The 72089-nt window shown below is 41.2% G+C and overlaps 5 protein-coding genes across 5 annotated transcripts; 4 read left to right on the top strand and 1 right to left on the bottom strand.

Moving 5' to 3' along the window:
• Nucleotides 1-6784: 6784 nt before the first annotated feature.
• LOC132858314 (C-type lectin domain family 4 member M-like) lies at nt 6785-9089 on the top strand. Its single transcript, XM_060888606.1, has 5 exons — nt 6785-6920; nt 7555-7779; nt 8366-8499; nt 8649-8755; nt 8948-9089. The coding sequence occupies exons 1-5, from the start codon at nt 6785-6787 to the stop codon at nt 9087-9089; spliced, it is 744 nt and encodes a 247-aa protein (XP_060744589.1).
• Nucleotides 9090-17252: 8163 nt separating this feature from the next.
• LOC132858323 (C-type lectin domain family 4 member M-like) lies at nt 17253-28781 on the top strand. Its single transcript, XM_060888619.1, has 5 exons — nt 17253-17388; nt 23508-23897; nt 24313-24446; nt 28342-28448; nt 28640-28781. Exons 1-5 carry the CDS (start codon nt 17253-17255, stop codon nt 28779-28781), a joined length of 909 nt encoding a protein of 302 aa, XP_060744602.1.
• Nucleotides 28782-45482: 16701 nt separating this feature from the next.
• LOC132858340 (CD209 antigen-like protein 2) lies at nt 45483-48373 on the top strand. Its single transcript, XM_060888642.1, has 4 exons — nt 45483-45564; nt 47022-47155; nt 47251-47357; nt 48226-48373. Exons 1-4 carry the CDS (start codon nt 45483-45485, stop codon nt 48371-48373), a joined length of 471 nt encoding a protein of 156 aa, XP_060744625.1.
• A 137-nt stretch (nt 48374-48510) lies between these two features.
• LOC132841914 (uncharacterized protein K02A2.6-like) lies at nt 48511-53301 on the bottom strand. The gene has a single exon (XM_060864559.1). It carries the CDS (start codon nt 52957-52959, stop codon nt 48910-48912), a length of 4050 nt encoding a protein of 1349 aa, XP_060720542.1. The 5' UTR covers nt 52960-53301; the 3' UTR covers nt 48511-48909.
• Nucleotides 53302-54304: 1003 nt separating this feature from the next.
• Nucleotides 54305-56037, top strand: LOC132858349 (C-type lectin domain family 4 member M-like). Its single transcript, XM_060888654.1, has 4 exons — nt 54305-54536; nt 55306-55439; nt 55585-55691; nt 55890-56037. The coding sequence occupies exons 1-4, from the start codon at nt 54305-54307 to the stop codon at nt 56035-56037; spliced, it is 621 nt and encodes a 206-aa protein (XP_060744637.1).
• The last annotated feature ends 16052 nt before the right edge of the window (nt 56038-72089 follow it).

Genomic DNA, 72089 nt, shown 5'->3' on the forward strand with positions numbered 1-72089 from the left:
TTCACACTCTCAGTTAGGAAATAAACACTCAGCTTGTCAGTTTATTAGTGAGTAACCACAATCTTCTCAGTCCTGAAGATTGCTGCAGTTGTCAGTGTGTACTTTTTATTTTGTGAAATAGAGCAGGTGTTAATGCTGATCTTAGATCAGTGGACCGTGTGTCATTCAGTCTCAGAGTAAAGCTGCAAACGTAAAAACTAACAATTCCAGATCTTCTGCAGGAACATGTAACTGAATTCATATTCAAACTGATCTAAATAAATAGCTTTGTGTAATGACGTTATGAGGAAGAAAATACGATGAAGGTCAATGTATACACCATTATAAATCCACAAGGTCATTTTGATATTTAATAAAACTGCTGGACTCTAACAGGAACATCTACAGGATGTGTAAGAAGCACAGCTCAAAAGTCTTCACAGTTTGACCACAATTGACCGCCAATGATGTCCACGTTGCTCTATGACAGACTTCCTTTACTGAGAGCAGCACATTTCATTCTTTGCACAGAGGTGCAGACTGTCAGTCACGTCTATACAGAGACGCAGTAGTTTCATGTTTTATTGCTAGTTTTATAGTTTAAAGATGCTTCAACGTTCATCTGAGCGAGTGGAGATGGTGACGGTTATCTACAAGATTGCAGAAACTGTTAGAGGTCACGACCATGAGACAGAGAAGAACAACTGTGACACAGAGAGACACCTAGAAGAACAACACACAGGTACAAATGTTAAAGTTTGCAAAAGTGTTTTATAAAGTAGAGAAGCGTTCATTTAGGATTTTATATGTTCCAGTGAGTGGAGATGATGGTGGATATCTGTGAGAATGTAGACATGGTGAGAGGAACACAGAGAGAAATGAGTAACTTCCTCTCTTTACTCAGCTTCGATCATCGATACATCGATACAAATGCACACATACCTCTCCCCATAGAAACTGTGTCTGTTCCCCGAGCAGTGAGATTAAAAAGTAATTATGTAAGACGTTCTCGAAATAATCTTACTGTAATTAGACCAGAAAAATGCCAAAGAAACAAACAAAAACAGTTCCTAAAATTTGGGCTTCTGAACATTAGATCACTTACACCCAAAGCACTTATCATAAATGAAATAATCTCAGACAATAGCCTTACTGCATTATGCCTCACCGAAACCTGGATTAAACCAAATGACTACATCGGTCTAAATGAGTCTACACCATCAGGTTATATCTATAAGCACGAGCCTCGACAGACTGGTCGTGGAGGTGGTGTCGCCACTATCTTTAACGATTGCCTTACTGTTACCCAGAGAACACAGTATAGATTTAAGTCTTTTGAAGTGCTTGTCCTTAATGTTACACTATTGCACACGCACACGAAACAAAAATCCCTGATGTCTCTTGCGCTAGCGACCGTGTATAGACCACCAGGGCCCTACACCGATTTTCTTAGAGAATTCACAGATTTTCTTTCTGACCTACTGGTTAGCTTTGATAAAGCATTAATTTTAGGAGATTTTAACATTCATGTTGACGACACAAATGATGCGCTAGGACTCACATTCATGGACTTACTAAACTCACTTGGGCTCAAACAAAACGTCACTAGAGCAACTCACCGTCGTAATCATACACTAGATTTAATAATATCACACAGAATAGATGTCACTGATATAGATATCATTCCTCAAAGTGATGATATCACAGACCATTATCTCATAATGTACACACTACCTGTAGAACAGGCTAACTGCGTTTCACCACGTTATCGTCTCGGTAGAACTATTATTCCGACCACTAAAGACAGATTCACAAATAACCTGCCTGATCTGTCTGGACTTCTTACTGCACCCTTAAACACAGACGACCTAGATGAAATTACTAACAGCATAGGCGCTATATTCACTAGCACACTAGACACTGTTGCCCCAATCAGATTACAGAAGGTTAGAGATAAAACGCTTGCACCATGGTATAATAGTCATACTCACACCCTCAAGAGAGAGACCCGTAACCTCGAGCGAAAGTGGAGAAAAACTAAATTAGAGGTTTTTAGAATTGCATATAAGGAAAGTATGTCCAGCTATAGACAGGCTCTAAAAGCAGCCAGGGCTGAGCACCTGAGCAAACTCATAGAAAATAACCAGAACAATCCCAGGTTTTTATTTAGCACAGTAGCTAGACTAACAAAAAACCAAAAATCTGAACACACAATTCCATCACAGTTCAGTAGTGACGATTTTATGAGATTCTTCACTGATAAAATCGAAAGTATCAGGAATAAAATAGGTGACGCTCAACACATAAGAGCAACTAGCATCCCGGTCTCACCTAAGGTTCTAAACACACAACTACATTGCTTTACAAGTACAGGCCAGGAAGAGTTAGTTAAACTTATTACTACAGCTAAATCAACAACTTGTTCACTAGACCCCATTCCAACTAAACTACTGAAAGAAGTGTTACATAAAGCCGGTGAGCCTCTTCTTAATATTATTAACTCCTCGTTATCTTTAGGTCACGTCCCTAAATCCTTCAAGTTGGCAGTTATTAGGCCACTCATTAAGAAACCTAATTTAGATCCTAATGGACTTTCAAATTACAGACCGATTTCACACCTTCCGTTTATGTCTAAAATACTAGAAAAGGTTGTGTCTGTTCAACTGAGCTCCTTCTTACAGGAGAACAATATCCTCGAAGAGTTTCAGTCAGGTTTCAGGCCCCATCATAGCACAGAAACTGCACTTGTTAAAGTTACAAACGACTTGTTCTTAGCTTTGGACAAAGACTGTATGTCACTATTAGTTCTACTTGACCTTAGTGCTGCATTCGACACTATAGATCACAACATTCTCCTAGATCGCTTACAAAATTACACAGGTATTCATGGACAGGCTTTAAGTTGGTTTAGATCCTACCTGTCTGATCGATACCATTTTGTAGAATTAAATGGTGAATCCTCCAGCTTATTACCAGTTAATTATGGGGTCCCTCAAGGATCAGTTCTAGGACCTCTGCTTTTCTCGATATACATGCTTCCATTAGGGAACATTATTAGAAGACATGGGATTAGCTTCCATTGCTATGCCGACGACACACAGTTATACATCTCCTCAAAACCAGATGAAATAACTAAATTGTCGAAATTAACTCAATGCCTTAGAGAGATAAAAGACTGGATGAGCTGTAACTTTCTGTTGTTAAACTCTGATAAGACAGAAACACTACTTATAGGCCCAAAAACTAGTACACAGAAACTCTCACAACTTAATTTCCAATTAGAGGGATGTACTGTTACTAGTAGCTCGACAGTGAAAGACCTGGGTGTTATATTAGACAGTAACTTGTCTTTTGAAAATCACGTCGCCCAAACCACAAAAACTGCCTTCTTCCACCTCAGAAATATTGCCAAGCTGAGAAACATCCTGTCTGTATCTGATGCTGAGAAGCTAGTTCACGCTTTCATGACCTCTAGACTGGACTATTGTAATGCATTACTAGGTGGTTGTCCTGCATCTTTAATAAATAGGCTACAGTTAGTCCAAAATGCAGCGGCCAGAGTTCTCACTAGGACAAGAAAGTATGACCATATAACCTCAATTTTATCATCTCTACACTGGCTACCTGTTAAGTTTAGAATTGATTACAAACTGCTGCTACTTACGTACAAGGCTCTTAATGGTTTAGCTCCCATGTATCTAACTAGTCTTCTAACACGTTACAATCCTTCACGCTCTCTGAGATCACAAAACTCAGGACTCCTGGTAGTCCCCAGAATATCTAAGTCTACTAAAGGCGGAAGAGCGTTCTCTTATTTAGCTCCCAAACTTTGGAATAGTCTTCCTGATAGTGTTCGGGGCTCAGACACACTTTCACAGTTTAAATGTAGATTGAAAACTCATCTCTTTAGTCAGGCGTACACGTAATACATCCCATAAATATTGTGCACTATCACACTAGACTTGCACATTCTTATGAACAGCAGATATGTTAATCCCTCTGCACTGCTCTTCTCTTCTCTTTTTCTACCCATGCTGAGACACCCATGCTAAGATCGTCTTCCGTGCGTTGAAATTTCTGGACCTCCACTGAGACAAGGCTGACTCTGTGAGAACCCTGAGACATCTACAGATCTACCGGCTCCAGTTGGACTCTGTGATACTTGTATATTTGTAACCACACCATCTAGTGTCACCCATATGAGGATGGGTTCCCCTTGAGTCTGGTTCCTCTCAAGGTTTCTTCCTTTACCAATCTAAGGGAGTTTTTCCTTGCCACTGTTGCCTGAGCCCTCAGACTTGCTCATTGGGGACAAATACACATACACACATACATACATACATACACACTGTGAACTGTATATATCTTGAATTTTTATTATATTAATTCTTTATACTTCTCCTTATGTTTATCTTTTGTTTTATGTTTATGTTCTGTAAAGCTGCTTTGTGACAATGTCCATTGTAAAAAGCGCTATACAAATAAACTTGAATTGAATTGAATTGAAGCTTGTTTTTTAGCCTTGCTTGTCTTTCTGTTTCATATCACCTTTGTGTTACGTTATCTGCATGTGTTTTAACACAAGACATAAACATTTAAATCTGATTTCTGCACTTTATAAACAGATTATACTGTCGATAACACATAAACCATTGAGACAACTGTGAATCCAGTTTATCTTCTAGCTGTAAACTGTAATCAAAGGCCTCAGCAGACAGGAACATTTCCTTATTTTTGTACCATTATAAAATCATTATATTATTACACATACATGTTTTCGTAAGCCAGTCAGCTTATTCAAAACCAGCCCAAAGCTCCGCCCATCACTGCATGCATTAGTGGAAAGGGAGGAGTTTCATACTGACGGCTGGATAGAGTTATCAGTGCACGTGTTACAGGTAATGGCTGGCACCACATAAACAGTTTATATGCTCGCTCTGGAAACAGGAGAAATAAATGAGACAGGGCAAACTCTGCATCCGTAACCCCACAAAGGAAACCCACAAAGCAGACCAAACTTATGTAAAGCCCTCTGGAGAACAATAAGCGCCACACTACCCCCTGCTGACGAACTCCACAATTACTCCTGACGTCTATATAAAATATTTTAGTGCAAGGATGGTGGAACCAGGTTTATTACCCCTGAACAAATATTCAAAGACATTAATTAAAAATTACAGAAACAATCACAAATGTGATAACACTTTAGTGGGCGTCACACATGCATTAGTGGAAAGGGAGAAGTTTCATCAGAAGTTAGATCAGTGGACCGTGTGTCATTCAGTCTCAGAGTAAAGCTGCAGTGTTTCTGATAAATAAGTAAATGTACAAATAATTTTATATCTTCTGCAGGAACATGTAACTGAATTCACTGATCATATTTAAACTGATCTAAATATATACATCAGTCTTAAAACTGGTAAAAAGTCTAATAGCTTTGTGTAATGACGTTATGAGGAAGAAAAATATGATAAAGGTGCAATGTATACACCAGAGGCATTCAACTAAAATTTAAAGAGGTCCAGTAAGAGAAAATTTCTTGAAGCAAAGGTCCGGAAGATCATAATGTCTAACTAGTTAGTGTGATATATATTTAAGTAGCTTAGTAGTTGTATCAACATCTGCAAGCAATCAATACCTGATTCAATACCTCCATCAAGTACAATTCAAAAACTTTTTGACAATATTTATTGTCACGTAACATAGAAGTGAACATATGTATGATTGTAGATATGTATAATGTTCTCTCATTAAAGAAATAAAAGTAGGGCTACATTTCATAGTAAGAGAAACTAAATAAAATGTGAAAATTGTCTATTTTTAAATAAAGTGCTTAACTTTAAAGTGCTTATATCCCACTCCCCCACTTTTTGCACAGTGAGAGAACTGAGCTGTAGCTTGGCTTGGATTTTAAACCTGGGCTTGAATGGAGTCAGGGCCGTTATACACATGAAGAGGTGCTCATTAGTGACCCTGGAACCATATTTAGTTTTGATTATGTTCATTGTAGAGAAAACTGCCTCACACGCTGTCTTCAGATTTGAGTGGATATGTTTGTTCAAAACCTTTATGTTTTGTCTCATAATGGCGTTTCACATCGTCACTTTTAATAAGTGTTTCTGAACATATGAGACACACTGGTTTAGTGTGAAGTGGGAAGTGTGAACAGAAATGAGTCTGTCCATTCTGGATTAAATGCTCTATTTTCGCTGTCCACTTTTCTTTTTGGAGAGCGGCATTTGTTCTTTATTCTCCCTTTCTCCGTCTCACTCGTCTGTTTCTCTCCCTTTCTCCGTTTCACTCGTCTGTTTCTCTCCCTTTGTTTTCTACATGTATGGTCTGGTTTGGGATGGTTTAACTCGCATGCAAATGGTCTGTGCGTTTCCACTACCTTTACCGTAAAGATTGCAAAAGCTGCGCCGGATAAAATAGAAGCGCTTCGTAAAGTTTTAAATCATAACCTTTAGTTTTGGCCGTGGGTCCGGGTCCGGATTGGACAGCTTCTGGGTCCGGACCCGGACCGCCTGTTAGTGACCTATGGTATACACCATTATAAATCCACAAGGTTATTTTGATATTTAATAAAACTGCTGGACTCTAACAGGAACATCTACAGGATGTGTAAGAATCACAGCTCAAATGTCTTCACAGTTTGACCACAAGAAGTCACTGATGCTCTCTGGTCTTTGACTTCCTTTACTGACAGCAACACATTTTATTCTTCACACAGAGGTGCAGACTGTCAGTCACGTCCATACAGAGACGCAGTAGTTTCATGTTTTATTGCTAGTTTTATCGTATAAAGATGCTTCAACGTTCATCTGAGCGAGTGGAGATGGTGGTGGAAATCTATGAGACTGCAGACAGTGTTAGAGGTCACGACCCTGAGACAGAGAAGAACAACTGTGTATCAGGAAGACACTTAGAAGAACAACACACAGGTACAAATGTTAAAGTTTGCTAAAATGTTTTATAAAGTAGAGAAGCGTTCATTTAGGATTTTATATGTTCCAGTGAGTGGAGATGATGGTGGATATCTGTGAGAATGTAGACAAGGTGAGAGGAACACAGAGAGAAACGAGTAACTTCCTCTCTTTACTCAGCTTGTTTTTTAGCTTTGCTTGTCTTTCTGTTTCATATCACCTTTGTGTTACGTTATCTGCATGTGTTTTAACACAAGACATAAACATTTAAGTCTGATTTCTGCACTTTATAAACAGATTATACTGTCGATAACACGTAAACCATTGAGACAACTGTGAAACCAATTTATCTTATAGCTGTAAACTGTAATTAAAGGCCTCAGCAGACAGGAACATTTCCTTATTTTTGTACCATTATAAAATCATTATATTATTACACATACATGTTTTCGTAAGCCAGTCAGCTTATTCAAAACCAGGCCAAAGTTCCGCCCATCACTGCATGCATTAGTGGAAAGGTAGGAGTTTCATACTGACAGCTGGATAGAGTTACTAAGATGTTCTCCAGCTCAGTGTTTATGTTAAACTGTAAATGTTAGATAAGATTGAGATACTAAAACCTGGGTCTTTGGTGTTCATGTACCTGTAGGAGGAGACACTGCATGGAGCAGGTGTTGCAGACTGACTGCAGTGTGGTTGGTGCTGCTTCTGTTTGTTTCCTTGCTGACTGCCGTCACAGTTCTGTGGATCAAATTCAGCATTCTGACTAAAGACAGAGACCAGTTACAGTCCAGTTACAATAACCTGACTAAAGACAGAGACCAGTTACAGTCCAGTTACAATAACCTGACTAAAGACAGAGACCAGTTACAGTCCAGTTACAATAACCTGACTAAAGACAGAGACCAGTTACGGGAAGATAGAGACAGATACTTGAAAACATTTTGTAGTTCATGTAAGTAGCTGAATTTTGTTTTTAATTTTTGCTCAACAGTTAAATGCCTTCAGTGGAAATCTATGTACCATCTTGAATCTGTAGAATAATGATTTAAACTCACATCCTCTCACATGTTCCTCCAAGATCTCAGAATGAGGCAAATCCCTGTAATAATGCTAAACTTTACAATACTGTCCCTGAACTTGAAGGTACCTGTGAATGAAGTAAGAAAAAATAAATGAATAATACTTTATTAACACTAAGTTACTAGCACTAACTACTAGTTAATTACTTACAACTAGGTAACTCATGAGTCTGAAGAGGTCTCACAGTCTACTGGAGGAACAATAGATAACTAATATCTGTTTTAATGTTAATTACGGCTGATTAAATGTTTTCCTCATATACTATTGTCTATGTGGACAAATAGAAATCATGACTATACAACAACAACAACAACAATAATAATAATAATACAAGAATGTATGTATTTTGATCTGTAAATCTTCTCCACTGGTATCTGCAGGTAAACAGAAGTGTTTCAGTTTTAGTTCCAGTTTTTATATCATGTCGAATGAGATGAAGAGCTGGGAGGAGAGCAGACAGGTCTGCAGGGCCATAGGAGCAGACCTGGTGATCATAAACAGCAAAGAGGAACAGGTGGGTGGGTGGGGGTGAGAGAGAGAGAGAGAGAGAGAGAGAGAGAGAGAGAGAGAGAGAGAGAGAGAAAGAAAGAAAGAGAGAGAGAGAACGAGAGAGAAAGAGAGGGAGAGACTTTTTTAGTCTGCTGTTTTTTATGTCATTTAAAGGAGTTCATCGTTAAACAGCTGGACAACCTTGAGACTTGGATTGGTCTGAGTGACACAGTAAATGAGGGAGAGTGGAAATGGGTGGACGATACACCACTGAACACTGGGTAAGAAAATATTTCCCTGTTTTTATCATGCAATACAAATGAAATCATCTTAATAATGTTCTCCTGCTTGAACAAAGATTATTCCTTATTATACTTGTATTTTTTGCATTTCAGTAAACAGAGACTGAGAGGATTCAGTTCAATGTGTGGAACTGAAGGAAATTGAATCTGATCTGATTCTCTTAGTTTCAGGTCCTGGGCTCAAGGGGAACCGAATAATGCAGGTGACGAGGACTGTGCTGTGATTTCCGGTTCAAGTTCAACTGGCACTTGGAATGACCAGAAATGTTCTGCTACGTTTCCGTGTATCTGTGAGAAACATGTTTTTCAATGATGTAGATGTATTGTATATTTCTTATGATTCTGATGATCATGATGATGGAAGCAATATAAATGAGATAATTGTATTTTAATTCCATCTCAGTGTCTCGGATTCTGTTGATTTAGCAGAACTTTGAGCTCAATCACGGCTGTATTTTATCTTATTGTTTCTAAAGCAGGGGTCTCCAACACAACACTCTGAGTATCTCACCTAAAGGTTCATAGAACATGTACAAAATGGATAAAAATCAAGTGAACTCCATAAAATAAAGTATTGTTAGTTTTTTGAACTGGGGGCACGGTGGCTTAGTGGTTAGCACGTTCGCCTCACACCTCCAGGGTTGGGGGTTCGATTCCCGCCTCCACCTTGTGTGTGTGGAGTTTGCATGTTCTCCCCGTGCCTCGGGGGTTTCCTCCGGGTACTCCGGTTTCCTCCCCTGGTCCAAAGACATGCATGGTAGGTTAATTGGCATCTCTGGGAAATTGTCCGTATTGTGTGAGTGAATGAGAGTGTGTGTGTGTGTGTGTGTGCCCTGCAATGGGTTGGCCCTCCATCCAGGGTGTATCCTGCCTTGATGCCCGATGATGCCTGAGATAGGCACAGGCTCCCTGTGACCCGAGGTAGTTCGGATAAGCGGTAGAAAATGAGTGAGAGAGTGAGTGAGTTTTTTGAACTGTGCCTGTCCTCTGAACACGATTTTAGCTTCACATTTTCTAGAATGTTGTATTGGACTCTACTGCTAATAAACTCTGCATACGGATTCTCTGACATCTGCTTCTGGGGGTTTATTACAATATCATGCAGCACAAAGACACAGGATGAGTGTATTGTAGACATTTATTATTAGAGCAGGTGGAGTTTAGTAAAGTACTGATTATTATGGTTTAATACTATTGTGTGTTTTATACATTGGGGAAGAACCATATATGAGCCTGATGGTCAGACGTCCACAGTCTTTTGTTCATATAGTGTATAGACAGTCATTTCCTCTGCAGTCTCTCTTAATTTACACTCTTTTTTGTGAAATACAACAGGTGTTAATGCTGATCTTAGATCAGTGGACCGTGTGTCATTCAGTCTCAGAGTAAAGCTGCAATATTTCTGATAAATAAGTAAATGTACAAATAATTTTATATCTTCTGCAGGAACATGTAACTGAAATCATATGATTATATTTAACTGATCTAAATATATAAATCAGTCTTAAAACTGGTAAAAAGTCTAATAGCTTTGTGTAATGACGTTATGAGGAAGAAAAATACGATGAAGGTACAATGTATACACCATTATAAATCCACAAGGTTATTTTGATATTTAATAAAACTGCTGGACTCTAACAGGAACATCTACAGGATGTGTAAGAATCACAGCTTAAATGTCTTCACAATTTGACCACATGAAGCCAATGATGTGTCAGGACTCTGCCCGAACTTTGGCCATGTGCCTTTTGTTTATGTTCCTTGTTCACGTGTCTGCCCCGCCCTTGTCTTTTCCTCCCCGCCTCTGCCCACCTGTCCCTCATGATTATTTGTATTATTTAATTGAGCCGCGTTGCCTTGTTTAGTGTTCTTTAAGTTAATAAACCCTGTTTTTGTTAAGCTGTCCTGCATTTGGGTCCGTTTTTATCCCGCGTTCGTGACAGAAGGATTCCGCCAGACCAGGACCCAGCAGGACAGCTGCAGCTTGGACCGGCCGATTGGGAGTATTTTTTTTTTCTTATTGGATTTTTTTTCCCTGGACTTCGCGGTTTTGGTGACATCGGTCCGCATTTTTCCGGTGAGGGACGCCGCTCCGCTTCCGGTTTCTCCGCGGGGGGCGCCGCCTCACTTCCTGGTTGCGGGCCATGTCACCAGCCCGAGTTTTGTTTTGTTTTTTCGGTGTCCTGTGACATCGCCCCGCACCTGTCCGCGGGGGGTGTTGCAGGCCCGTGTTTTGCGCCCATGATTTTTTTTTTTTTTGTTTGTGGAAGATTTTTGTTTTTCCCCTGCCGTCCCTCCCCTCCCCTTTTCCTGGTTCCCGAGAGGTGGGTCTGACCACGGTGCATCGGGGGTTGTGCTCTGGCCCTCCTGTTCGGCTGTGGACGTCGCTCGGCCCTCCTGTTCGGCTGTGGACGTCGCTCGGCCCTCCTGTTCGGCTGTGGACGTCGCTCGGCCCTCCTGTTCGGCTGTGGACGTCGCTCGGCCCTCCTGTTCGGCTGTGGACGTCGCTCGGCCACTCTGGCTGCGCCGCCGTGTGCCTTGCTCCCCCCACCTGCCTTGCCGTGTGCCTTGCTCCCCCCACCTGCCTTGCCGTGTGCCTTGCTCCCCCCACCTGCCTCGCCGTGTGCCTTGCTCCCCCCCACCTGCCTCGCCATGTGCCTTGCTCCCCCCACCTGCCTCGCAGTGTGCCTTGCTCCCCCCACCTGCCTCACCGTGTGCCTTGCTACCACCCCCTCCTGGACCTCGCTGTGTGCCTTGCTCCCCCCCTCCTGGACCTCGCCGTGTGCCTTGCTCCCCCCCACCTGCCTCGCCGTGTGCCTTGCTCCCCCCCCCCACCTGCCTCGCCGTGTGCCTTGCTCCCCCCCACCTGCCTCGCCGTGTGCTTTGCTCCCCCCCCACCTGCCTCGCCGTGTGCCTTGCTCCCCCCTTGTCTTTTCCTCCCCGCCTCTGCACACCTGTCCCTCATGTGTCATGATTATTTGTATTATTTAATTGAGCCGCGTTGCCTTGTGCAGCGCGGAATCCTCTGTTGTCCTCGTCTGTTGTCTGCATCCTGTTTAGTGTTCTTTAAGTTAATAAACCCTGTTTTTGTTAAGCTGTCCTGCATTTGGGTCCGTTTTTATCCCGCGTTCGTGACATGATGTCCTTTTTGCTCTATTGACAGACTTCTGTCACTGAGAGCAGCGCATTTTATTCTTCACACAGAGGCACAGACTGTCAGTCACAACCATACAGAGATGCAGTAGTTTTTTTTGCTAGTTTTATAGTTTAAAGATGCTTCAACTCAATTTATCTTATAGCTGTAAACTGTAATCAAAGGCCTCAGCAGACAGGAACATTTCCTTATTTTTGTACCATTATAAAATCATTATATTATTACACATACATGTTTTCGTAAGCCAGTCAGATTATTCAAAACCAGCCCAAAGCTCCGCCCATCATGTATACATTAATGGAAAGGAAGGAGTTTCATACTGATGGCTGGATAGAGTTACTAAGATGTTCTCCAGCTCAGTGTTTATGTTAAACTGTAAATGTTAGATAAGTTTGAGATACTAAAACCTGGGTCTTTGGTGTTCATGTACCTGTAGGAGGAGACACTGCATGGAGCAGGTGTTGCAGACTGACTGCAGTGTGGTTGGTACTGCTTCTGTTTGTTTCCTTGCTGACTGCCGTCACAGTTCTGTGGATCAAATTCAGCATTCTGACTAAAGACAGAGACCAGTTACAGTCCAGTTACAATAACCTGACTAAAGACAGAGACCAGTTACAGTCCAGTTACAATAACCTGACTAAAGACAGAGACCAGTTACAGTCCAGTTACAATAACCTGACTAAAGACAGAGACCAGTTACAGACCAGTTACAATAACCTGACTAAAGACAGAGACCAGTTACAGTCCAGTTACAATAACCTGACTAAAGACAGAGACCAGTTACGGGAGGAGAGAAACAGATACTGGAATAATAATTTAAACTCACATCCTCACGTGTTCCTCCAAAATCTTAGAATGAGGTGAATCTCTGTAATATTGTTAACACTTTACAATAGACTAAATGAATGAATAATTCTTGTTACGACTGTCTAGGGGTCAGTCGCAACAGAATGGGCAAATGAAGGTCTTCATTCAAAGATATTACAATTCACAATCTTATATTACTAGTTAACAAGGGTTTTACAATCTTCCTCAAAACACCTCTCTCTTACTAAACCAAAAATGAAAGAAAATAAAATACAAAATTTTTCTTACCCAAGTCCCTCTCAAAAAAAAACAATATAATAAAAGGTATTCAAAATAACTGGCGTCGATCCCCCTACATACCTTGTCACCATAAGTTGGTATGTTTTGAATAAAAGTGTTTTATGAAATTGGCTGGCTAACAAGTCAAAAACAGAGTCCGTAATCATAGTCAGTATCAGGCATGGGTCAAGAACAAACAAATCTATCAGTTGAAATAATAAACAGAACAAAACAATACAAAACTCAAAAGCTCGACACACTCTGAACATAAACTTACAAACTTTCTCTCTCAGACGGGACAATCAACAATAAATGAAATGGATTAACATTTAGAGAATATAGTAGTGATGTTAGCAGTGACACCGAAGCTCCGAGGTTTTGTGTTAAAAAAAAAATGAACCGATTTTCATTGAAGCTTTGTATCGAAGCTTGATTCGTTCTGGCAAAATCACGTGACCAATGACGCCCGAAGCTTCGTTTCACACCCACCCACGTGACTGCTTCGTTATCTGATTCAAACTTTTAAAATTGTGCGCGACACGCGGCGGCGCGCCCTCGTGTGGTGTATTGGAGTATTACATGGAATCTATTACTGTTTAGGAGAGCTTATTGTTGCGAGTTGTCAATGGAGCCTGTTACAAAAAGATCGCGTTCTGAAATGTGGGAACACTTTCATTTGATTTCGCCCAATAAGGTGGATATATATGGTTTTGTTGTGAAGCCTATATTTATAACTTCACTCATCATTGGGCAATTATATGATTCAGTATAACATTTAATGTCGTATATTTTGTCATATATATATATATATATATATATATATATATATATATATATATATATATATATATATATATATTTATTGGATAGTAATAAGTTGAAAAATGAAAAGGAATGCAAGAAAAGCCTTTTGTGCACCGCTTAATGCCATGATCTTATTTTAAATGGTTCAGACTTTATACTTTTGAGACAAGGTCTATAATTAATCTGTTTAATTATAGACCCCAGCAGCTGGCCTATAATAATAATAATATTAATATTAATAATAATAATAATAATAATAATAATAATAATACATCATCCATGTTGAAGCATTTTCGTACAAAGCATGACAGTGCCAGATCCTCTGTCCAAGATGTGGCCAACAGCCAAGGTTAAAGCCTACTTTTAATTTTATTCACTTGTTTCAGTTTTAATTATTAAAACAATTAAGTGGTTTAAAAGTGCTGCTGTTATTTTATTATTATCAAAATAGGAACAGAGTCTCTCTCTCTCTCTCTCTCTCTCTCTCTCTCTCTCTCTCTCTCTCTCTCTCTCTCTCTATTTCAATTTAAGTGTACTTTATTGGCATGACAAAAACTGCACATTTGTATTACCAAAGCATTTGCAGCTGTGCTGCATACAAATAGTACAAAAAGTAAAATTTAAACAAAGTACATTGTGCATAATTAAAAGTAAAACAGTAAATTATAGAAATACAATAAGAACGTACATTATTGTATTTAATATATTGATTAATTTATTTATTAATCTATCCTTAATTTGTCAATCCATTAATTTTTGCTTCTAAAATTAATACGTTGTTTGGTTGTGGAACATTCTGTGATAGCACTTTCACCAGCAGAGGTCCTCATCGAGCGCTGATTTGAAAAGCTTCGAGTAATGAACCTTTTTCCGATACAATTGGGTTGAAAGCTTCACTTCGCCATCACTAGAATATAGCATACGAATGAGCAATGTTAAAGCACACCGCAAACAAAGCAATCACAATGGCACGAAAAGACAAAGAGGCCTCAATCAGGGATCCAGGCAGTCCTTTTATCCAGAACAGGTGGAGATGATAATAACCAATCGGAGCCTTCATCATATTAACTCCGGAACCGCCTTCCTGAAAACAAATGACAGGTACAAGAGAAGACACCAGGGGCAGCACAGAAACAAAACAAATGACTGAATGTCATTCATTCATTCATTCATCTTCTACCGCTTATCCGAACTACCTCGGGTCACGGGGAGCCTGTGCCTATCTCAGGCGTTATCGGGCATCAAGGCAGGATACACCCTGGACGGAGTGCCAACCCATTGCAGGGCACACACACTCATTCACTCACGCAATCACACACTAGGGACAATTTTTCAGAGATGCCAATCAACCTACTATGCATGTCTTTGGACCAGGGAGGAAACCGGAGTACCCGGAGGAAATTAACTAGTCACAGGGAGAACATGCAAACTCCACACACACAATTAAAACTCCACACACACACAAGGTGGAGGCGGGAATCGAACCCCGACCCTGGAGGTGTGAGGTGAACGTGCTAAGCACTAACTACTAGTTAATTACTTACAACTCAGTAACTCCTGAGTCTGAAGCAGTCTCAAAGTCTAGTGGAGGAACAATAGATAACTAATATCTGATTTAATGTTAATTACGGCTGATTATATGGTTTCCTCATATACTATTGTCTGTGGTGAAATTGAAATAATAATAATAATAATAATAATAATAATAATAATAATAACACAGGAAAGTATGTGTATTGATCTGCAAATCTTACATTCGACTAACATCTGGAATGACCAGAAATGTTCTGCTAAATTACCCTGGATCTGTGAGAAACATGTTTCTCAATGACGTGTATCATTTTAAATGAAAAGTGCTAAATCTATACAATATCAAAGACAATATTTAGATGATAATTGAGTTTCAGTCTCTGCTCTTGTTTCCTCTGTAATCATTCACAGATACAGAGTGCACAAATACTTTTCTTTATCTCATAGATGTATTGTATATTTCTTATGATTCTGATGATCATGATGATGGAAGGTATATAAATGAGATAATTGTATTTTAATTCCATCTCAGTGTCTCGGATTCTGTTGATTTAGCAGAACTTTGAGCTCAATCACCTCTGTATTATATCTTATTGTTTCTAAAGCAGGGGTCTCCAACACAACACTCTGAGCAACTCACCTAAAGGGTCATAGAACATGTAGAAAATGGATAAAAATGAAAGGAACGCCATAAAATAAAGTATTGTTAGTTTTTTGAACTGTGCCTGTCCTCTGAACACGATTTTAGCTTCACATTTTCTAGAATGTTGTATTGGACTCTACTGCTAATAAACTCTGCATACGGATTCTCTGACATCTGCTTCTGGGGGTTTATTACAATATCATGCAGCACAAAGACACAGGATGAGTGTATTGTAGACATTTATTATTAGAGCAGGTGGAGTTTAGTAAAGTACTGATTATTATGGTTTAATACTATTGTGTGTTTTATACATTGGGGAAGAACCATATATGAGCCTGATGGTCAGACGTCCACAGTCTTTTGTTCATATAGTGTATAGACAGTCATTTCCTCTGCAGTCTCATTATTCACACTCGCCAGTTTATTAGTAAGTAACCACAATCTTCTCAGTCCTGAAGATTGCTGCAGTTGTCAGTGTGTACTTTTTATTTTGTGAAATAGAGCAGGTGTTAATGCTGATCTTAGATCAGTGGACCATGTGTCATTCAGTCTCAGAGTAAAGCTGCAGTGTTTCTGAAAATGTAAATGTACAAATAATTTCATATCATCTGCAGGAACATGTAACTGTAACATGTAATTCACTGATCATATTTAAACTGATATAAATATATACCTCAGTCTTAAAACAGGTAAAAAGTCTAATCGCTTTGTGTAATGATGTTATGAGGAAGAAAAATATGATGAAGGTGCAATGTTCAGAATTCTTTGTAGCAGGGTGGGAGGAGCTTTGTCTCCACAGCTGCGTTAAATTGTTAATTAGTGGCTCTTTGTTCAATGTGGTATCCATACAACTCAGCTCTCATGATTGCTTGAAAATAAAATGATAAGGATCTGGATTATTTGGAGCTTCTGTGTTTTAATGGGCACACCATCCTGGTAGCACTTTGCCTGAACTAGTCTCTATCCTTATCAGTACTTTACATGCAATGTATACACCATTATAAATCCACAAGGTTATTTTGATATTTAATAAAAATGCTGGACTCTAACAGGAACATCTACAGGATGTGTAAGAAGCACAGCTCAAAAGTCTTCACAGTTTCACCACAAGAAGCCATTGATGTCCCCTTTGCTCTATGACAGACTTCCATCACTGATATCAGCACATTTTATTCTTCACACAGAGCCACAGACTGTCAGTCACAGCTCATACAGAGACGCAGTAGTTTCATGTTTTTTGCTAGTTTTATAGTTTAAAGATGCTTCAACGTTCATCTGAACGAGTCGAGATGGTGACGGTTATCTACAAGATAGCAGAAACTGTTAGAGGTCACGACCCTGAGACAGAGAAGAACAACTGTGACACAGAGAGACACCTAGAAGAACAACACACAGGTACAAATGTTAAAGTTTGTAAATTTTAAATTTTAAAGCAAAAGTGTTTTATAAAGTAGAGAAGCGTTCATTTAGGATTTTATATGTTCCAGTGAGTGGAGATGATGGTGGATATCTGTGAGAATGTAGACATGGTGAGAGGAACACAGAGAGAAATGAGTAACTTCCTCTCTTTACTCAGCTTGTTTTTAGCCTTACTTGCCTTTGTATTTAATATCACGTTTGTGTTACGTTATCTGCATGTGTTTTGACACAAGACATAAATATTTAAATCTGATTTCTGCACTTTATAAACAGATTATACTGTCGATAACACGTAAACCATTGAGACAACTGTGAAACCAATTTATCTTATAGCTGTAAACTGTAATCAAAGGCCTCAGCAGACAGGAGCGTTTCCTTATTTTTGTACCATTATAAAATCATTATATTATTACACATACATGTTTTCGTAAGCTAGTCAGCTTATTCAAAACCAGACCAAAACTCCACCCATCATGCACACATTAGTGGAAAGGGAGGAGTTTCATACTGATGGCTGGATAGAGTTACTAAGATGTTCTCCAGCTCAGTGTTTATGTTAAACTGTAAATGCTAGATATGTCATGATCGCGGGGATAAAAATGGACCCAAATGCAGGATAGCGTAAATAAAAGGGATTTATTAAATAAAACAAAACAGGAACACGGACTCAGGACAAGACCACAACAAAAGACACCAGAACAAAACCAAGGATTCCGCGCTGCCTTAGGCAACGTGGCTTAACTAAATACTAATAATTATTTAGACACAAGAGCGCACCATCACCTGCAGGGGGCTGTCAGGTGCCGGCAACAGCAGGCGGATGTTTGTCGTGCCCTGACACCCAACATCAAGGTCGGGGACAGAGTCTGGCTGTCTACGAAGAATATCCACCTACGCCTACCCTGCAAAAAGTCCCCGGTTCATTGGCCCATTCATTGTCGTGAAGGAGGTCAATCCGGTAACCTATGAGCTCCAACTCCACTCGCACTACCGGATTCACCCAGTTTTCCACGTTTCATCTCTCAAATTATATCACTCACCTGTCTCTCCTTCTCCCCTCACAGGACCTGGCGAAGAAGCCCCCCCTCTCGAAGAGGATTACACCATGTACACCATCCAGCAGCTCCTGGAGTGGCAGGGTTAGAATATCATCTGGGTGGCAGGTTAGAATATATTGTTGATTGGGAGGGATTCAGAGGAACGTTCATGGGTCACCAAGGACGACATCCTGGATTCCGAACTCCTCCGTGACTTCCACACTGCCCACACCGGCACCTGGCACCCCTCATTACTTCACCACATAAAAGATGCTCTCTAACACACACACATTGTCCAGTCTCATAAATTCTAGCTACTACTACATGCTGTGTCTACTAACCTGACTCTCTCTTTTCTATCAGTAGTTTCCCAAGTTCGTTGTCCACCAAAGGGTCTAGATATCGTTGGTTTGCAACCTGTGATCCGGCGTGTGGAGCTTCACCTGGACTTATCCACCCTCACTCACTTCATTCACTTCTGCTTTTCAATAAACTGTTATTTTACTTTATATCTGCCTCCGTCTTCTGTCCCTGACATCGTGTTCCTCCAAGATCTTAGAATGAGGCAAATCTCTGTAATATTGCTAAACTTTACAATAGAAAAAATGAATGAATAATTCTTCATTAACACTAAGCTACTAGCACTAACTACTAGTTAATTACTTACATCTAGGTATATCCTAAGTCTGAAGAGGTCTCACAGTCTAGTGGAGAACTAATATGCCCCTTTTCCACCTAAAAGAACCGGGTACTGGTTCAGAGCTAGTGCTGGTGCTGGTGCTTAGTTGGTTCCACTGGCCAGCCTTCTAAGAACCGTTTTGCCTTTCCATGGGCTAGAGAGCAATCACAGAGCCAAGTCTTATGTCACTGTATACGTCTCATATTTTCCAGCAACGTTAGCGCAGCAGCAGCAAACACAAACACAACATCAATAATGGCGGATGTTGCTTTATTGTTAATGCTCATGGCTTTGCGAACCTACATTGGCATCCAAACGCGGCGAATCCAACTTGTACGTGCAGCTCCATGTAATCTGTATAAACAGAGGTTGTAATCAAGAATATCGTAAATTACCCCAGCCCTGCCCCCAGTCCCTACTTAAGGTACATTATCGAAGGTGCTAACAGTAACCCCGCCCCCAGTCCCTACTTAAGGTACATTATCAAAGGTGCTAACAGTAACCCCGCCCCCAGTCCCTACTTACAGTAAGGTACATTATCAAAGGCACTAACAGTAACCCAGCCCCAGCCCCTATTTAAGGTACATTATCAAAGGCGCTAAAAGTAACCCCACCCCAGTCCCTACTTCAAGTCAAATTCAAGTCAAGAAGCTTTTATTGTCATTTCAACCATATATATATGTTGCAGTACACAGTGAAATGAGACTTTTCTCCAGGACCAGGGTGCTACATAAAACAAAACCGTAAAAAAATAAATAGTACCGAAGTGGCCGTTGCGTGCTACTGCCGCACTGCCATCTTGGATACACCAATGTAAATTAAGGTACATTATCAAAGGCGCTAACAGTAACCCTGCCCCCAGCTCACCCCCAGTCCCTTATTAAGGTACATTATCAAAGGCGCTAACAGTAGATTGAATTCCAGTTTTTATATCATGAGTGATAAGATGAAGAGCTGGGAGGAGAGCAGAAAAGACTGCAAGGCCAAAGGAGCAGACGTGGTGATCATAAACAGTAAAGAGGAACAGGGGCCTGTTTCAGAAAGGAGGTTCAACCAACTCTGAGTTTAAACTTGAAGTTTTTGGTTACAGAACAGCTGAAATGAGTTAGTTTTATCAACTCTAAATTGATTGAGTTAAGCGCATGCACCACAACTGTAAAAAAACATTATCAATGGAGCGCAGATATAACGAGTCACCATGGCAACAGCGTCAGACAAAAAAAAAATCTGCATATTTCTCACCAGCAGAACTGGAAGTGCTTATGCAAGCATATGGAGAATATGAACACGTATTTAAGAAAAAAACCTTTATACAAAATAAAACCCTATATACCTTAAGGTATATAAGGTATATAAAAGGTGTATTTTTAATGTAAACTTCTCCCACTAGTTACACACTTTGTTCAATTCAAGGATAATTCATGCAATTGTATATTGTTTATTTGAAAGCATTAGAAATGCAGTTTCTTGTCTCTCCTTATTGTTCAAGTGGTTGAGGTTCATTTGGGATTTAGAAAGTAATTAATAAGTAGAACAAATTAGTTAGTAGACCAATACTTTCTAGAGATAGTAATTATTACATTAATCTAATTAGACTTGTTGGAGATGTCAGTTGTAGTTAGTAATTAAGAACTATTTTAGAGTAAATTCCCAACTATTATAACATTAGAGGTGAAACCAGAAGAACAGTATTTTATTTTATCAGGAAACAACACAAAAATGGTCAAGCGCTTAAGAGCGAGGCACACTTTCCTGACCGCTCTGCAAACAGTAGCCTTACTAATATGTTCTGCATCCCCGATGTTATACACAAAACTACAATTCGCAAAGAAATATAAGGCAACGCAAAGCATCTATTCGGATGTAAGAGCACGGCCGCGATGGCTGATGTTTCTGATGTAAGGATGGATGAGATTATGGACTGTATTAGTGAGTGAGTGAGTGAGTGAGTGAGAGAGAGAGAGAGAGACCACCACGGCCCATAGCTAATACCACCTGACTAGCTAGTTACTAAAGGGATAACATATGTATACAGTAGCAGTGGCGCAACAGGATCCTGGATTCTTAGCAGTGGGATGGTGAACTGGCTGATCTCCTTTTACCCAAGTAGAGAAACAACACAAAACAGGAAATAGTATTTAAGGTGACTAACAAAAAAAAAATCTTATCATATTCAGTAGCCGTCACAAACGCAGGATAAAAGGGATCCAAATGCAGGATAGCAAAATACACAGGGTTTAATAACGAAAAACATGAACCATAACACAGACTAGACCAGACAAAGACAAACAGTTGATTACGCGCTGCACAAGGCAACACGGCACAGTTAAATAGACAATGATGATGACGACAATAGGAAACAGGTGTGTGGAAACGGGAGGAGCAGACAAAGGTGACGAAGTACATAAACAAAAGGCACATGGCCGAAGTCGTGTGTACTTAGCCGTGAAGTACTTAATTTAAAAATAGTGCGTAATGTATATCACCAGAACATAAAAATGCAATAACAGTACGATGTACTAAACTACTTTTGTTTGTGTGTGTGTATGAGTGAGTTGCCACTACAACCAGGTTATAATAAAATAGAAAATAAGAATTTATTAATTATTTCCTGCAATAGTTAGGCTGCAGTTTCAACAACAAATTCTCAGATATATAACCCCTGAGCTGCGAACATAGCATTTGTAAGGCCTTCGAATCAAGTAAAAAAAAAAGTGTATATATATATTTTTTTCTGACCCTCCCCCCTGCACTCAGTGGCAGATGAGTGCTTCCAAAATGACTCATGAAAATAAATAAACTTGATTGGATAAAGTACACAAAGCCCCACATCATAACAGATGCTCTAAAACGTTAAGCATCCAGGTACATTGACTTAAATTCAGTAAATAACACATAGGGCAATAAAATTGACAAATTTCAATACAATGTTATCCATACCCATTTAGTTTACAGGCTCTAAAATGTACTTTGGGGAAGAACCATCTATAAACTTCATGGTCAGACGTCATTTCCTCTGCAGTCTCTCATTATTCACACTCTCAGTTAGGAAATAAACACTCAGCTTGTCAGTTTATTAGTGAGTAACCACAATCTTCTCAGTCCTGAAGATTGCTGCAGTTGTCTGTGGTACTTTTTATTTTGTGAAATAGAGCAGGTGTTAATGCTGATCTTAAATCAGTGGACCGTGTATCATTCAGTCTCAGAGTAAAGCTGCAAACGTAAAAACAAATAATTCCAGATCTTCTGCAGGAACATGTAACTGAATTCATATTCAAACTGATCTAAATAAATAGCTTTGTGTAATGACGTTATGAGGAAGAAAATACGATGAAGGTGCAATGTATACACCATTATAAATCCACAAGGTTATTTTGATATTTAATAAAACTGCTGGACTCTAATAGGAACATCTACAGGATGTGTAAGAAGCACAGCTCAAAATTCTTCACAGTTTGACCACAAGAAGCCAATGATGTCCACTTTGCTCTATGACAGACTTCCTTTACTGACAGCAGCACATTTCATTCTTCACACAGAGCCACAGACTGTCAGTCACGTCCATACAGAGACGCAGTAGTTTCATGTTTTACTGCTAGTTTTATAGTTTAAAGATGCTTCGACGTTCATCTGAGCGAGTGGAGATGGTGGTGGAAATCTACGAGACTGCAGACAGTGTTAGAGGTCACGACCCTGAGACAGAGAAGAACAACTGTGACACAGAGAGACACCTAGAAGAACAACACACAGGTACAAATGTTAAAGTTTGCAAAAGTGTTTTATAAAGTAGAGAAGCGTTCATTTAGGATTTTATATGTTCCAGTGAGTGGAGATGATGGTGGATATCTGTGAGAATGTAGACATGGTGAGAGGAACACAGAGAGAAATGAGTAACTTCCTCTCTTTACTCAGCTTGTTTTTTAGCTTTGCTTGTCTTTCTGTTTCATATCACCTTTGTGTTACGTTATCTGCATGTGTTTTAACACAAGACAAACATTTAAATCTGATTTCTGCACTTTATAAACAGATTATACTGTCGATAACACGTAAACCATTGAGACAACTGTGAAGCCAATTTATCTTATAGCTGTAAACTGTAATCAAAGGCCTCAGCAGACAGGAACATTTCCTTATTTTTGTACCATTATAAAATCATTATATTATTACACATACATGTTTTCGTAAGCCAGTCAGCTTATTCAAAACCAGCCCAAAGCTCCGCCCATCACTGCATGCATTAGTGGAAAGGGAGGAGTTTCATACTGACGGCTGGATAGAGTTACTAAGATGTTCTCCAGCTCAATGTTTATGTTAAACTGTAAATGTTAGATAAGTTTGAGATACTAAAACCTGGGTCTTTGGTGTTCATGTACCTGTAGGAGGAGACACTGCATGGAGCAGGTGTTGCAGACTGACTGCAGTGTGGTTGGTGCTGCTTCTGTTTGTTTCCTTGCTGACTGCCGTCACAGTTCTGTGGATCAAATTCAGCATTCTGACTAAAGACAGAGACCAGTTACAGTCCAGTTACAATAACCTGACTAAAGACAGAGACCAGTTACAGTCCAGTTACAATAACCTGACTAAAGACAGAGACCAGTTACAGTCCAGTTACAATAACCTGACTAAAGACAGAGACCAGTTACAGTCCAGTTACAATAACCTGACTAAAGACAGAGACCAGTTACAGTCCAGTTATAATAACCTGACTGAATACAGAGACCAGTTACGGGAGGAGAGAGACAGATGCCTGAAAATATTTTGTAGTTCAAGTAAGTAGCTGAATTTTGTTTTAAATTTTCTGCTCAACAGTTAAATGCCCTCAGTGGAAATCCACGTACCATCTTGAATCTGTAGAATAATAATTTAAACTCACATCCTCTCACGTGTTCCTCCAGGATCTTAGAATGAAGCGAATCTCTATAATATTGCTAATACTTTACAATACTGTCCCTGAACTTGTAGGTTACTTTGAAATAAGTAATAACAATAGATAAATACTAATAGATAACTGATATCTGTTATAATGTTATTTACGGCTGATTAAATGTTTTCCTCATATACTATTGTCTATGTGGACAAAACGAAATCATGACTTGATAATAAACATGATAATAAAATAAAGTTTGTGTAAATGTAAATGTAAGTGTAAATGTAAGTGTAAATCTTCTCCTCTGGTATCTGTAGGTAAACAGAAGTGTTTCAGTTTTAGTTCCAGTTTTTATGTTATATCTAATGAGACGAAGAGCTGGGAGGAGAGCAGAAAAGAGTGCAAGGCCACAGGAGCAGACCTGGTGATCATAAACAGCAAAGAGGAACAGGTGAGAGAGAGAGAGAGAGAGAGAGAGAGAGAGAGAGAGAGAGAGAGAGAGAGAGAGATACTTGATTTTTTTTTTTTTTGCTTTTTAACTCAGCTTTATTAAATAACCAATAAGTTACAATAGACAGTTAAAAACCAGCAGCATTTTTAAAAAGTTTTTTTTAGTGCAAAAGGGTGTTAATAACCAGCTCAGCTTCATCAATAAAACAGGTAACATTTTTTATTGTAAATCGGGATTTTTGCTTCTCCGACAATAAAATTAGTCACTTCCAATTTCTGTTTTTCATAAATAAAACATACTTTGGAACATACTCTCAAGTTTATCATCAATAATAAAATCAGTTGAACAGTGACCGTAGCCCGATCACTGCTCTCATGTCTTTGAAATCCAGTACTGCAGCGTCCACTAGTCTCCTCAAAGTTGTGAAATTTTGGGACAGTGTGAGGACTGCAGAAGTGTCTTTAATGTCCAAAACCCTTTTATAAAAATAATACATTTTAAAAACATTTAAAACAGTTGGATCCATTAAAAATAAAGTGAAATCACAACCAAAGCCACTGTTTTGCAGAACAAAACTCATAAAATCTCTCCATATCAGCTAATCAGATTCTATAAGGTATTTTTGTATTGTTTGAAAACGAAATGAAGCGATTCTGCTCCTAATGTCAACTAAGCCCTGAACTCCTTCTTCCTTAGGGAGGAAGAGAACACTGAGGAATCCAGTGTAATTTTTCCAATACAAAGCTGACTAGTGCTGCTTGAATTTTTTTCAACAAGGCCCGCAGGGGGCTCCAGGCAAGCTAGGCGATGCCACAGTGTTGAGGCTACTAGACTGTTGGCCACCAGTACCCTTCCACTTAGTGACATGTTTGGTTTAAGCCATTCCCAGTTTTTTAGTTTACTTTCTTTTTTTCTTAATTATCCTACCAAGGTTTTCTTTTCATCATTTAAATAAATCCCTAGGTATCTGAATTCTTTTATCCAATTTAGTCCACTTGGTAGTTTTGGTAAGCCTAGGGTCCAATTTCCTAATGCAATGGCTTCACATTTTCTCCAGTTGATTTGTGACGAGGAAACTTGGCTAAAATCAGAAACAATTTTTTCTAAAACCTTAATTCCGTTTTGATTCTGTACTAATACCATAACATCATCTGCCTACACAGATAAAACATGTGGAGCACTAAAACCATTAAGAATAAAACCATTTAAAGACATTTGTAATCTGTGTAAAAATTGTTAGTTGAGAAAGTGTACAACATACCTGATAAAGAACAGCCTTGTCTGATTCCCCTATTTACATTAAAGGGAGCGCTTAACCCTCCATTGATCTTGAGTACACTTTCAACATCCTGGTACATCAACTTTATCATTGCTATAAGACTGGGCTTGAGACCAAAAGCCTCCAGAGTTTTCCAGAGGTATTGATGCTCAACCCTGTCAAAAGCTGAATCAGTGAAATCAGACCAATTGCCAATGAGCCGAAAATGTCCAAAATTTCCCGAATCAAAGAAACGTTATCAATCATGGATCTATTGGGCACACAGCATGTTTGGTCAACGTGTATTATAGAGTCCATGTCATCTCTGAAACGGTTGGCCAGCGCTTTGGACATTATCTTGTAGTCTTTGCAGAGCAGTGATACTGGACCCCAGTTCTTAATGTCCTGTAGATCCCCTTTCTCGGGGAGAAGTGTGATTACCGCTCTTCGGCTGCCCAGGGGTAGAGACATTTCTTCACAGCTTTCAGTGAGAACCTCCAGCAGATCTTCTCCCAGTTCCTGCCAAAAGAACTTGACGAGACGAGAGCTCCATGTGCCTTTGTGCCCAATAGATCCACCATAAATGCTTTTTTTGCTTTGAGGTTCTCAAAATGTCCTGTTTCCTATGGACTCAGAAAAGCCTGGAGTTCCACTATATCTATCTCCAGCTCTCTTAATGACTTGGTGATGACCCTTGTGACGTTGGCAGCGTACTACTGACAGAGCTGCTGGTTCAAAACCTTCCCATGGTCCCACCATTGTCTACAGGAGGAGAAATCTCCTCAGTGAGTGGAGAAAAATCTAAAAGACTCAATAAAATTATCATCATTCAGTAAAGAAACATTAAATGCACTTCTGGGTTTATGATTTGCAATAAAAACTCTACATCTGATCAAAAGTGGTCTGAAAAACTAACAGGTGTTATTTCACTAGCTTTAAAAACATTGAAATTATGTTTAAAACAATAAAATCTGCCTAATTTAGCTAACGGAATAAAATTGTCTCTAAAATGCCCCCATGTGCATTGTCTTTCAGTTCTATGTTGTTTTCACCAAACATCTACCAGATCATGAGTTTTTAAAAGACGTGTTCTATTTACAAACTTTTTTAAACTATATATTTCCTGGTGTGTGAAGCTTTTATATTTTTCATTTATTATGGTTGTGGCTGAGTCCACAAAGCTTTGTTTATCAGGGAAGTGCTGGTTTATTCTAACTCCTTTCATATTCTTTGTCTTTTGGAGAAACCTTTTGATTTCTTTTGCTTTATATATATATATATATATATATATATATATATATATATATATATATATATATATATATATATATATATATATATATACCTGTTTGTTCACTATTTTGTTTGTCTTCATCACTTTCTGTTTCCTTGTTAGTACAGTATCTTGTTCACTGCCCGACTCCATCACTGCTTACTGACTTCTTATGATTTGTTTTTCTTGTCCCATTTCAACTAGCCCTTTCTTCCTGGTCTGTGGGCCACTACTACCTGCTTTAGATTTTCTCTTGGATTTGACCACAGTGAAACCTAAATCTTCTGTGATCAGATCTGTGTTGTCTGTAGCTACAGACTCATCAACATGATTATTGATGGTCTTTGGGTTCTGTCCTGTATTCTTCTGGCTCAGTTATTTTCTCTTCTTCTTCTTGACTTTCTGTGTTACTTTTTTGCTGTTTTATTTCTTCCTGACGTTTTTCCTGTACACTGCCCTCTTCATTGTCTTGTTTGTCTTTTTCTTTGTTTGCTTTTAGCATTTCTGTCTTCTGGTTACCTTTAACCTCTTTCTCAGGACAGTTCCTGATTACATGTCCCTCCTGACCACAAAAAACACTTTCTATAAATAACGACTTCCTCTCCATTTACATTTATTTTAAACATGATGTTCAGGTCTTCATCCCTGCTGTTTAAAATCATGTACATGTCTTCTATAAGACATAATGTGCCTCAGCTCGGGGTCTTTACAGCCTGCTGGGATCATTTTTATTGGTGACACGAGATTTCACGAGAACTCGTTTTATGGGGCTACTGAGGAGAAAAACTTTGACCAGAGTGTCTTTTATTACAACCTTTTGAGAGAGCGAGAGAGAGAGAGAGATTTGACCACAACCTCAACATCGTGAAGCTCATGCACAAACATTGCTCTTCTCGCCAATTAGCCTAGCTACCACTGAAGAGCACTCTACAGTTTACGTGACAGTCGGTAACAGTTTAAACCCCCTGCTTATGTGTCAGGTTTAAAAAAGCCATGATGCCAGAACCAAAGAAAACAAGGCTTCCGCTACAGCGTCTCTCTCTCTCTCTCTCTCTCTCTCTCTCTCTCTCTCTCTCTCTCTCTCTCTCTCTCTCTCTCACACACACACACACACACACACACTCTACTCGCTACACACCACTCAATGCTCACTCAAATCACACAACATACAACATAAAGAAAATAGCATAAATACTGAGTTTTCACTCACACCTTCACTACACGCTCACACGCTCTGTCTACGCTCACACACTCGCTTACGCACGCATGCGCATGGAAAGAGAGAGAGAGAGAGAGAGAGAGAGAGAGAGATAGAGAGAGAGAGTAAAGCTTTTTTATTCTGCTGTTTTTTATGTCATTTAAAGGAGTTCATTGTTAAACAGCTGAACAACCTTGAGACTTGGATTGGTCTGAGTGACACAGTAAAAGAGGGAGAGTGGAAATGGGTGGACGATACACCACTGAACACTGAGTAAGAAAATATTTCCCTGTTTTTATTGTGCAATACAAATGAAATCATCTTAATAATGTTCTCCTGTTTGAACAAAGATTATTCCTTATTATACTTGTATTTTTTGCATTTCAGTAAACAGAGACTGAGAGGATTTAGTTAAATGTGTGAACTGAAGGAAATTGAATCTGATCTGATTCTCTTGGTTTCAGGTACTGGGGTGAAGGGGAACCGAATAATGCAGGTGACGAGGACTGTGTTGTGATTTACGGTTCAAATTCATCTAAACGCTGGAATGACCAGAAATGTTCTCGTAAATTACCCTGGATCTGTGAGAAACATGTTTCTCAATGACGTGTATCATTTTAAATGAAAAGTGCTAAATCTATACAATATCAAAGACAATATTTAGATGCTAATTGAGTTTCAGTCTCTGCTCTTGTTTCCTCTGTAATCATTCACAGATACAGAGTGCACAAATATTTTTCTTTATCTCATAGATGTATTGTATATTTCTTATGATTCTGATGATCATGATGATGGAAGCAATATAAATGAGATAATTGTATTTTAAGTCCATCTCAGTGTCTCGGATTCTGTTGATTTAGCAGAACTTTGAGCTCAATCACCTCTGTATTATATCTTATTGTTTCTAAAGCAGGGGTCTCCAACACAACAGAGTCAGAGGAAGCCTAGTGGGAGCGCTCTTCCGAATACTGACCCACCCAATTCCTGGTTTTTACATTTATAAGCATGCTTATTCAATGATTCAATGCAAATCGTTTGCTATTGTATTGTTAGTTTTTTGAACTGTGCCTGTCCTCTGACCATAATTTTAGCTTCATAATTTACTTCTAATAGTTTCTAATCACATTTCTACTGCTAATAAACATATGGATTTTCTGACATCTGCTTCTGGGGGTTTATTACAATATCATGCAGCACAAAGACACAGGACGAGTGTATTGTAGACATTTATTATTAGAGCAGGTGGAGTTTAGTAAATGTGGCCAGAGCGCAATTTCAGCAAGTCTAATTGACCATGACCTTTGACTTCCTTTACTGACAGCAGCACATTTTATTCTTCACTCAGAGACTCAGCCTGTCAGTCACATCAATACAGAGACGCAGTAGTTTCATGTTTTATTGCTAGTTTTATAGTGGTCCACTCACTGGAACATATAAAATCCTAAATGAACGCTTCTATACTTCTATACAAAGTGATTTCTGCACTTTATAAACAGATTATACTGTCGATAACACGTAAACCATTGATACAACTGTGAAACCAATTTATCTTATAGCTGTAAACTGTAATCAAAGGCCTCAGCAGACAGGAACATTTCCTTATTTTTCTACCATTATAAAATCATTATATTATTACACATACATGTTTTCGTAAGCTAGTCAGCTTATTCAAAACCAGACCAAAACTCCGCCCATCATGCATACATTAGTGGAAAGGGAGGAGTTTCGTACTGATGGCTGGATAGAGTTACTAAGATATTCTCCAGCTCAGTGTTTATGTTAAACTGTAAATGCTAGATATGTCATGAGCGCAGGGATAAAAACGGACCCAAATGCAGGATAGCGTAAATAAAAGGGATTTATTAAATAAAACAAAACAGGAACAGGAAGGGTGGGGGGGGGGGGGGGGGGTAACCACAATCTTCTCAGTCCTGAAGATTGCTGCAGTTGTCAGTGTGTACTTTTTATTTTGTGAAATAGAGCAGGTGTTAATGCTGATCTTAGATCAGTGGACCGTGTGTCATTCAGTCTCAGAGTAAAGCTGCAAACGTAAAAACTAACAATTCCAGATCTTCTGCAGGAACATGTAACTGAATTCATATTCAAACTGATCTAAATAAATAGCTTTGTGTAATGACGTTATGAGGAAGAAAATATGATGAAGGTGCAATGTATACACCATTATAAATCCACAAGGTTATTTTAATATTTAATAAAACTGCTGGACTCTAACAGGAACATCTACAGGATGTGTAAGAAGCACAGCTCAAAATTCTTCACAGTTTGACCACAAGAAGCCAATGATGTCCACGTTGCTCTATGACAGACTTCCTTTACTGAGAGCAACACATTTCATTCTTCACACAGAGGTGCAGACTGTCAGTCACGTCTATTCAGAGACGCAGTAGTTTCATGTTTTACTGCTAGTTTTATAGTTTAAAGATGCTTCAACGTTCATCTGAGCGAGTGGAGATGGTGACGGTTATCTACAAGATTGCAGAAACTGTTAGAGGTCACGACCATGAGACAGAGAAGGACAACTGTGACACAGAGAGACACCTAGAAGAACAACACACAGGTACAAATGTTAAAGTTTGCAAAAGTGTTTTATAAAGTAGAGAAGCGTTCATTTAGGATTTTATATGTTCCAGTGAGTGGAGATGATGGTGGATATCTGTGAGAATGTAGACAAGGTGAGAGGAAGACAGAGAGAATTGAGTAACTTCCTCTCTTTACTCAGCTTGTTTTTTAGCCTTGCTTGTCTTTCTGTTTCATATCACCTTTGTGTTACGTTATCTGCATGTGTTTTAACACAAGACATAAACATTTAAATCTGATTTCTGCACTTTATAAACAGATTATACTGTCGATAACACGTAAACCATTGAGACAACTGTGAAGCCAATTTATCTTATAGCTGTAAACTGTAATCAAAGGCCTCAGCAGACAGGAACATTTCCTTATTTTTGTACCATTATAAAATCATTATATTATTACACATACATGTTTTCGTAAGCCAGTCAGCTTATTCAAAACCAGCCCAAAGCTCCGCCCATCATGTATACATTAATGGAAAGGGAGATTAGTGGTTAGCACGTTCACCTCACACCTCCAGGGTTGGGGGTTCGATTCCCGCCTCCGCCTTGTGTGTGTGGAGTTTGCATGTTCTCCCCGTGCCTCGGGGGTTTCCTCCGGGTACTCCGGTTTCCTCCCCCGGTCCAAAGACATGCATAGTAGGTTGATTGACATCTCTGGAAAATTGTCCATAGTGTGTGAGTGAATGAGAGTGTGTGTGTGCCCTGCGATGGGTTGGCACTCCGTCCAGGGTGTATCGTGCCTTGATGCCCGATGACGCCTGAGATAGGCACAGGCTCCCCGTGACCCGAGAATAGTTCGGATAAGCGGTAGGAAATGAATGAATGAATGAATGGACCGGCAGGTATTTGTTAGCATAACGTGTAGAAACCCAGACTGATCTGCAGAGCGAAATTGAATGAGTTCGCGAGATCAGGATAATCTCACCAGGCTAGCCTCAAGTACCTCGTTTGTCAGCATTTTCGACCTCAAGACAATCATTGAGTTGGAAGCCTGTACTATATAATGTGAATTACAAGATTAAATGCGATCTTTATAAAATACCTTTGAATGAACTCCAGTGTCGAAGAGCCAGTGGCAGGATGCTCAAGGTTGAATACGTAATAGCTGCTGAAGAAAGCAGCTACTCCGTGTAAAAAGAAAGGGTGTGGGCCCATCACGACATGTCCCTCGATGGATATAAGCCATCCAGAAGGCTTCATCATGTCACCTGAAATGAACAGATACAACAGAATGTGTTATGAGCACTTTGTGATCTGCTTAAGATACAAAGGGCTATACAAATGTAATTCTTATTATAATTATAATTATTATTATTTATTGTGGTCATGTAGATTTCTAGAATGAAAACAAAATAATGAGTTAGAAATGTCGATACAAGATCAAAGTAACATTACCTTGAATGATCAAGCAGGGGGTGGAGGGGAGTTCTGCAGTATTGACGTCCACAGCAGTGGCACATGGCTGTAACATAGTTAACACACAATAGCATGGATTTAGGATAAAGGATAAATATTGTTCATTGGTCATAGGTAGTAAATCATGCAAGGTAAATGTTGATAATGTAATCACTCATTTTGCATTTTAAATATTTGAATAAAAAATATTACATCAACTTCAAGCATCAAACTCTTTCGGCTCTTTGAAATACAACATTAGGAGCAGCAGGATGCAGGCAGCCTTGTCAGAGTCTGGATCATAGCAGGCCAGAACATCACGGATCTTGGGGCTGTCCAGTGTTGCACAGTAATCCAGGATGGTCTGTCCTCGTCGACTAATTGCATCCTGTAGCTTCTGAAGGACATCAACGTCCGTCAGGAGGCCAAAGTGTAAGAATAGGCATTTTTGAGAGAAGAGAAATGGCCATTCCTGTTTGATCTCAGACATCGCTGCAGCATTGTTAAGATATTTTCGCAGGATGACGTATGTCTTTTCCCTCATTGGTTCTGCTCTCTCTGCCCCACTCATTCCTTCCTCTGTGTATACAGACCTACAAATGTATTGTTAGTACCCAAGTAACAATTTGGTCTTGTAGCCGCCCAACACACACAGTGTTCAGATCTTGACCAATTACTAAAGTCTAAACAAAATGATCCAAAAAGACAGTAGATCGCATGCCTGAGTAGATGTTCAGCAGATCCCTCTTTATATTCTCCAACGTTGCCTCTGTCTCCCCCTCTGGCAAATCTGCTGGGCCCCACCTGACACACCTGTGGGCATCACAGGGTAACAACACTATTGGGGAGCAAGTCGTCTCATGACTGAAGGGTCAGCAGTTTGATTCCCTGTTATGACTGTCTAAATATACCCATCCCACAGACGTTATGTTACAGTGTAATAGTGTTGTAAACATAGGTGTATTTTATCAAACTAATTAAAGGGATATTCCACCATTTGGAGAATTAAGCTCATTTTCCTCCTCTCCTCGATTAAAACAATTGATTTTTACCTTTCTCCCGTTCATCCAGCAGTTCCCTGAGTCTGGCGATACCACGTATAGCTCCAGCCTATTTTACAGCAGAAAAAAGATGTTTACAGCCTGGTGCAAAAAATGATTTTGGTCTATATAGCTAATTTTGCCCTTCAAGGGGGGTGAATTTTTTTCTTTATAACTCATCCGTTTAAATTATATTAAGCCTTAAAGTTCTGCATAATTAAGGGCGTGGCCACGTGAGTGACAGGTGGATTGCCGCTGTTGACAATGCACACTTTGAGCTCTGCACACTTTGAGCTTCAAAACCGCTCTTGAGGAGTCTATGTTTTTATACAGTCTATGGTTCAAAACAGTTCGGTTATGTCATGTGACTTCCCAGGGCATATTTCAATACAATATTTCACTGTAATAATACTGTTTAATACTGTGAAATCCTTAATTTTTTTCACTGTGTTGATGTGATATTACAGACCTTGTTGTGATATAACAGCAGGTTTTAGATTGCAAGATTTTACTGTAAAATAAGAGTTAAATGCTGTAAAATCCAAGGATACTGTAGTTTTTACAGGTCTTCATTGGGATATTACAGGGAAACTTAATTACAACAAGTTACTGTAAAATAATACTGTTAATTATTGTGAAATGCTGGTAATTTCTAACAGTGAAGATTATTCCTTATTATACTTGTATTTTTTGCATTTCAGTAAACAAGGCTGAGAGGATTCAGTTCAATGTGTGAACTGAAGGAAATTGAATCAGATCTGATTCTCTTAGTTTCAGGTCCTGGTGCACGAGGGGAACCGAATAATCGAGGTGACGAGGACTGTGCTGTGATTTACACTTATGCTTCACATTTGACTGCAACCTGGAATGACCAGAAATGTTCTGCTAAGTTTCCCTGGATCTGTGAGAAACATGTTTCTCAATGACGTGTATCATTTTAAATGAAAAGTGCTAAATCTATACAATATCAAAGACAATATTTAGATGATAATTGAGTTTCAGTCTCTGCTCTTGTTTCCTCTGAAATCATTCACAGATACAGAGTGCACAAATACTTTTCTTTATCTCATAGATGTATTGTATATTTCTTATGATTCTGATGATCATGATGATGGAAGCAATATAAATGAGATAATTGTATTTTAATTCCATCTCAGTGTCTCAGATTCTGTTGATTTAGCAGAACTTTGAGCTCAATCACCTCTGTATTATATCTTATTGTTTCTAAATCAGGGGTCTCTAATAGCTTTGTGTAATGACGTTATAAGAAAGAAAAATATGATGAAGGTGCAGTGTATACACCATTATAAATCCACAAGGTTATTTTGATGTTTAATAAAACTGCTGGACTCTAACAGAAACATCTACAGGATGTGTAAGAATCACAGCTCAACTGTCTTTACAGTTTGACCACAAGAAGCCACTGATGCTCTCTGGTCTTTGACTTCCTTTACTGACAGCAGCATATTTTATTCTTCACACAGAGGCGCAGACTGTCAGTCAGTTACAATAACCTGACTAAAGAGAGAGACCAGTTACAGTCCAGTTACAATAACCTGACTAAAGACAGAGACCAGTTACAGTCCAGTTACAATAACCTGACTAAAGAGAGAGACCAGTTACGGGAGGAGAGAAACAGATACTGGAATAATAATTTAAACTCACATCCTCACGTGTTCCTCCAAAATCTTAGAATGAGGTGAATCTCTGTAATATTGTTAACACTTTACAATAGAATAAATGAATGAATAATTCTTGTTACGACTGTCTAGGGGTCAGTCGCAACAGAATGGGCAAATGAAGGTCTTCATTCAAAGATATTACAATTCACAATCTTATATTACTAGTTAACAAGGGTTTTACAATCTTCCTCAAAACACCTCTCTCTTACTAAACCAAAAATGAAAGAAAATAAAATACAAAATTTTTCTTACCCAACTCCCTCTCAAAAAAAACACAATATAATAAAAGGTATTCAAAATAACTGCCGTCGATCCCCCTACATACCTTGTCACCATAAGTTGGTATGTTTTGAATAAAAGTGTTTTATGAAATTGGCTGGCTAACAAGTCAAAAACAGAGTCCGTAATCATACTCAGTATCAGGCATGGGTCAAGAACAAACAAATCTATCAGTTGAAATCAGTGTTGTAATGTAACGAAGTAAAAATACTTCGTTACCGTACTTAAGTAAAAATTTCACGTATCTGTGAAATTTTTGTCAACTTTCACTTTTACTCCACTACATTTCCTAGATAAAATTTATACTTTTACTCCGTTATATTTCCAATAAGCAGCTTCGTTACTCGTTACTACAAAATAAAATCATAAGAAATGTGTGCGACTGCAATAAGGGAGGTTTGGCGAATCACTGCTCCTAGTTTGCATTACGCACGTCCGCACGAATCACTGCACGTCCGCACGCTCTATGGAGAAGCACAGACACGCGCAGCGTGCACGCGCAGTCAGAGCTGGAGGCATTTATCTATAACGGTGGCAACCAAAAGCAACCAAAAGCAGTGAAATGTCACTATTCTTATTACCAGAGTTGATAGCACAAACTAAATATTAATGCAATATCAATACTAAATAAAAATAACATTTATTGATTTGGTCTTTGTTTTGTGAATATTTGTTTATTAGTGACTGCATTCATTAGACACACTGTTTGTAGAGAATGCACACATACATGAACTGATCTGATTCAAGACCGACATCATTACATCATGCATAAAATTTTAGTGTCCACTTTTGCCATTTAATAATACCATAAGTTTTGGCTTACTATTTAGTCATATAATATATAATATAAAACTCTTCTTGTTTTAAATTCTCACTGAGGACTAAAACCCCCTAAAGATGAGACCCTAGAACTGCCCCTGATCTTATAGCTACTGAAAATCACTGAAATTTTACTTTTTACTTTTACTTCAAATACTTAAGTACATTAAATATCAGAAAATGACTTTTGATACTTAAGTACAGTAAATATCAGATACTTTAAGACTTTTACTTGAGTAATATTCTAAAAGGTGACTTTCACTTCTACCAAAGTCTTTTTCTAGTACGATACTTGTACTTTTACTCAAGTATTGCTTTCGAGTACTTTATACAACACTGGTTAAAATAATAAACAGAATAAAACAATACAAAACTCAAAAGCTCGACACACTCTGAACATAAACTTACAAACTTTCTCTCTCAGACGGGACAATCAACAATAAATGAAATGGATTAACATTTAGAGAATATAGTAGTGATGTTAGCAGTGACACCGAAGCTCTGAGGCGTGTGTCAAAAAAAATGAACCGATTTTCATTGAAGCTTTGTATCGAAGCTTGAGTCGTTCTGGCAAAATCACGTGACCAATGACGCCCGAAGCTTCGTTATCTGATTCCAACTTTTAAAATTGTGCGCGACACGCGGCGCCCCCTTGTGTTGTATTGGAGTATTACATGGAATCTATTACTGTTTAGGAGAGCTTATTGTTGCGAGTTGTCAATGGAGCCTGTTACAAAAAGATCGCGTTCTGAAATGTGGGAACACTTTCATTTGATTTCGCCCAATAAGGTGGATATATATGGTTTTGTTGTGAAGCCTATATTTATAACTTCACTCATCATTGGGCAATTATATGATTCAGTGTAACATTTAATGTCGTATATTTTGTCATATATATATATATGTATATATATATATATATATATATATATATATATATATATATATATATATATATATATATATATATATTGGATAGTAATAAGTTAAAGAAAAATGAAAAGGAATGCAAGAAAAGCCTTTTGTGCACCGCTTAATGCCATGATCTTATTTTAAATGGTTCAGACTTTATACTTTTGAGACAAGGTCTATCCTTAATCTGTTTTTAGGTCCAGTGTTTGATTTGCTCCCAGCAGCTGGACTATAATAATAATAATAATAATAATAATAATAATAATAATAATAATAATAATACAACATCCATGTTGAAGCATGACAGTGTCAGATCCTCTGTCCAAGATGTAGCTAACAGCCAAGGTTAAAGCCTACTTTTAATTTTATTCACTTTCAGTTTCAGTTTTAATTATTAAAATAATTAAGTGGTTTAAAAGTGCTGCTGTTATTTTATTATTATCTAAATAGGAACAAAGTCTCTCTCTCTCTCTCTCTCTCTCTCTCTCTCTCTCTCTCTCTCTCTCTCTCAATTTCAATTTAAGTGTACTTTATTGGCATGACAAAAACTGCACATTTGTATTACCAAAGCATTTGCAGCTGTGCTGCATACAAATAGTACAAAAAGTAAAATTTAAACAAAGTACATTGTGCATAATTAAAAGTAAAACAGTAAATTATAGAAGTACAATAAGAACATACATTATTGTATTTAATATATTGATTCATTCATTTATTAATCTATCCTTAATTTGTCAATCCATTAATTTTTGCTTCTAAAATGAATACGTTGTTTGGTTGTGGAACTTTCTGTGATAGCACTTTCACCAGCAGAGGTCCTCATCGAGCGCTGATTTGAAAAGCTTCGAGTAATGAACCTTTTTCCGATACAATTGGGTTGAAAGCGTCACTGCTTCAAGAAAGCTTCACTTCGCCATCACTAGAATATAGCATACGAATGAGCAATGTTAAAGCACACTGCAAACAAAGCAATCACCATGGCACGAAAAGACAAAGAGGCCTCAATCAGGGATCCAGGCAGTCCTTTTATCCGGAACAGGTGGAGATGATAACCAATCGGAGCCTTCATCATATTAACTCCGGAACCGTCTTCCTGAAAACAAATGACAGGTACAAGAGAAGACACCATGAATGTCATTCATTCATTCATCTTCTACCGCTTATCCGAACTACCTTGGGTCACGGGGAGCCTGTGCCTATCTCAGGCGTCATCGGGCATCAAGGCAGGATACATCCTGGATGGAGTGCCAACCCATCGCAGGGCACACACACTCATTCACTCACGCAATCACACACTAGGGACAATTTTCCAGAGATGCCAATCAACCTACCATGCATGTGTTTTGACCAGGGGAGGAAACCGGAGTACCTGGAGGAAACCCCCGAGGCACAGGGTGAACATGCAAACTCCACACACACAAGGTGGAGGCGGGAATCGAACCTCGACCCTGGAGGTGTGAGGCGAGCGTGCTAACCACTAAGCCACCGTGCCCCCTACTGAAGGTCATAACATTCTTCATAAACACTATGTTACTAGCACTAACTACTAGTTAATTACTTACAACTAAGTAACTCCTGAGTCTGAAGCAGTCTCAAAGTCTAGTGGAGGACTAATAGATAACTAATATCTGATTTAATGTTAATTATGGCTGATTAAATGGTTTCCTCATATACTATTGTCTATGTGGTGAAATTGAAATAATAATAATAATAATAATAATAATAATAATAATAATAATAATAATAATAATAATAATAATAACACAAGAATGTATGTGTTTTGATAAGTAAATCTTCTCCACTGGTATCTGTGGGTAAACAGAAGTGTTTCAGTTTTAGTTCCAGTTTTTATATCATGTCTAATGAGACGAAGAGCTGGGAGGAGAGCAGAAAAGACTGCAAGGCCATAGGAGCAGACCTGGTGATCATAAACAGCAAAGAGGAACAGGTGAGAGAGAGAGAGAGAGAGAGAGAGAGAGAGAGAGAGAGAGAGAGAGAGAGAGAGAGAGAGAGATTAAAGCCTTTTTTATTCTTCTGTTATATTTGTTTTTTATTTTTGAAATTAAATCTGATCTGATTCTCTTGGTTTCAGGTACTGGGCTCAAGGGTAACCGAATAATCAAGATGAAGAGGACTGTGCTGTGATTCACGCTTCAAATTCATCTAAAACCTGGAATGACCAGAAATGTTCTGCTAAATTACCCTGGATCTGTGAGAAACATGTTTCTCAATGACCTGTATCATTTTGAATACTTGACTCATTTTGAATACACTTGAAAAGTGCTAAATCTATACAATATCAAAGACAATATTTAGATGATAATTGAGTTTCAGTCTCTGCTCTTGTTTCCTCTGTAATCATTCACAGATACAGAGTGCACAAATACTTTTCTTTATCTCATAGATGTATTGTATATTTCTTATGATTCTGATGATCATGATGATGGAACCAATATAAATGAGATAATTGTATTTTAATTCCATCTCAGTGTCTCGGACTCTGTTGATTTAGCAGAACTTTGAGCTCAATCACCGCTGTATTATATCTTATTGTTTCTAAATCAGGGGTCTCCAACACAACACTCTGAGTAGCTCACCTAAAGGTTCATAGAATATGTACAAAATGGATAAAAATCAAGTGAACGCCATAAAATATAGTATTGTTAGTTTTTTGAACTGTGCCTGTCCTCTGAACACGATTTTAGCTTCACATTTTCTAGAATGTTGTATTGGACTCTACTGCTAATAAACTCTGCATACGGATTCTCTGACATCTGCGTCTGGGGGTTTATTACAATATCATGCAGCACAAAGACACAGGATGAGTGTATTGTAGACATTTATTATTAGAGCAGGTGGAGTTTAGCAAAGTACTGATTATTATGGTTTAATACTATTGTGTGTTTTATACATTGGGGAAGAACCATATATGAGCCTGTTGGTCAGACGTCCACAGTCTTTTGTTCATATAGTGTATAGACAGTCATTTCCTCTGCAGTCTCTCATTATTCACACTCTCAGTTAGGAAATAAACACTCAGCTTGTCATATTAGTGAGTAACAACAATCTTTTCAGTCCTGAAGATTGCTGCAGTTGTCAGTGTGTACTTTTTATTTTGTGATATAGAGCAGGTGTTAATGCTGATCTTAGATCATTGGACCGTGTGTCATTCAGTCTCAGAGTAAAGCTGTAGTGTTTCTGATAAATAAGTTAATGTACAAATAATTTTATATCTTCTGCAGGAACATGTAACTGAATTCATATGATCATATTTAAACTGATCTAAATATATAAATCAGTCTTAAAACAGGTAAAAAGTCTAATAGCTTTGTGTAATGACGTTATGAGGAAGAAAAATACGATGAAGGTGCAGTGTATACACCATTATAAATCCACAAGGTTATTTTGATATTTAATAAAACTGCTGGACTCTAACAGGAACATCTACAGGATGTGTAAGAAGCACAGCTCAAAAGTCTTCACAGTTTGACCACAAGAAGATACTGATCTCGCCTTTGCTCTATGACAGACTTCCTTTACTGACAGCAACACATTTCATTCTTCACACAGAGGTGCAGACTGTCAGTCACGTCCATATAGACGCGTTAGTTTCATGTTTTATTGCTAGTTTTATAGTTTAAAGATGCTTCAACATTCATCTGAGCGAGTGGAGATGGTACTGGAAATCTACGAGACTGCAGACAGTGTTAGAGGTCACGTCCCTGACACAGAGAGACACCTAGAAGAACAACACACAGGTACAAATGTTAAAGTTTGCAAAAGTGTTTTATAAAGTAGAGAAGCGTTCATTTAGGATTTTATATGTTCCAGTGAGTGGAGATGATGGTGGATATCTGTGAGAATGTAGACAAGGTGAGAGGAACACAGAGAGAAATGAGTAACTTCCTCTCTTTACTCAGCTTGTTTTTTAGCCTTGCTTGTCTTTCTGTTTCATATCACCTTTGTGTTACTGTTACGCCAAACACAGAGGTGAAAGCCGAAGTGAAGGCAAACTGTTTTAATTCCACAAACAACTGGTTAGCAGAGATAAATATCCGGTGGTGCGCTAGAGAGCGCGGCCCACGAAGTCCGGAAGAGAATGCTAACGGCGTGTTGGAAGCACGCCGAACCATTGGTAATAACGGACGCTGGTTAGCGTGAGAGAGGGGATCTTATAGGGTTGGTGATGAGGTAGAAACGAGAGTCAGGTGTGTGTCATTAGTACGCCGGCGAGCCGCTCCGTGCGGGCGGGGCACGCATGGGAGAAGAGTCAGGTAGCTCCCTGACACCACCCCCCCCTCCAGGGGCGGCACCGGACGCCCTGACCCTACGACGAGGACGACCCCTAGCCCTGGGCGCCGGGCGGTGCGGGTGGGCAGTATGGAAATCTGCCAGCAGGCCCGGGTCCAGCACGTCCTGTCGTGCTACCCAAGACTGATCCTCCGCGCCGTACCCTTCCCAGTCCACCAGGTATTCGAGGCGACCCCCACGCCTCCTGGAGTCAAGGACCTCCCGCACTGCATAGACGCCCGGCTGAGCTACGACCTCCGGCTGGACGGGCTCCACGGGGCCACCTGGAGGGCGAGAAATGGGCGAGACACACGGCTTCAGCAGGGACACGTGAAAGGTTGGGTGTATGCGGTACCCCGGTGGCAGCTCCAGCCGGTAGGACACGTCACTAATCCTCCTGGCGATCCTGAACGGCCCAATGAACCGGGGGCTGAGCTTGCGGCACGGCAGTTTCATCTTCAGGTCCTTTGTAGAGAGCCACACTCGATCCCCGGGGCGGTAACCTGGAGACTCCAGACATCTCGCGTCGGCGTGCCGGCGGGCGGTGCGGAGGGCCCGACACAACTGGGTGTGCGCCGATTCCCAGACCCGGTTGCTCTCCCTGAACCAGGCGTCCACCGAAGGCACGTCGCTGGGCTGATCCGACCAGGGGAACAAGGGCGGCTGGAACAAGGGCGGCTGGCGAAGCGAGTTCTGAGCATACTCCGCCCAGGGTAAGAACCGTGCCCAATCTCCCTGATCTTGCCTGCAGTAAGTCCTCAAGTACCTGTTCAGCTCCTGTATCTTGCGTTCCGCCTGGCCGTTGGACTGAGGGTGGTAACCCGATGTCAGATTTACTGACACCCCCAGGAGCCGGAAGAAGGCACGCCAAACCCGAGAGGAGAATTGGGGCCCACGGTCCGAAACTATCTCCTCCGGGAGACCAAAGTTCCTGAATACGTGATGAAACAAGGCCTCGGTCGTCTCGAGGGCCGTGGGCAACCCCTTTAGAGGCACAAGTCGGCAGACCCTAGTATCCACCGCTACCAGGATACACGTGTTTCCCCCCGACCGTGGCAAGTCGGTCACAAAGTCGATGCCTAGGTGTGACCAGGGGCGCTGAGGGACGGGGAGCGGCACCAACTTGCCGACGGGCAGGTGGCGAGGTACCTTGGCCATGGCGCAGGTGGATCACTCCTGGACGTAGCGGGTAACCTCTTCTGCCATCCTTGGCCACCAGTAGCGAGCCTGAAGGAGCTGGACCGTCCTCCTCTCTCCTGGGTGACCCGTGCCCGGTCCCTCATGGACCGACTGGATTAGCTCCCCGCGGCAGGATGTGGGAACAAAAACCCTTCCCTCAGGGCACCCTCTGGGGCGGGCTCCCTGACGGAGGCCGCACGGATCTCGCTGTCCATGTCCCAGACAATAGGCCCCACGACGATCGAAGGAGGGAGAATGGGGTCCGGATGTCTGGGTTCCTCAGGCCCGAATATCCGGGACAGGGCGTCGGCCTTTCCGTTGAGCGCCCCAGCTCGGTAGGTGACTTGAAACTGGAACCGAGTGAAGAAGAGGGCCCAACAAGCCTGCCGGGCATTGAGTCTCCGGGCCTCCCGCAGGTACTGAAGATTCTTGTGGTCTGTGATCACAGTGAATGGGTGCTCTGCTCCCTCCAACCAGTGCCTCCACTCGTCCAGGGCGAGCTTGATAGCCAGAAGCTCCCGGTTGCCGATATCGTAGTTCTGCTCTGCGGCCGAGAGCTTGTGGGAGAAGAAAGCGCACGGGTGGAGCTGTGGTGGGGTGCCTGATTGCTGAGAGAGAGCAGCCCCCACCCCCGTCGAGGAGGCGTCCACCTCCACTACAAAGGGCTTCCGGGGGTCTGGATGACGCAACACGGGAGCGGAGCAAAAGCCACTGGCGGAGCTCCTCAAACGCCCCCTGGGCCTCCTTGGTCCACCTCAGGGTCCGCGCCTTACCCCTGAGGAGAGAAGTGAGGGGAGCGGTGATCAGGCTGTACCCCTGAATGAACCGACGGTAAAAGTTAGCGAAGCCCAAGAAGCGTTGGAGTTCCTTAATAGTCTCCAAAACGGGCCAGCTCTTCACTGCTTTAACTTTCCTGTCGTTCATCTGTATACCCCGTGCGCTGATGACGTAGCCCAGAAACTGTACCTCCTTACAGTGAAACTCGCACTTGGAGAGGTTGAGGTAGAGCTGTTGGGAACGAAGTGCCCCTAGGACCTCACGGACGTGGTTATGGTGTTCCTCTAGTTTCCTTGAATATATCAGAATGTCATCGATGTAAACCATGACGAACCTTTGTAAGAAGGGTCGGAGCACCTCGTTCATGAACCCCTGGAACACAGCTGGGGCGATAGATAGGCCGTACGGCATGACCCGGTATTCGTAGTGTCCGGAGGGCATTATGAAGGCGGTCTTCCACTCGTCCCCCTTCCTGATACGAACCAGGTTATACGCGCTCCGGAGATCCAGTTTAGAAAACACCCGTGCCTCTCGCAGGGCCTCCAGAGCTGCTGGGACCAGCGGGAGAGGGTAAGAGAGAGGGGAGATCTGGGCGTTGAGCTGTCGGTAATCGATGCAGGGACGTAGCCCCCCGTCCTTCTTTCCCACAAAGAAGAAGCTCGACGCAGCCGGGGAGGATGAGTTCGTGATAAACCCCTGCCGGAGCGCCTGCTGGATGTACTCCTCCATGGCCTGATGTTCTGGAGCAGAAAGGGGATAGACTCGGCCCTTCGGCAGCTTAGCCCCGGGAAGCAGGTCGATGCAGCAGTCCCCGCGCCGGTGAGGGGGGAGACGAGTAGCTGCCTGGGCACTGAACACGTCCTTGAAGGCCTGGTACTCCGTGGGGATCTCTGCCTGCTGGGATGTCGTGGCTTCCTCCACCCTGGTGGCGCCTACCAGGGCTTTGGGGACCCTGGATGGAAGCGGAGAGAGGCAGTGTTCCCGGCAGTGGCTACTCCATTGCAGGATATCGCAGGGGTCCCAGGAGCATGCAGGGGCGTGTTGTTTCAGCCAGGGCCTACCCAGGATCACGCTGACAGTGGACTCGTCGAGCACCATGAACCTTATCTCCTCTCTATGGAACAGCCCCACGCATAGAGTCACTATGGGCGCACAGTACTTCACCCAGCCCCGACCTAGTGGGCGTCCCTGGATGGTCTGGACGGCTAAGTCCTGGGAACCCCTCTCCCGGGGGAGCTGCAAGCTGTTGAGGCAGGCTTGGGATATGAAGTTCCCTGCCGAACCTGAGTCCACCAGCGCATCCACAGAGAGAGAGAGAGAGGGAGTTAGAAGCGTCACCGGGAGTGTGGACAGAGTAGAAATGTCCGACGGAAACTCTACCGTACTCACCGCTGCCGGAGCATGACACGTGGGGCAACAGCCGCTGGAGTAGCCCGGGCTCCCACCATACCGGTCTTTGCCCGAAGCCCGGCGGCTATTTCCCCCCCACCGGGGAAGCCTCTGAGAACCCAGCTGCATGGGTTCGGCGTCAGCTGTGGCCGCCAGTCCAGGCTGTTCCCCCGAGGTGGGCGACCTGGGGAGGCATGCGGACAGTCACTGGGAAAGTCCTAAGGATCTCCCAATGAAGTCCTCCAGGCCCGTAGCGTCATCAAACACCGCCATGGCCTGTTTAATCTCGGGAGAGAGACCCCGCCGATATACTCCCAGTAGCGCCGCCTCGTTCCAGCCACTAGATGCCGCCAAGGTGCGGAAACGCAAGCTGTACGCCGTGATGTCATCCTTCCCCTGGCGCAAGCTGAGCAGCTGGTCCGCTGTGGATAGGACCCCGGAAGCGGCACTGAAAACCTCGCGAAGGTGTGCCGCGAAATGATCGTATACCTCCATCATGGGGCTGTCAGAGTCCCACAAGGCCTGAGCCCAAGCTAGCGCTCTTCCGGACAGGAGCAAAATGAGGAACGCCACCTTGGAGCGCTCGGAAGGGAAGCGCTGAGGCTGCATCTCCATGTAGAGATTTACCTGGAGTAGGAAGCCGCGGCACGCTGACGCTTCTCCCGAAAAAGTTCCCGGGAGTGCCATGGGACTGCCGGTGACAGTGGGGGTTTCCGGACGAGCAGCGGTGGGGGGAAAGGCGGCTCGAAGCGCGGCGACCAGATCCCGAACCGGATCGGGGAGTGTGCTGGGCAGGTTCTCCATATTCCGGTAGGAAAAAATAATTTATTTATTTATTTATTTTTTTTTTGTTAGGTCCGTTATTCTGTTACGCCAAACACAGAGGTGAAAGCCGAAGTGAAGGCAAACTGTTTTAATTCCACAAACAACTGGTTAGCAGAGATAAATATGTGGTGGTGCGCTAGAGAGCACGGCCCACGAAGTCCGGAAGAGAATGCTAACGGCATGTTGGAAGCACGCCGAACCATTGGTAATAACGGACGCTGGTTAGCGTGAGAGAGGGGATCTTATAGGGTTGGTGATGAGGTAGAAACGAGAGTCAGGTGTGTGTCATTAGTACGCCGGCGAGCCGCTCCGTGCGGGCGGGGCACGCATGGGAGAAGAGTCAGGTAGCTCCCTGACAGTTACGTTATCTGCATGTGTTTTAACGCAAGACATAAACATTTAAATCTGATTTCTGCACTTTATAAACAGATTATACTGTCGATAACACCTAAACCATTGAGACAACTGTGAAACCAATTTATCTTATAGCTGTAAACTGTAATCAAAGGCCTCAGCAGACAGGAGCATTTCCTTATTTTTGTACCATTATAAAATCATTATATTATTACACATACATGTTTTAGTAAGCCAGTCAGCTTATTCAAAACCAGCCCAAAGCTCCACCCATCACTGCATACATTAATGGAAAGGAAGGAGTTTCATACTGACGGCTGGATAGAGTTACTAGGATGTTCTCCAGCTCAGTGTTTATGTTAAACTGTAAATGTTAGATAAGTTTGAGATACTAAAACCTGGGTCTTTGGTGTTCATGTACCTGTAGGAGGAGACACTGCATGGAGCAGGTGTTGCAGACTGACTGCAGTGTGGTTGGTGCTGCTTCTGTTTGTTTCCTTGCTGACTGCTGTCACAGTTCTGTGGATCAAATTCAGCATTCTGACTAAAGACAGAGACCAGTTACAGTCCAGTTACAATAACCTGACTAAAGACTGAGACCAGTTACAGTCCAGTTACAATAACCTGACTAAAGACAGAGACCAGTTACAGACCAGTTACAATAAACTGAGTAAAGACAGAGACCAGTTACGGGAAGAGAGAGACAGATACCTGAGAACATTTTGTAGTTCATGTAAGTAGCTGAATTTTATTTAACATTTTTTGCTCAACAGTTAAATGCCCTCAGTGGAAATCTACATACCATCTTGAATCTGTAGAATAATGATTTAAACTCACATCCTCTCACATGTTCCTCCAAGATCTTAGAAAGAAGTGAATCTCTGTAATATTGCTAAACTTTACAATACTGTCCCTGAACTTGAAGTTAAATGTGCATGAAGTAAGAAAAAATAAATGAATAATTCTTCATTAACACTAAGTTACTAGCAGTAACTACTAGATAATTACTTACAACTAGGTAACTCCTGAGTCTGAAGAGGTCTCACAGTCTACTGGAGGAACAATAGATAACTAATATCTGTTTTAATGTTAATTACGGCTGATTAAATGTTTTCTTCATATATTATTGTCTATGTGGAGAAATTGAAATCATGACTATACAACAACAACAACAACAACAACAACAACAACAATAATAATAATAATAATAATAATAATAATAATAATAATAATAATAATAATAATAATAATAACAACACAAGAATGTATGTGTTTTGATCTGTAAATCTTCTCCTCTGGTATCTGTAGGTAAACAGAAGTGTTTCAGTTTTAGTTCCAGTTTTTATGTTATATCTAATGAGAAGAAGAGCTGGGAGGAGAGCAGAAAAGACTGCAAGGCCAAAGGAGCAGACCTGGTGATCATAAACAGTAAAGAGGAACAGGTGAGAGAGAGAGAGAGAGAGAGAGAGAGAGAGAGAGAGAGAGAGAGAGAGAGAGAGAGAGATTTTTATTCTGCTGTTATTTTTGTCATTTAAAGGAGTTCATCGTTAAACATCTGGACACACGTGAGACTTGGATTGGTCTGAGTGACACAGTAAAAGAGGGAGAGTGGAAATGGGTGGACGATACACCACTGAACACTGGGTAAGAAAATATTTCCCTGTTTTTATCATGTAATACAAATGAAATCATCTTAATAATGTTCTCCTGCTTGAACAAAGATTATTCCTTATTATACTTGTATTTTTTATTGTTCCAATGTGCATTTCAGTAAACAGAGGCAGAGAGGATTCAGTTAAATGTGTGAACTGAAGGAGATTGAATCAGATCTGATTCTACGGTGGCCGAGAAGTGCAAAACACATTAACAAATCCGAAAACAAATTAACAAATCCGAAAACAAATTAACAAATCCAAAAACACATTAACAAGTCAGACAACCCGGAAGAGGTTGGTATAGTTTGTGAATGGAAACTTACCATCATCGGACGAGACACCTTTCATTCACCTGTATATCTTCAATGACAGGTGTCTTGTCCAATGATCGGTAAGTTTCCATTCACAAACTATACCTACCTCTTCCGGGTTGTCTGAATCGGTGCACGAAATACATTAACAAATCCAAAAACACAACTACATTTCAGACAACCCGGAAGAGGTTGGTATAGTTTGTGATTGGACAAGACACCTGTCACTCAAGGTATACATGAAGTTCAACAGTCTGCCGCAGGGAAAAGTTTGGATGGATGGATGAATGGAATGGATTACTGTGGATTAATTTTATTTTCTTATATTTAAACGGAGAACTTTACACATTACACATAAGATTCCATACCTGTATATCTTGAGTGACAGGTGTCTTGTCCAATGATCGGTATTTCCATTCAAAAACGATACACTACCGTTTCCGGGTTGTCTGACTTGTCGTTGTGTTTTCAGATTTGTTAATTTGTTTTTGGATTTGTTAATTTGTTTTGCACTTCTCTGCCACCGTATAATTCTCTTAGTTTCAGGTCCTGGGCTCAAGGGGAACCGAATAATTCAGGTGACGAGGACTGTGCTGTGATTTACACTTATGCTTCACATTTGACTGCAACCTGGAATGACCAGAAATGTTCTGCTAAGTTTCCCTGGATCTGTGAGAAACATGTTTCTCAATGACGTGTATCATTTTAAATGAAAAGTGCTAAATCTATACAATATCAAAGACAATATTTAGATGCTAATTGAGTTTCAGTCTCTGCTCTTGTTTCCTCTGTAATCATTCACAGATACAGAGTGTAGTATATCAGGTGGAAGACAATAAACAGGCTGAGCAGAACAACTTAACACGTCTTTACTTCTTACTTCCGGGGACAGACTCTGTTATTACAGGTGCCGCAAAGGCTCAATTATCATTTGCCAACAACGTAACATAACAACTGCCTTTACCATAATGACCCAGAAGGTGGCAGCCTTAACCTGTCAATACACAAATCTATTACATTCCTCCCCTTTTAGTTTTAAACAAGAGCAATTTTAAGTTCAGAAAGAACAAGCAACAATAACTTTGCATATAAATCTCACAGTCAAAATAAATCCACTGCCTTAATTAAATCTAAATTTACGGCAAAACTTCCTATTTTCAACAAAAAAAATGTCTCTTGGCAGCTTACATCCACTGTGCAGATTCACATTTACCAAGAAATTCCTGCCGGTCATAGATTCAGTTTTTTAGGTGGTATGCGGACCCGCTCTGGGTACCTCCGTTTCTCAGGTGACTTTTTGTTTGCTGTGGGGGATGGCGCTTCGACCACCCGTTCGGTTGGTTTAGAGAGAACAGTAGGTGATATTAGCGTCACCGGTGCACTGGGCAAAACAGCTGGACAAGCACAGTCCATAGTTACCTGCGGCTCATTTTCCACCACTGGTGAGGGCAAGCTTTGTGGAAGTGTACCCACATTTCCTCGTCCGGGCAACATGTGGTCGACATGCACTGTGCGTTGCCTCTGACCCTCTTGTACCAAATATGTGACAGCTCCCAGTCTTTTTAGTACTTTTGCCCGATTCCATTTGTCCCCTCCTCCCCTGAAATCCCGGACGCGGACCGCTTCCCCTTCCTGAAAGAAACGAAGAGATGAGCCACCACAGTCATGATGACGTTTCTGAGTGGCTTGTTTCTCTTCCATCCGTCTGGCAAGCGTGGGCCTAAGCAAACTGAAGCGGGTTCGTATCTGGCGTTTCAGAAATAACTCAGCCGGTGTACGTCCCGTCACGGTGTGGGGTGTACTGCGGTACATGAGCAGGAAATTTGCCAGTCTATGACTGAGTGGCAAAAGAGCCTTTTTCTCCGCCTCCAACACATCCTTTGTAAGTGCACGTTTCAAAATCTGCACCGACCTCTCTGCAGCTCCATTCGATGCAGGATGATATGCAGGAACAGCAGTGTGTTTGATACCGTTTCTCTCCAGGAACTGTGTAAACTCCCTCGACACCAGCTGTGGACCATTATCAGATACCAGCTCCTCTGGCAGTCCATACGCAGAGAATAGGCTTCGCAGCACTTCAATGGTTTTGTGAGAGGTGGTAGAGGACACAGGAAACACTTCTAACCACTTTGAATGACTATCAATGACCACCAAAAAATACTGCTTGTCCTTTTCAGCAAAATCAATATGAATTCTCTGCCACACTCTTTCCGGCCATCTCCAGTGGTGCAGTGGTGCGACTGCTGGCATTTTCTGAACAGCTTGACATATAGAGCAACCTTTCACGAGCTCCTCAATATCCCCATCACAGCCAGGCCACCACATGGAACTGCGAGCGAGAGCTTTCATGCGGCAGATACCTGGGTGCACCTGATGAAGGTCATCCAGTAAGCGCTGCCGATAGCCTGGGGGTATGATGACTCGCTGGCCCCAAAGAACGCAACCTTGTTCCACTGACAACTCCTGCCTACGTATGAAATAAGGCCGTAGTGCTTCCTCCTGAACATAACTTGGCCATCCATTCATTGTGTAGCTCCACACTTTGTTCAGTGTAGGATCTTTTAAAGTAGCACTCTCAATGTCTTTTGCACTCACTGGTAGTTCCTCCACGTGTGAGAAGTAGAAAATACCTCCCTCTTCTCCTGTGTTGTCTAATGAGGCACTGGGTAGGCGAGACAAAGCATCAGCGTTAGCATGATCAGCTGATCTTCTGTACTCAATATCATAACTGTATGCCATAAGGATGAGAGCCCAGCGTTGCATCCTTAATGCCGCTAAAGTTGGAACCGCTGACTTTGGTCCCAGTATAGTTAACAGTGGTTTGTGATCTGTAATGAGTGTGAATTTCCTCCCATATAGATATTTGTGGAATTTCTTTACTCCAAAAATGATGGCAAGGGCCTCCTTTTCAATTTGGGCATATTTCCCTTCAGCCTCCGTTAATGTCCTTGATGCAAAAGCCACAGGCCGTTCCTCTCCATTCTTCATGACATGAGAAATCACCGCCCCTACTCCATAGGGTGACGCATCACACGCAATCCGGAGTGGCAAACGTGTGTCGTAATGCACCAACACATTATTTTTCTGTAATAGCTGCTTTGCATCTTCAAATGCCTTAGCACACTCAAAGGTCCAAACCCACTTTGCCTCTTTTCTCAGCAGGCTGTGTAGAGGGCGGAGGATGGTGGAGGAGTTTGGCAGGAAACGGCTGTAATAGTTAAGAAGACCTAAGAAAGACTTCAGCTCAGTGACATTTTTTGGCTCCGGCGCTTTGTTTATGGCTGCTACCTTTTCATTAGTGGGGTGCAGACCATCCTGGTCGATGCGATGTCCCAGATACTCCACACTGCTCTGAAAAAACTTACATTTAGACATTTTCACCCGGACACCGTGTTTTTCCAGACGTGTGAGCACTTCATCCAGTCTTTTTAAATGCATTTCCTCAGATGACGCAGTGATGAGAATATCATCCAAAAAACATGTCACATGATCCAGTCCTAGTAAAATCTGGTCCATAACAGACTGAAAAATCGCAGGTGCGCTGGAAACCCCATAGCTGAGGCGATGAAATCTGTACAAGCCCTTATGGGTGTTAACGGTCAGATATTTCTCTGACTCTTCGTCTAACATCAACTGCTGGTAGGCATGAGAGAGGTCAAGCTTGCTGAACAATGTTCCTCCTGCTAAAGTAGCAAACAAATCTTCGGCGTTAGGTAGTGGGTATGTCTGCTCTTCCATACACCGATTAATACTGACCTTGTAGTCGCCACAAACCCTAATTGTTTTATCTGCCTTTGGTACAGTGACAATCGGAGAGGCCCACTCACTTTTCTCAGTCTTTGAAATCACTTTCATTTTCTCCAACCTGTCCAGCTCCCTTTCTACTGCTTCCTTTAATGCGTAAGGAACCGGGCGAGCTTTGCAAAAGATTGGTGTGGTGCCTGGTTTTATACGGATTTTGGCTTTAAAGCCCTCTATGCAACCCTGGTTCTCAGAGAACACTGCCTGGTGGCGCTGTAACACCTCGTTCACGCCTAGAGTCCCATCTGCCTGTGTAAACACCCTGTGTACAGTGAAAATCTGTTCCCAGTTCAGGTGTAGTTCCTTTAGCCAGTTCCTACCAATCAGAGCTGGTCTACTTCCTTTTACAATGACCAGAGGAAGGGTAACTTGCTGTGTTTCATACCGCACTGGAATCGTAATGTATCCTCGAACAGCAATACTTTGGCCTGAATATGATTTTAGCCTTAACTCGGGGGCTGGTTTTAAACTGAAATGGTTGAGATTCGTCTGGTAGAAATCCTCAGATACCACTGACACAGCTGACCCTGTATCCAGTAGCATTGTTGTTCTCTTATCATCCAGTGCAACATCCACTGTGTACCCCTTTTTATACCTTGAGGTGGCGTATACTGCATACAATCCAAAAAGTTCAGCCTCTTCATCCACTCTGGATGTATTTACTTCAGCTTCCACATACTGAGTTTGCGAAATGGCCTTTCCCTTTCTACATGCACGGGCTATGTGTCCAATTTTGGAGCAGGTATGACACTTTTCATTTTTAAATCTGCAGTCACGTGCTGAGTGTTTTCCCCCACATCGGTAGCATGTCTGTTGTGGTCCCAAGTAATTTTTTACTCCTTTCTGTCCCTTGCTTTGCATTTTATCATCATTTTGTCGTCTAAACTGACCTTTCCTCCCCTTCTCAGAAAAGCTTGCACTTGACAGGGCATTTACCTGCTGAGGCTCGCTGTGTCCAGAAAATTCCATCGATTTCTTTGACGCCAGTTCCATTGACACTGCAATCTCACAAGCCTTCGAGAAGGTCAGATCCTTCTCAGACAACAACCTGCGTTGCACGGCATCCGAGCGTAATCCACTCACAAAACGATCTCTCAGCGCATCATCCAGGTACTGTCCGAAAACACAGGTAGCAGCTAACTGCCTCAAAGCCACCACATAATCAGAGACAGTTTCACTCTCTTTCTGGTTACGCCTCTGAAACCGAAACCGTTCCGCGATTACAATCGGTGCCGGCTTGTAATGCGTGCTCAGTGCTCTCACCAGATCAGCATACGCCATAGCACTCGGTACTGTCGGTGACACCAGATTCTTCAGCAGCTTATAAGCATCAGCCCCAATCACCGAGAGAAACACGCAGACTTTCTTTTCATCCTCGATGTCATTCGCCAACATCCACTGCTCCAGACGTTCCAGATACGACTCAAAATCCTCCTTCGCGTCATTGTATTCATCCACACGACCGACTAGCACAGCCATGCTGATTTCAATGTTAACTGCTAATCCAACACGTGCCTGGTTCCTCGGAAAAAAAAAACTTTTTTTTTTTTTTACCACGACCTGTGTACGTGACTCTTACAAACCATTGACGCAGCGGTATTCATTAAATATCCTCGTCGCCATTTGTAGTATATCAGGTGGAAGACAATAAACAGGCTGAGCAGAACAACTTAACACGTCTTTACTTCTTACTTCCGGGGACAGACTCTGTTATTACAGGTGCCGCAAAGGCTCAATTATCATTTGCCAACAACGTAACATAACAACTGCCTTTACCATAATGACCCAGAAGGTGGCAGCCTTAACCTGTCAATACACAAATCTATTACACAGAGTGCACAAATACTTTTCTTTATCTCATAGATGTATTGTATATTTCTTATGATTCTGATGATCATGATGATGGAAGCAATTTAAATGAGATAATTATGTTGGCTTTGTAGAAGCCAACATTTTGTTTTCCTATTTCAGCTTAGACAAAAATTTATAAAATTTAATGCGGCCTAGCGCTTTCGAGCCGCATGCACCAAATTCGGATATGTTGTAGAACCTGGTCTGAAGTTTGTTGCTATTACTTTTCTAAGCGATCCGAGTACCGGTACTTCCGGTACCGGGTCTCAAAGTGGCCTTTTTTCCCATAGATTCCCATTATAAAATTTGGAGGTTTATAACTCAGCAAGCTTTCGAACTATCTACACCAAACTCGGCCAGCTCCTTTAGGGTGATACTCTGAACAAAGTTTTAAATTGGTGTACCGACTGGCCTTTGGGTTGTGCCGCAGCCCCGCCCCCAAAATATGCAAAATCAAAAAACTTTTTACAACATGGACATGTGACATATCAAAACACTCAGAACAATGAGGGGAACTTCCTCAGGAGTATTTGGATGATGTCACATGCTGGTCTCCACTTCCCTCCAAATGTTTTGACACCCTATCTGTCTGCCCACTTGCCTCCAAAAGTAACACTGACCCTTATGTCCACTTGCCTCCAAAAAACACTGGCCTTTGCGAATACTTACCTCGTCAAAGCCAACATCAAAGTTTGTCGCGACGAACTTTACAAATCTAGTTGTATTTTAGGTCCATCTCGGTGTCTCGGACTCTGTTGATTTAGCAGAACCTTGAGCTCAATCACCGCTGTATTATATCTTATTGTTTCTAAATTAGGGGTCTCCAACACAACACTCTGAGTAGCTCACCTAAAGGTTCATAGAATGTGTACAAAATGGATAAAAATCAAGTGAATGCCATAAAATAAAGTATTGTTAGTTTTTTGAACTGTGCCTGTCCTCTGAACACGATTTTAGCTTCACATTTTCTAGAATGTTGTATTGGACTCTACTGCTAATAAACTACAAATTCAGCATTCTGACTAAAGACAGAGACCAGTTACAGTCCAGTTACAATAACCTGAATAAAGACAGAGACCAGTTACAGTCCAGTTACAATAACCTGACTAAAGACAGAGACCAGTTACAGACCAGTTACAATAACCTGACTAAAGACAGAGACCAGTTACGGGAAGATAGAGACAGATACCTGAGAACATTTTGTAGTTCAAGTAAGTAGCTGAATTTTGTTTTACATTTTTTGTTCAACAGTTAAATGTCCTCAGTGGAAATCTACATACCATCTTGAATCTGTAGAATAATGATTTAAACTCACATCCTCTCACATGTTCCTCCAAGATCTTAGAATGAAACAAATCTCTATAATATTGCTAATACTTTACAATACTGTCCCTGAACTTGTAGGTTACTTTGAAATAAGTAATAATAATAGATAAATACTAATAGATAACTGATATCTGTTATAATGTTATTTACAGCTGATTAAATGTTTTCCTGGGGGGCACGGTGGCTTAGTGGTTAGCATGTTCGCCTCACACCTCCAGGGTCGGGGTTCAATTCCCGCCTCCGCCTTGTGTGTGTGGAATTTGCATGTTCTCCCCGTGCCTCGGGGGTTATCTCTGGGTATTCCGGTTTCCTCCCCCGGTCCAAAGACATGCATGGTAGGTTGATTGGCATCTCTGGAAGATTGTCCGTGGTGCGTGAGTGAATGAGAGTGTGTGTGTGCCCTGCGATGGGTTGGCACCCCGTCCAGGGTGTATCCTGCCTTGATGCCCGATGACGCCTGAGATAGGCACAGGCTCCCCGTGACTCGAGGTACTTCAGATAAGCGGTAGAAAATGAATGAATGAATGAATAAATGTTTTCCTCATATTCTATTGTCTACGTGGACAAAACGAAATCATGACTTGATAATAAACATGATAATAAAATAATGTATTTTGATCTGTAAATCTTCTCCACTGGTATCTGTAGGTAAACAGAAGTGTTTCAGTTTTAGTTCCAGTTTTTATATCATGTCTAATGAGATGAAGAGCTGGAAGGAGAGCAGAAAAGACTGCAAGGCCAAAGGAGCAGACCTGGTGATCATAAACAGCAAAGAGGAACAGGTGAGAGAGAGAGAGAGAGAGAGAGAGAGAGAGAGAGAGAGAGAGAGAGAGAGAGAGAAAAAGAGAGAGAGAGTGAGAGAGAGAGAGACACAGAGAGAGAGAGAGTAAAGCTTTTTTATTCTGATGTTTTTTATGTCATTTAAAGGAGTTCATCATTAAACAGCTGGACAACCTTGAGACTTGGATTGGTCTGAGTGACACAGTAAAAGAGGGAGAGTGGAAATGGGTGGACGATACACCACTGAACACTGGGTAAGAAAATATTTCCCTGTTTTTATCATGTAATATAAATGAAATCATATTAATAATGTTCTCCTGCTTGAACAAAGATTATTCCTTATTATACTTGTATTTTTTATTGTTCCAATGTGCATTTCAGTAAGCAGAGGCTGAGAGGATTCAGTTAAATGTGTGAACTGAAGGAGATTGAATCAGATCTGATTCTCTTAGTTTCAGGTCCTGGGCTGGAGGGAAACCGAATAATGCAGGTGAAGAGGACTGTGCTGTGATTTCCGGTTCAAGTTCAACTGGCACTTGGAATGACCAGAAATGTTCTGCTAAGTTTCCCTGGATCTGTGAGAAACATGTTTCTCAATGACGTGTATCATTTTAAATGAAAAGTGCTAAATCTATACAATATCAAAGACAATATTTAGATGATAATTGAGTTTCAGTCTCTGCTCTTGTTTCCTCTGTAATCATTCACAGATACAGAGTGCACAAATACTTTTCTTTATCTCATAGATGTATTGTATATTTCTTATGATTCTGATGATCATGATGATGGAAGCAATATAAATGAGATAATTGTATTTTAATTCCATCTCAGTGTCTCAGACTCTGTTGATTTAAGTTTGAGCTCAATCACCTCTGTATTATATCTTATTGTTTCTAAAGCAGGGGTCTCCAACACAACAGAGTCATAGGAAGCCTAGTGGGAGCGCTCTCCTGAATACTGACCCACCCACTTCTTGGTTTTTACATTCATAAGCATGCTTACTCAACGATTCAATGCAAATCGTTTGCTATTGTTTTGTTAGTTTTTTGAACTGTGCCTGTCCTCTGACCATAATTTTAGCTTCAGAATTTGCTTCTAAGAGTTTCTAATCACATTTCTACTGCTAATAAACATATGGATTTTCTGACATCTGCTTCTGGGGGTTCATTATAATATCATGCAGCACAAAGACACAGGACGAGTGTATTGTAGATATTTCTCATTAGAACAGGTGGAGTTTAGTAAATGTGGCAAGAGCGCAATTTCAGCAAGTCTAATTGGAACAGTACAATATGATAAATGTCATTATTGACCATTATTGACAATGGTATTTTGCCCCAGGAAATAGTTTATTCTTTTGAGTTGTACATTAATCCAAAATAGGATTTATCCAAAATAGACAAGACAAATTTGTTCCCACTGGTCATGCAGGGACAGGATTAACAAAAATAAACCTAAATAAATCTTTATTTATACATAAAAATTTTCCACAATATTAAAAGCACAACATGATAACAAAAAACATAATCTGTTCGCATACATACAAATAAACACAGAGGCCTGTGGGCTAAAGCCCAACTCAATGCTATGACACTAATCCCCAATACAGGGGACAGGCTGGAACTTACCACGATGACTAAAGGCTGCTCTAAAAGGAGGGAGGGAAAAGTGTTAAACAGCACACCACCAGTGAACACACCAAATACACACGGGAAAATGCCATAGGTTCCGCAACAGCATGAAGATAGGAGAGAGGAACTCCACCACCGAAGAGTCAGCCAGCCACTCGCTTAGCCCCAGAATCTATCCCACCCAAGGGGGGGGTCGAGATACGAAATACGAAATTTACATAAACTTATGGGCTTAACTTAAGGCTTACACTATGAAGTGAAGTCAAAACGAGAGAAAAGTGAAGAAAATAATCCATGAGAACTTAGGTGGAAGATCCACGCATACACACACATCTCTTGAGAGTCAGGAACAAATTTTGTGCAATGTTAAAAGACAGGAAATCCATAAAAGGGAAAAGAAAAAGAGAGGGTAGGGTAAATACTAAAAATGATAGGAAACTGGGAGGAGCTATGCAAAACAGGTAGGAGGGTATTTAAATCTTCAAACCAGAAATAATAAGAAATTGGCTAAACTATGTGAATTAAGTAACGGGGCATAAATAGCGATAGCCTGACTGAGATTTTGTGTACTCGACTGCAGCATTGCTCGATGTTGGATTGTTTGGCTGACTTTGATGCTGAGGAAATATTTCGGAGAAGTTTACTTTGAAGATCTCTGTTTTGGCTGCATTAAAGTTGGGACTTTCCTGATCTCATTCAAGCTGGAGAAGTCTGTTTTATTCATCTAATTTTGACTCTGTTTAGCAAGAAAATGTTTTATTGGTAATTGGCAGATCTTAGAAACCACCTAGTTGATGTGTCACCTCAGAGGAGGACTCTGAGTTCTGACAAAATCCACGGATTATCTTGACTCTGTGGAATAATGATTTAAATTCACATCCTCTCAAGTGTTCCCCAAATTTCTTAGAATGAGGCGAATCTCTGTAATATTGCTAAACTTTATAGTACTGTCCCATAACTTGTAAGTCACTAAGAAAGAATTAAGAAAGAATGAATGAATAATACTTCATTAACACTAAGTTACTAGCAGTAACTACTAGTTAACTACTTACAACTAGGTAACTCCTGAGTCTGAAGAGGTCTCACAGTCTACTGGAGGAACAATAGATAACTAATATCTGTTTTAATGTTAATTACGGCTGATTAAATGTTTTCCTCATATACTATTGTCTACGGGGACAAATAGAAATCATGATTATACAATAACAATAATAATAAAAAGTATGCATTTTGATCTGTACATTTTCTCCATTGGTATCTGTAGGTTAACAGAAGTGTTTTAGTTTAGTAGTTTAATTTTCAAAGTAACGTTCATCACAGATGGCCACAGTTCATCTTTGAATAGATAACATTTCCATTAAAAAGAAAAAAAAAAGAATAAAAACAAACAAACAAAGAACATTAAGACAGCGTACAATGTACAAATTGCAATTGGTCATCAGTAAGCAAACAAAGTGCTCTTTGATAACACCAAATTTTCTTTAAAGTTGCTAGGTTTTTCATTTTCTTATAAAAGAGAAAATCGACCACAATTTTGAACTTTAGTAGTGCTGTGGTTACCATAACAAAATTGTGGCTTCCTTTTTGTTCAACCTTGTTTTTCCTGCTAATGCAAATACCCATTTTTGCTTGTCCTAGGGTGATGTTTAAAAGCTTACATTTGGCTTGCCAATTGCATGTATATTTTACACCAAGGATAAGGTTTGCAGTGAAAAGGATGTGTCAAAACAACCAAAAATCTTTTGTACAAAAGTAAAAAGAGGCTGTAGTCTGGAACATTGCATAAAAGTGTGAAAGACAGTTTTATCTCAAGGCAAAAAAAAGAAAGATACTCATGACTGGTCTCTGGACACAAAATAGAGACAAAGGAATTGATGGAGACAATTCTATGTAAAATTATCCATTGTAAATCTTTACTTCTTTTATGTATTGGTGGCTTTCCACTCTGGTTGCTCCTCCTAAGTGAGGCAGAGGACCAGAAACAACATAACAACATTCTAAACTCTAAAAAGTGACCAGTGATTTCCTCAAGGTCTGGAGACAATACGAGTTCAGGAAAACGATTCTTATTGTCCAGCATATCCTTCTCCTCATCTGAATGAACAGAATTCCACCTTTACAGTAGTCGTGGTTATGGTTAAATACTATTGTGTGTTTTGTATGTAACCCCTTTTTCACAGGTGGGAGTCACCTGAAACCTAGACCACCACGGCCCATAGCTAATACCACCTGACTAGCTAGTTACTAAGGGATAACATATAATATGTATAGCAGTGGTGCAACAGGATCCTGGATTCTCAGCAGTGGGATGGTGAACTGGCTGATCTCCTTTTACCTTAGCGTAACAACACAAAAAAACGAAATAGCATTTAAGGTGACTAACAAGAAAAAAATTAATCATATTAATTATGTTCTGCAATAGTTAGGCTGCAGTTTCAACAACAAATTCTCAGAAATATAACCCCCGAGCAGCGAACATAACATTCGTAAGGCTTACAAATCAAGGTAAAAAAAAAAACAACAGTGATGTTTATGTCAATAAAACAACAACCTCAACAGTACTCAAAGCGATTGTTGGGGCCCGTTGGTGCACTTTATCCAACTCACTTAGCTGAAGAGTTCGGGCAGTAACAATGATGACGTAACTTCCTCTCACTACTTATGATCCCCAAAACGTCTGCCCACAACATACATATACGTGTATATATATATGTGTATATATATATATATATATATATATATATATATATATATATATATATATATATATATATATATATACATATATATATATTTTTTTTTTTTCTGACCCTCCCCCCTGCACTCAGTGGCAGATGAGTGCTTCCAAAATGACTCATGAAAACAAATAAACTTGATTGGAACACAAAGTACACAAAAGCCCCACATCATATCAGATGCTCTAAAACGTTAAGCATCCAGGTACATTGACTTAAAAGCAGTAAATAACACATAGGGTAATAAAACTGACAAAGTTTAATACAGTGTTTTCATACCATACCGGCTCTTACATGTACTTTCGGGAAGAACCATATGTAAACCTGATGGTCAGACGTCATTTCCTCTGCAGTCTCTCATTATCTCCTACTGTCATGGATTTTCCTGGTTCTCCCCTGTTAAAGTAAGTGCACTCTTATCATTTGTATTACGGTTATGCGTGATGACGTCTTTCTGCCACGTCACCACGTCGTTACGCTGTAAAAAGGCCCGGATATGTTATTCTGCCATGTGAGCAAATAAAACAGTGAATGCTGATGTGTTAAATGTGGATTGTGCAACATTTGTTTCTTTCACGCGAGTAATTAATAAAACTGCGTACACCCCAGTTCAACAGGTTATGGGCCCAGGAGAGGAAACAAGCGAACGTCTTGAGTAAGTCTGTTACGCGACGTATTACGCGTTATTAAGCTTAACGAAGAAAGAACATTAATCAAAGTCGGAGAGTTTACAAAATGGCAATTAGGACGACGGGAGGTCTGGCACCACAGCTTTTGTTTGAAGGATGTGAAGATAAATATGACCTTTGGGAAACAAGATTCCTAGGCTATTTACTTACTCTAAAGTTAAAACAGACTATTTTGCATGAGCCCATTGGTGCTAATGCAGAAGGGCTAACCGAAGACAGACGAAAAAATGCTGACTGCTATGCTGAGTTGATAAGACTGATAGATGACAAAAGCCTATCACTGATAAGACATGAAGCTGCTGATGATGGCCGGAAAGCTCTGAAAATACTGAAAGAGCATTATTCAGGAAAAAGTAAGCCACGCATAATAAATATGTACACATCGTTAACCCAGCTACACATGATGGACAACGAGAGTGTTACCGACTACATAATAAGAGCAGAGAACATCATTACAGCCCTGAGAGATACAGGAGAAACCATGAGTGATGGACTAACCATAGCTATGATTCTTCGCGGATTACCAGACTCTTTTAAGCCCCTAGCCATACACATAACACAAAATGAGGACAACGTTACGTTTATTGACTTTAAAAGAAGACTACGGATTTACGAAGAGGCGGAGAAAATGAAAAGGACAGAATCTACAGACAACGTGATGAAAGCACACACGAGACAAGGACAAGGCCCTTTTAAGTCACACATTAAAGACAGGAAAGATGAAGATATCAATGTGACATGTTATAAATGCGGAATAAAAGGACACAAAGCAAGAAAATGCTACAAAAGAGTATGGTGCAATCATTGTAAAAACAGTACACATGCAGAATTCCTGTGCAAGAAAAAGGGAGACAAAGATGGTGCTAGAAAGGTTGCAGATGAACAAGACAGTGACCAAGACCATGTCTTCAAAATTGAACACTCAGAATATGGAAGACCAACAGATAATGTAAAGAAGAAAGGCATAATGGTAGATACTGGAGCGACATCTCATATTGTAAACGACATCAAAAAGTTCAAAAGTTTTGACAGCTCTTTTCAATCTGAGACTCATTCAGTGGAACTAGCCGACGGGACAAAATGCAGTGGTATAGCACAACAAAGAGGAACAGCATTGATTTATTTCCTTGACAGTGCTGGACGACACCACAGAGCACAACTAAGGGATGCACTATACATGCCTTCGTACCCAAATGACATCTTCTCAGTAGCAAGAGCAATAAATGGAGGAGCAGCAATCACCTTCAAAAGGGGGAACAGTCACATGGTTACCAGAGATGGCAACAGGTTTGACATTCATGAAAGTGGAAACTTATACTATTTGCCAACTATAGAAAAGACTGGTGACCAATGCAAAGTGTGTCATGATTTACAAACCTGGCATGAGATTTTGGGACATTGTAACTACGATGACATACAAAAGTTACAAGGTGTGGTTAAAGGCATGGATATAAAAGGAAATATAAACAGACCAAATCAGTTATGTGAAGTGTGTACACAAGGAAAATTTACTCAGACAAGAAACAGGGAGCCAGACAGAAAGGCAAAGAAACCCTTAGAATTGGTCCACACTGATTTGGCTGGACCTATGCCAATACAGAGCAAAGAAGGACACAAATATGCACAGTCTTTTACAGATGACTACTCAGGCACTATGTTAGTATATTTCTTAAAGTCTAAAGGTGACTTTAGTTTCTAGCAGACATAGCACCCTATGGAGAAGTCAAGTGTATTCGTTCAGACAATGGCACTGAATTTATGAATCAAGACTTTCAAGCTCTGTTAACAAAGAATAAGATACGACATGAGACGTCCGCACCTTATTCACCTCACCAGAACGGCATAGCAGAGAGAGCTTGGAGAACTCTCTACGACATGAGCAGATGCTTACTGATAGAAAGTGAATTACCAGGTAACTTATGGAACTATGCTATGCAAACGTCAGCCTATGTGAGAAACAGGTGCTACAATGGACGTACAAAGAAAACACCATACGAGTTATTCATAGGCAAAAAGCCAGATGTTTCCAAAATGCAGAAATTTGGATCAACATGTTTCGCTTACAAACAAGAGAAAGGCAAATTGGATTCCAGATGTGAACAGGGCGTTTTCATCGGCTATGACAAGAACAGCCCGGCTTACTTAGTGTATTACCCCAACACTGGAAAAATCCAAAAATACAGGCTAGTGAAGTTTACAACTAGGACAACCAAAGAAAGAAAAACACAAACATCTGAGCCGCACAGAGAATACGTGGGTATAACTCCTAAGATCATTGGCAAGGAGAAAGAATTCGTAGAAAATGAGGAAAATCCAAATCAAGGCATTCAAAGTGGTTTTAGCGAGATTCTGACTGAAAAGACTGAACCAACACAGTCAGGAAAACCATCTGAGACTATACTTAAAAGCAACCCACCAAGGACGAGAAGGAGACCAACTCAGGATTACAACTCAGGATTTACAGGATTATGAGATTGAGAAGACGGAGGACAAACTGCAAACATGCATAGACTTTTGTTATAGAGCTGTATGCGATATGCCGATAACCTACCATGAAGCCATAACATCAACGAAATCAAGGCAATGGAAGAATGCCATGGACAAAGAAATGCGATCACTGGAATAGAACAAAACCTTCACACTTACTCAATTGCCACCAGGAAAACAACCAGTTGGAGGCAGATGGGTTTACACAATTAAACGAGACATTGATGGATCTGAAAAGTACAAGGCAAGATTTGTTGCAAAAGGCTACAGTCAGAAACAAGGGACTGACTATGATGAGACATTCTCACCCACAGCAGATATGACAAGCGTGAGAGTGGTTATGCAGAAAGCAGCACAAGAGGACTTGATCTTACATCAGATGGACGTTGAGACAGCTTATTTGCATGCACAAATTGACCATGAGATATATATGGAACAACCAGAAGGTTATGAACAAAAATCTAAGACTGGTGAAAAACTGGTATGTAAATTAGAGAAATCTCTCTATGGTCTCAAACAATCAGGTAGAAACTGGAATGCTATGTTACATGCATGTTTAACTGAGAATGACTTTACACAGAACTCAGCTGATAACTGTGTGTATACAAAGGAAAAGCAGAATGAGAAAGTAATACTGATTGTATGGGTTGACGACCTTATCATAGCTGCTAACAGTGTAAATGTTCTGAAAGATGTAAAGCAAATGCTAACTGAGAGGTTCAAAATGAAAGACATGGGAAAGTTGAAACATTTCCTAGGCATAGATTTTGAACAAACAGATGGTCTAGTCAAAATGTCACAGGAGAGATATGTATGCAAACTACTAGATCGATTTGATATGCAGGACTGTAAAATTAGAGAAACCCCATGTGAAACTAAGCTTGATTATTCAGAAGATGCAGAAAAATTGAAAGATCCAAAGAAGTTCAGGGAGGCAGTGGGAAGTTTAATCTATTTGTCCACTTGTACACGACCAGATTTAAGTTTTGTTGTCAGTAGGCTATCTCAACATTTTGCTGAACCAACAGAACAACACTGGAACACAGTAAAACATGTGTTCAGATACCTTAAAGGTATGACAAAACAGGAACTATGCTTCAGAAGAAATGACTCAGAGAAACTAGGTCTTAGAGTATATTGTGATGCTGACTGGGCGTCAGATACAAAAGACAGACGCAGTACCTCAGGATATTGTGTTAATCTAAGTAAAGGAAGTTCTTTGATTTCCTGGAAAACCAGAAAACATTCCACAGTGGCATTATCTACTTGTGAAGCGGAGTACATGTCCTTAGCGTCAGCCATGCAGGAATGTATCTACTTGAAACAGCTACTTAAGTGTATGGACACATACCAATATACACAACCAAACGTGTATGAGGACAACCAAGGTACCATAGCACTGGCCAGAAACCCAATCAGTAGGCAGAGGTGCAAACACATTGACATCAAGTACCACTTTGTAAGGCAAATTGTAAATGATGGTAAGGTAATTTTGGAGTTTTGTCCCACAGAGAAAATGGTTGCTGACATTATGACAAAGCCACCTACAAAGCAAAAACTAAGGAGATTTGTTCAAGATATGTTTGGCACTTAAAATGTGAAAAGTGTATGTTTGCATTATTTATTTTAAAGTGAAGACTTGTTTTTGTTTTGGGTATTGTTTTTCTAATGACACAATGAGCTAAGAGCGAGTGGGGGTGTTAAAGTAAGTGCACTCTTATCATTTGTATTACGGTTATGCGTGATGACGTCTTTCTGCCACGTCACCACGTCGTTACGCTGTAAAAAGGCCCGGATATGTTATTCTGCCATGTGAGCAAATAAAACAGTGAATGCTGATGTGTTAAATGTGGATTGTGCAACGTTTGTTTCTTTCACGCGAGTAATTAATAAAACTGCGTACACCCCAGTTCAACATCCCCACACACAGCAAACCAGATCCTCATCACCTGAGTTCTAATCACTGGCACCTGGCACCCCTCATTACTTCACCACATAAAATATGCTCTCTAACACACACATTGTCCAGTCTCATAAATTCTAGCTACTACTACATACTGTGTCTACTAACCTGACTCTCTCTTTTCTATCAGTAGTTTCCCAAGTTCGTTGACCACCAAAGGGTCTAGATATCGTTGGTTTGCAACCTGTGACCCGGCGTGTGGAGCTTCACCTGGACTTATCCACCCTCACTCACTTCATTCACTTCTGCTTTTCAATAAACTCTGTTATTTTACTTTATACCTGCCTCCGTCTTCTGTCCTCCAAGATCTTAGAATGAGGCAAATCTCTGTCTTCTTCTTCTTTCGGCTTTTCCCTTCAGGGGTCGCCACAGCGAATCATCTCTCTCCACCTAACCCTATCTTCTGCATCCTCAACACTTGCACCCACTAGCTTCAAATCCTCATTAATTACATCCATATACCTCCTCTTTGGCCTTCCTCTTTGCCTCCTGCCTGGCAGCTCCATGTCCAACATTCTCCTACCAATATACTCACTCTCCCTCCTCTGAACATGTCCAAACCATCTTAATCTCGCCTCCCTAACTTTGTCCCCCAAACGTCCCACATGGGCTGTCCCTCTGATGTACTCGTTCCTAATCCTGTCCAATCTTGTCACACCCAAAGAGAACCTCAACATCTTCAGTTCGGCTACCTCAAGCTCTGACTCCTGTCTCTTCTTCAGTGACACTGTCTGTAAACCATACAGCACGGCCGGTCTCACCACTGTCCTGTACACCTTCCCCTTTATTCTTGCTGATATTTTCCTATCACACAGAACTCCTGACACCTTTCTCCACCCACTCCAACCTGCCTGCACTCGCTTCTTTACTTCTTTCCCACTCTCTCCATTACTCTGGACTGTTGACCCCAAGTACTTAAACTCCTGTACCTTCTTCACCTCTTCACCCTGTAACCTTACTGTTCCACTTCCCTCCCTTTCATTCACACACATGTACTCAGTCTTACTATGACTGACTTTCATTCCTCTTCTCTCCAGCGCAAACCTCCACCTCTCCAGGTTTTCCTCCACCTGCTCCCTGCTCTCACTACAGATCACAATGTCATCTGCAAACATCATCGTCCAAGGAGACTCCTGTCTGACCTCCTCTGACAACTGGTCCATCACTATAGCAAACAGGAAGGGTCTCAGAGCCGATCCCTGATGCAGTCCCACCTCCACTGTGAACTCCTCTGTCTGACCTACAGCACACCTCACCACTGTCCTGCTCCTCTCATACATGTCCTGCACCACTCTGACATACTTCTCTGCTACTCCTGACTTCCTCATACAGTACCACAGCTCTTCTCTTGGCACCCTGTCATACGCTTTCTCTAAGTCTACAAACACACAGTGCAACTCCCTCTGACCATCCCTATACTTCTCCATCAACATTCTCAGAGCAAAAATTGCATCTGTTGTGCTCTTTCTGGGCATGAAGCCATACTGCTGCTCACAAATTTCCAACACCTTCCTTAACCTAGCTTCCACTACTCTTTCCCACAACTTCATTGTATGGCTCATCAACTTTATCCCCCTGTAGTTGCTGCAACTCTGCACGTCACCCTTATTCTTAAAGATCGGCACTAACACACTCCTTCTCCATTCCTCAGGCATCCTCTCACTTTCTAATACCCTGTTGAACAAACTAGTTAAAAATTCCACTGCTGCCTCTCCTAGACACTTCCAGACCTCTACCGGGATGTCGTCAGGACCAACTGCCTTTCCACTTTTCATCCTCTTCAAAGCCTTCCTGACTTCATCCTTTCTAATTTTATCTACTTCCTGTTCCACAGAGTTCACCCCTTCTACTCTTTTTTCCCTCTGATTTTCCCCATTCATCAGCTCCTCAAAGTATTCCTTCCATCTCCTCTGTACACTCTCCTCACTTGTGAGCACCCTTCCATCTCTATCCTTAATAATTCTAACTTGCTGCACATCCTTCCCATCCCGATCCCTCTGTCTAGCTAACCTGTACAAGTCCTTCTCTCCTTCTCTAGTGTCTAACCTAGTGTACAACTCGTCATATGCCTTCTGCTTGGCCTTAGACACCTCCCTCTTCACTCTGCGCTGTAACTCCTTGTATTCCTGTCTATTCTCTTCAGTCCTGTCCATATCCCACTTCTTCTTGGCTAATCTCTTCCTCTGGATACTATCCTGAACTTCCTCATTCCACCACCAAGTCTCCTTATCTTCTTTCCTCCTTCCAGATGACACACCCAGCACCTTTCTCCCTGTCTCCCTGATCACTTCTGCTGTAGTTTCCCAGTCATCCGGCAGCACTACCTGACCACCCAGAGCCTGCCTCAACTTCTGTCTAAATTCCTCACAACATTCCTCCTTTTTCAGCTTCCACCACTTAGTTTTCTTCTCTATCTTTGACCTCTTCCTCTTACAGACCATCAGAGTCATCCTACACACCACCATCCTATGCTGTCTGGCTACACTCTCTCCCACTACCACTTTACAGTCACTAATCTCTTTCAGATTGCCTCTTCTACAAAGGATGTAGTCTACCTGTGTTCTCCTACCTCCACTCTTGTAAGTCACTCTATGTTCCTCCCTCTTCTGAAAATAAGTGTTAACCACAGCCATGTCCATCCTCTTAGCAAAGTCTACCACCATCTGTCCTTCAAGGTTCCTTTCCTTAACTCCAAACTTGCCCATCACCTCCTCATCACCTGTGTTCCCCTCACCAACATGTCTATTAAAATCCGCTCCTATCACCACTCTCTCACCCTTGGGAATACTCTTAATCACCTCATCGAATTCACACCAGAATAACTCACAACCTACCTGCGGGGCATAACCACTAACAACATTCAACATCACCCCTTCAATCTCTAACTTCAGACTCATCACCCTGTCTGACACTCTCTTCACCTCCAGAACATTCCTCACAAACTCCTCCTTCAGGACCACACCTACCCCATTTCTCTTACTATCCACACCATAATAAAACAGCTTGAATCCTGCTCCTATACTACGAGCCTTGCTACCCTTCCACTTGGTCTCCTGTACACACAGTATATCCACCTTCCTTCTCTCCATCATATCAGCCAGCTCTCTACCTTTCCCTGTCATAGTACCAACATTCAGAGTCCCTATTCTCAGTCCTACACTCTTACCTTTCCTCTTCTCTCTCTGTCTGTGCACTCTCCTCCCTCCTCTACTCCTTCGACCAACAGTAGCCCAATTTCCACCGGCGCCCTGTAGGTCAACGGCGCCGATGGCGGTCGTTGTTAACCCGGGCCTCGACCGATCCGGTATGAAATTCTTACTGACAATTCGCATGGTTAGATTTGGCAATGTTTTATGCCGGATGCCCTTCCTGACGCAACCCTCTCTATTTGTCCGGGCTTGGGACCGGCACAGAAGTCACTGGACTGTGACCCCCATGGCTAGATTAATGAGGCAAATCTCTGTAATATTGCTAAACTTTACAATAGAAAAAATGAATTAATAATTCTTCATTAACACTAAGCTACTAGCACTAACTACTAGTTAATTACTTACATCTAGGTAAATCCTAAGTCTGAAGAGGTCTCACAGTCTAGTGGAGGAATAATATGCCCCTTTTCCACCTAAAGGAACCGGGTACTGGTTCAGAGCTAGTGCTGGTGCTGGTTCTTAGTTGGTTCCACTGGCCAGCCTTCTAAGAACCGTTTTGCCTTTCCATGGGCTAGAGAGCAATCACAGAGCCAAGTCTTATGTCACTGTTTACGTCTCATATTTTCCCGCAACGTTAGCGCAGCAGCAGCAAACACAAACACAACATCAATAATGGCGGATGTTGCTTTATTGTTAATGCTCATGGCTTTGCGAACCTACATTGGCATCCAAACGCGGCGAATCCAACTTGTACGTGCAGCTCCATGTAATCTGTATAAACAGAGGTTGTAATCAAGAATATCGTACAGTAAATTACCCCAGCCCTGCCCCCAGTCCCTACTTAAGGTACATTATCAAAGGTGCTAACAGTATCCCCGCCCCCAGTCCCTACTTAAGGTACATTATCAAAGGTGCTAACAGTAAACCCAGCCCTGCCCCAGTCCCTAATTAAGGTACATTATCGAAGGTGCTAACAGTAACCCCGCCCCCAGTCCCTACTTAAGGTACATTATCGAAGGTGCTAACAGTAACCCCGCCCCCAGTCCCTACTTAAGGTACATTATCAAAGGCACTAACAGTAACCCCGCCCCAGCCCCTATTTAAGGTACATTATCAAAGGCGCTAAAAGTAACCCCACCCCAGTCCCTACTTCAAGTCAAGTCAAGTCAAGAAGCTTTTATTGTCATTTCAACCATATATATATATGTTGCAGTACACAGTGAAATGAGATTTTTCTCCAGGACCAGGGTGCTACATAAAACAAAATCGTAAAAAACGTAAATAGCACAGAAGTGGCCGTTGCGTGCTACTGCCGCACTGCCATCTTGGATACACCAATGTACATTAAGGTACATTATCAAAGGCGCTAACAGTAACCCTGCCCCCAGCTTGCCCCCAGTCCCTACTTAAGGTACATTATCAAAGGCGCTAACAGTAGATTGAATTCCAGTTTTTATATCATGAGTGATAAGATGAAGAGCTGGGAGGAGAGCAGAAAAGACTGCAAGGCCAAAGGAGCAGACCTGGTGATCATAAACAGTAAAGAGGAACAGGGGCCTGTTTCAGAAAGGAGGTTCAACCAACTCTGAGTTTAAACTTGAACTCTGAGTTGATTTACCCTGAGATGGGAAACTCTGAGTTTTTGGTTACAGAACAGCTGAAATGAGTTAGTTTTTTCAACTCTAAATTGATTGACTCTGAGTTAAGCGCGTGCAACACAACTATAAAAAACCATTATCAATGGAGCACAGATATAACGAGTCACCATGGCAACAGCGTCAGACAAAAAAAAAATCTGCATATTTCTCACCAGCAGAACTGGAAGTGCTTATGCAAGCATATGGAGAATATGAACACGTATTTAATAAAAAACCTTTATAAAAAATAAAACCCTATATACCTTTAAAAGGTATATTTTTTAATGTAAACTTCTCCCACTAGTTACACACTTTGTTCAATTCAAGGATAATTCATGCAATTGTATATTGTTTATTTGAAAGCATTAGAAATGCAGTTGCTTGTCTCTCCTTATTGTTCAAGTGGTTGAGGTTCATTTGGGATTTACAAAGTAATTAATGTGAGTAGAACAAATTAGTAAGTAGACCAATACTTTCTAGAGATAGTAATTATTACATTAATCTAATTAGACTTGTTGGAGATGTCAGTTGTAGTTAGTAATTAAGAACTATTTTAGAGTAAATTCCCAACTATTATAATATTAGAGGTGAAACCAGAAGAACAGTATTTTATTTTATCAGGAAACAACACAAAAATGGTCAAGCGCTTAAGAGCGAGGCACACTTTCCTGACCGCTCTGCAAACAGTAGCCTTACTAATATGTTCTGCATCCCCGATGTTATACACAAAACTACAATTCGCAAAGAAATATAAGGCAACGCAAAGCATCTATTCGGATGTAAGAGCACGGCTGCGATGGCTGATGTAAGGATGGATGAGATTATGGACTGAGTGAGTGAGTGAGTGAGTGAGAGTGAGAGTGAGAGTGAGAGTGAGAGAGAGAGAGAGCCCACCACGGCCCATAGCTAATACCACCTGACTAGCTAGTTACTAAAGGGATAACATATGTATACAGTAGCGCAACAGGATACTGGATTCTTAGCAGTGGGATGGTGAACTGGCTGATCTCCTTTTACCCAAGTAGAGAAACACCACAAAACAGGAAATAGTATTTAAGGTGACTAACAAAAAAAAATCTTATCATATTCAGTAGCTGTCACAAACGCAGGATAAAAGGGACCCAAACGCAGGATAACAAAATACACAGGGTTTAATAACGAAAAACATGAAACATGAACCATAACACAGACTAGACCAGACAAAGACAAACAGTTGATTACGCGCTGCACAAGGCAACACGGCACAGTTAAATAGACAATGATGACGACAATAGGAAACAGGTGTGTGGAAACAGGAGGAGCAGACAAAGGCGGGGCAGACACGTGACGAAGTACATAAACAAAAGGCACATGGCCAAAGTCCAGGCTGAGTCCTGACAGTGCCCCCCAAAGCGCGGCTCCCGATGCACCAATCCGTCTTAATAGTCCCAACGGAGTCTGGGTTGTTGGGGGGGGTGAGGCACACTGCGATCCAGGTGGGGGAGCGAGGCACACAGCAAGGCAGGTGGGGGGAGTGAGGCACACAGCAAGGCAGGTGGGGGGAGTGAGGCACACAGCAAGGCAGGTGGGGGGAGTGAGGCACACGGCGGCACAGCCAGAGGGGGCCGAGCGACGTCCACAGCCGTACAAGGGGGCCGAGCGATGTCCACAGCCGAGCAAGGGATAGCCGAGCGACGTCCACAGCCGAGCAAGGGATAGCCGAGCGATGTCCACAGCCGAGCAAGGGATAGCCGAGCGACGTCCACAGCCGAGCAAGGGATAGCCGAGCGACGTCCACAGCCGAGCAAGGGATAGCCGAGCGACGTCCACAGCCGAGCAAGGGATAGCCGAGCGACGTCCACAGCCGAGCAAGGGATAGCCGAGCGACGTCCACAGCCGAACAGGGCGGCCGAGCGACGTCCACAGCCGAACAGGGTGGCCGGGCGCTACCCCCAACATACCGCGGCCAGACCCACCTCTCGGGAACCAGGAAAAGGGGAGGGAGGGCAGGGAGAAAATAATTCCTCCACAAAACAGAAAAATACACAGAAAACAATTCATGGGACGGGCCTGCAACACCCCCTGCGGACAGGAAGTGGTGCGACGTCCTCCACGGAAACCAAAAGTGAAGCGACGCCCCCCACCGGACAGATGCGGGACGATGTCGCAGGACACCGAAAAATAAACAAAACTCAGGCTGGTGACATAGCCTGCAAACAGGAAGTGAGGCGGCGCCCCCCTGCGGAGAAACCGGAAGCGGAGCGGCGTCCCTCACCGGAAAAATGCGGACCGATGTCACCAAAACCGCGAAGTCCAGAGGGAGAAAAAAAAAGGTCCAATAAAAAAAAGGTGCTCCCAATCGGCCGGTCCAGGCTACAGCTA

The sequence above is a fragment of the Tachysurus vachellii genome, chromosome 2, assembly GCF_030014155.1.
Source record: "Tachysurus vachellii isolate PV-2020 chromosome 2, HZAU_Pvac_v1, whole genome shotgun sequence".
NCBI classification, from domain to species: domain Eukaryota; kingdom Metazoa; phylum Chordata; class Actinopteri; order Siluriformes; family Bagridae; genus Tachysurus; species Tachysurus vachellii.

What these genes read in the sequence shown, in the direction of transcription:
- LOC132858314 (XM_060888606.1), top strand. Translation starts at nt 6,785, where the DNA reads ATGCTTCAACGTTCATCTGAGCGAGTGGAGATGGTGGTGGAAATCTAT. An exon ending in TAAACAGCAAAGAGGAACAG is followed by an intron (nt 8,500 to 8,648) that starts GTGGGTGGGTGG and finishes TGTCATTTAAAG; the next exon opens with GAGTTCATCGTTAAACAGCT. An exon ending in GATACACCACTGAACACTGG is followed by an intron (nt 8,756 to 8,947) that starts GTAAGAAAATAT and finishes TCTTAGTTTCAG; the next exon opens with GTCCTGGGCTCAAGGGGAAC.
- LOC132858323 (XM_060888619.1), top strand. Translation starts at nt 17,253, where the DNA reads ATGCTTCAACGTTCATCTGAACGAGTCGAGATGGTGACGGTTATCTAC. An exon ending in CCTAGAAGAACAACACACAG is followed by an intron (nt 17,389 to 23,507) that starts GTACAAATGTTA and finishes ATGTACCTGTAG; the next exon opens with GAGGAGACACTGCATGGAGC. An exon ending in GAAAATATTTTGTAGTTCAA is followed by an intron (nt 23,898 to 24,312) that starts GTAAGTAGCTGA and finishes TGGTATCTGTAG; the next exon opens with GTAAACAGAAGTGTTTCAGT.
- LOC132858340 (XM_060888642.1), top strand. Translation starts at nt 45,483, where the DNA reads ATGTGGTGGTGCGCTAGAGAGCACGGCCCACGAAGTCCGGAAGAGAAT. An exon ending in TAAACAGTAAAGAGGAACAG is followed by an intron (nt 47,156 to 47,250) that starts GTGAGAGAGAGA and finishes TGTCATTTAAAG; the next exon opens with GAGTTCATCGTTAAACATCT. An exon ending in GATACACCACTGAACACTGG is followed by an intron (nt 47,358 to 48,225) that starts GTAAGAAAATAT and finishes TCTTAGTTTCAG; the next exon opens with GTCCTGGGCTCAAGGGGAAC.
- LOC132841914 (XM_060864559.1), bottom strand. Translation starts at nt 52,959, where the DNA reads ATGGCTGTGCTAGTCGGTCGTGTGGATGAATACAATGACGCGAAGGAG.
- LOC132858349 (XM_060888654.1), top strand. Translation starts at nt 54,305, where the DNA reads ATGTTGTATTGGACTCTACTGCTAATAAACTACAAATTCAGCATTCTG. An exon ending in ATACCTGAGAACATTTTGTA is followed by an intron (nt 54,537 to 55,305) that starts GTTCAAGTAAGT and finishes TGGTATCTGTAG; the next exon opens with GTAAACAGAAGTGTTTCAGT. An exon ending in TAAACAGCAAAGAGGAACAG is followed by an intron (nt 55,440 to 55,584) that starts GTGAGAGAGAGA and finishes TGTCATTTAAAG; the next exon opens with GAGTTCATCATTAAACAGCT.